The sequence below is a fragment of the Gossypium hirsutum genome, chromosome D01, assembly GCF_007990345.1.
Source record: "Gossypium hirsutum isolate 1008001.06 chromosome D01, Gossypium_hirsutum_v2.1, whole genome shotgun sequence".
Classification (NCBI taxonomy): domain Eukaryota; kingdom Viridiplantae; phylum Streptophyta; class Magnoliopsida; order Malvales; family Malvaceae; genus Gossypium; species Gossypium hirsutum.
Genome location: NC_053437.1, coordinates 12117056 through 12189144, shown reverse-complemented (window position 1 = coordinate 12189144; position 72089 = coordinate 12117056). Strand labels below are relative to the sequence as shown.

General features: G+C 33.4%; 3 protein-coding genes and 1 pseudogene across 4 annotated transcripts; 2 read left to right on the top strand and 2 right to left on the bottom strand.

The window, feature by feature from the left end:
- Positions 1-31381: 31381 nt before the first annotated feature.
- Positions 31382-34494, top strand: LOC107921346 (cellulose synthase-like protein E1; annotated as a pseudogene).
- Positions 34495-44684: 10190 nt separating this feature from the next.
- LOC107922043 (transmembrane emp24 domain-containing protein p24beta2) lies at positions 44685-47573 on the top strand. The gene is made up of 5 exons (XM_016851872.2): positions 44685-44829; positions 45375-45586; positions 46196-46382; positions 46476-46583; positions 47264-47573. Exons 2-5 carry the CDS (start codon positions 45377-45379, stop codon positions 47395-47397), a joined length of 639 nt encoding a protein of 212 aa, XP_016707361.1. The 5' UTR covers positions 44685-44829; positions 45375-45376; the 3' UTR covers positions 47398-47573.
- A 208-nt stretch (positions 47574-47781) lies between these two features.
- LOC121213844 (protein NOI4) lies at positions 47782-51060 on the bottom strand. The gene is made up of 3 exons (XM_041087050.1): positions 50715-51060; positions 48207-48392; positions 47782-48064 (listed from the first exon to the last, which is right to left on the bottom strand). Exons 1-3 carry the CDS (start codon positions 50718-50720, stop codon positions 48020-48022), a joined length of 237 nt encoding a protein of 78 aa, XP_040942984.1. The 5' UTR covers positions 50721-51060; the 3' UTR covers positions 47782-48019.
- Positions 51061-51239: 179 nt separating this feature from the next.
- LOC107922042 (pentatricopeptide repeat-containing protein At5g55840) lies at positions 51240-55785 on the bottom strand. 2 transcript variants are annotated; one of them, XM_016851870.2, is made up of 4 exons: positions 55499-55785; positions 52027-55396; positions 51827-51939; positions 51240-51586 (listed from the first exon to the last, which is right to left on the bottom strand). In XM_016851870.2, exons 1-2 carry the CDS (start codon positions 55665-55667, stop codon positions 52146-52148), a joined length of 3420 nt encoding a protein of 1139 aa, XP_016707359.1. In that variant the 5' UTR covers positions 55668-55785; the 3' UTR covers positions 51240-51586; positions 51827-51939; positions 52027-52145. The 2 variants fall into 2 exon arrangements, with proteins under 2 accessions (XP_016707359.1, XP_016707358.1); XM_016851869.2 differs by having other exon boundaries at positions 51240-51658; positions 55499-55753.
- Positions 55786-72089: the final 16304 nt, after the last annotated feature.

Genomic DNA, 72089 nt, shown 5'->3' with positions numbered 1-72089 from the left:
CAATAACTTATACATGCTTATTCGAACCCTATTAATATTTTTATAACATTCACAATTCAACTAAATTCAAAAACTTATTTATATATATATACATATATATATTCGAACATTATAAATACAAATATAACATCCATACTTTCACTTAACTCCAAAAACTTATAATTATATATACATACTTATTCGAACTTCTTATTTACATATATAAATGCTTATATTAACTAAATTCAATTTATATAGTTTTAATTATAGCTCATCAATTATATAATAAATATACACACATATATATATGTTGAGTTAATAACATTAAATTGCTAATAGACTTACCTCGGACGATGGAAAATCGAAGTCGGACGATTACTCGACTAATTTGGCTTTTCCCCGATCTAACTCCGATTTTTTTGGTTCTCGATCTAAATATATTCAAAATAAGATAATTTATTTATTAACACATTCAATTTTAATCCAAAAACACATAATTTGGAAAATTACTATTTTGCCCCTAATATTTACACTTTTTGCAATTTACTCCTTATTGCATAAAACACAATTTACACAAAATTTGCCCATACCACACAAGGGCCGAATATTCATGGTTCTCATACAAGTCCACACATTGCATTTATTTCACACTTTAGTCCCCCAAAAATTTAATTTCACAATTTAGCCCTATTTACTCAATTTCACTAAAAATTCCAATACAAAATATATTAATCTAACAAATATATTTCATATTTCACCTACTAACATCATAAAACTCAAGCATTCATCAATGGCATAGCTCAAAATATTCATCAAAATCAAAAATTCAAGCATGGGTCAAATAGTAATCGAAGCAACGATCTCAAAAACATAAAAATCATCAAAAACCGAACAAAATCCCTACCTTAATCAAAGCTTGAAAGTGCCGAATGAAACAAGCTTTAAACCCCTTTTATTTTCTCTCCAATTCGGCCAAAAGATGAAGAACATGGAATTTTGATTTGTTATATTAAACATATATTAACCTTATTATTATTTTACTATATTAACCTTTGCTAATATATGTATAAAACATATATAATAAGGTTACATTAGTCCTTTGCCACCCACTAACTTACATAGTGGGCTAATTGCATAATAAAACCTTTAAATTATAAAGACAACAATAATTAGGTGTTTTAATAATTAACCCCTAAATTTTCATTTTACGCGATTAAGCCCTTTTATTAAATCGGACACTTAAACGACGAAATTAAAACACGAAAATTTCACACAATTAATTGCATACAAAATAAACACACAAAATAATATTAAAATATTTTTCTAAATCGGATTTGTGGTCCCGAAACCACTATTCCGATTAGAGTCAAACCGGGTTGTTACAAAACAAGTCAAATCGTACTAAGTAAACGTACCATAATTTCACCAGCTTCAGGAGTCATAGCAGATCCATCTTTCTTCTTATGTGTAATTTCAAAAAGTTGAAGGCGTCCAACTTTTTGACCGGACGACCGTTCCTACAATATAGTAGTAAAAATATTATTTAATAGAAAGTTATACATATTTGAGAATATTAAAAAATTAAAAATACCTCCGCCTCAGCTACACATGCAAAACTTCTCGACCCGGCTGTGTGAGTGAATTTTTGTTGCTGCCGGCTGCTTTTTCCAACTCGTTCACAATCCTATGTTATAAAATTTTTAGTACGTAAATAGTAAATACTATAAACCAAAATAATTACAATAGTTTGGAAGTACGTCGTACCTCGCCTTTCTTCAAATGTCAAAATCTAACCGCATCTTCCCATTGGTACCTCAACATACCCGGCGGGACATTTTGCAATTTCTCATCGAGAGTTGTTTTTGTCTTATAATAATTTTTCTTCAAAGTACTTTTATTGTCTCTCCATCCTTTTCCCAATGCCTTCTTTACATAAGCATCCGAGACCTCTAAAGCAAACCTCGCCTACAAAAAACACAAGTTAATAAAATAAATATAAATGAAACTATTTTCCAAGCATTACAGATGACATTAACATTTTGTTACCTTAATATTATCGAGGGCTTGGTTTTTGTTGCTATCGGGCATTTGACGCCATGACTGGTAGTTGATAGGCAACATATTCGCATTTCGTGCTAAAATGCCCATGTATCCTGCTAAAAGTCGAGCTTCTGATCCAACAGGCTGACCAAAACTGTTTCTGCGTACCTTGGCACGCTCGAATGGATCTAACTCGTATAACTCTCTAAGTAGCGTACGTCCTCGACCTCTGCGCGTCCCTCCATTTTCAGCTACAAATGATATATTATAATATAAGAATTTGAAAAATAAATCAATTATAAGTCAACACGCATGTAAATTAAATGTAAAATTACTTTGAACTTCCGTAGGATCCTCGATGTAATTCAAAGATCCAATTGTTGTCTGTTGTTCAGTACTATTTGTTTCTGTCGAGTTTGGATCATTTTGAACAATGCTTTCCCTTAGAATTTTTCTTCTAGGCATTTTATCTGCAATACACATAAAATGTAAGTAAACTTATGTATTATGTAAGTTATTTAAGTTATGTAAGTTATGTAAGTTATTTAAGTTATGTAAGTTATGTAAGTTATTTAATTTATGTAAGTTATGTAAGTTATTTAATTTATGTAAGTTATGTAAGTTATGCAAGTTTATATATAAGTTTATGTATTGTATGTTATTTAAGTTATGTATTATGTAAGTTTATATATAAGTTATGATATGATTGATAAATTTGAGTTATGTAAGTTATGCTATGATTGATAAATTTTGAAAAAAAAATATAGATTTTAAAAATATATATTAAAAATGTATATAAATATTTATAATTTATGTAAGTTATATAATTTAAAAATTGTTTACTAATAAATTTGAAATATAGGTTATATATCCAATTTACATTTATTCGATAAATTATAAAATTTATTATTAATAAAATTGGAATATAGGTTATATGTCCATATTAATATATGCTATATATTAAAAATATTTTGTCTTATAATATATGAGTAATATTTGTGTCCCAAATTGATTGCGTTTTTTGCACGAAAGGTTGCGTACATGGTTCAAATTCAAGTAAAGGAAAATATTTTCAGCAAAGAAAACCGAACCTCAACAAGCAGTACAATTTCAGATTTAAGCAATGTCTAAATTCGGTATCCGTAGATGGTTGATTTAGCAGCAAAAAACAATAAAATGTACCATCTTAGCAGCAAAAACAGATGAGAAGGTACAATTTAATTAGCTGCAAAAGCCAATTAAAATCATTTATATCCTAAATCCAAAACCATTTAAATTACAAAACCTAAATAATGTTTTGTAAACTTATGCATTATTTAATCATTTGAAATATATAATTACAACGAACCCAAATCAAATCTGAACCTGAAACAAATTTACATGAACTAAAAACTTTAAATCAATTCAGTTCACAATTGCAATTATATTTGATTTCAATTTGGATATTTACAAACCATGGGAATACTGTATAATAGTTGCAATTATATTCCATAACAGAAATTAATTCAAACACTTAGTAGAAAGATGGAGCAAAAAACATCTTCAAGACCAGAACAATAACCAGAAATAAATACAATAAGTAGCAACATTAACCACAACGTGCAGCAAAAAAAGAACTGAATTTATTTTAATCCCTAACATTAATCAACAACATTAAGCAGAACTTCCAGCAAAAAAGAACTTGCAGCCACATTAACCAAATACCAAATTATAACAGTCCCAACTACAAATATACCAATTATAAAAACAGTCCAAAATCACATGTCAATTTATAAAACGAAAAAACAAATAAAATAAAGGATCAACTTACCTTCTGGTTATCTACCCTTTCTATGTATTGCTTCAAACCAGTGAAGAGGTACCAAATTTGCAGACTAGATTGCCAAAACTAAAATGCTGCAACCAAAGGAAAGAAAAAATTAACTAAGGAAAAACTAAACTTGTTCAACTTCATAACTAAAACAAATTTACATGAACTTAAGTGAAAAATCAACTGTCAAATTATCTAAATCAAAATATTATAATAGTGTATTTTATATATAAAATTTTCTTAAATTTTATACTGATTAAACCTAAATAGAAAGACTTCACAAACGTCCTGACTCCTTTAAACAAAAACAATTAGAAATACAAAACAAGGTTTACAATATGCTGCAAAATCGTTTTTAATTAATCAATTAACTTTAACCACAAACAAATTAAAAATATATATACATACAAAAATTACTTAGGCATTCGAAAGCTTACCATTCCTCTATCAAAATGTAAGACAGTTACTGCTTAAAACCCTAAACAAAATAAATCCGTAAAGCTAGATTTAAGAGAGTCGAATTTCATACCTAAACGAAGACAGAGAGAAAGTAAATCGGACCGGATGTGATTCCACCGTACTAAAAAATGACACTGTTTTATGTGTTCGGCAACCCTAAATCCATGGACGAAATGGATTGTTAACGATATTGAACCCTAAACATGAAAAAAAAGGGAAATCAAACCGGTTCGTGCTTACCCCAAAAACTATTCCACTGTTCGTCTTCCTCTAAATGCTGTGAAGAATTGAACGCACTATACCGACGAAATGAAGAACCGAATAAACTAAATGACTCTGTCAATGTCTGGAATTAGGGGAGTGGAGGAGATTTCGAAAGGAAATTAGGGATTTGGAAGGGGAAGGGGAAGGAAGCTGAGTTTAGGGGTTGGGTACGGGTTTTAGGGTTCGAAAGGGGAAAAATATGTGAAGCCAAGCAGAACGACGACGTTCTGAATAATAGAACTATTCCTCAACCGAAATGGCGACATTCTGAACATTTTGTAATACACATTTGTGGCGTTTTCATACTAAACGCCGCTAAAGCTTACAATTGCGGCGTTTTAAATACAAACGTCACTAACGAGTTCAAAACATTTAAGAAAACGACGCCGTTTTTGTTCACAAAAACATATATGGATTTGCGGCGTTTCTATAAAAACGCCACTACTGTATACCTTCTGTGGCGTTTTTCATAAAAACGCCACTAAAATTCAAATTTATGTAACGAAACAGTGACGTTCTGAACATTTTGTAATACACATTTGTGGCGTTCCCATACCAAACGCCGCTAAATATCACAGTTTGCGGCGTTTTAAATAAAAACACCAGTAAGGAGTTCAAATCATTTAAGAAAACGACGCCGTTTTCGTACAGATAAACATTTATGGATTTGCGGCGTTTCAATATAAAACGCCACTAAAATTCAAATTCCTGTAGCCAAACGGCACCGTTTTACGTAATTTTAAACACATTTTTGCGGCGTTTCGGCGTAAATAATTTCCAAATATTTAATAATTTAAAAAAATTAAAATATCATACAACAATATGACAATATTATTTTTAATTCTATTAAATGGGAAATTTGATTTTTAGTGATGGTTTTTTATTAAAATTTAAGGTAGGAACTTAATCCATGGATAGTGTTTGTATTTTTCTAAAACATCAACTTAAAAATTAAATTCGATAAAGTCAAGTTGTAATTTTCAAAAATACTAAATAACCTAGACCCTAAACCACAACCCCTATCCCCTAAACCCTAAATCGTAAACTCTATTCCTTAGACCTTTAACCCTAAACCCTAAACCTTTAACCCTTAACATTAAACCCTTAACCTTAAATTGACCTAGAGCCTCTTATCCCTTCAACCCTAAATCTTAAACCTATAAATCATAAACCATGACCCTTAACCCCTTAACACCTACACCCTAAGCCCCAACCTCAAATGATAAACCACAAACCATAATACATAACCCTTAACCATATCCCCTAAACCTTTAATCATAAAACATTAACTATAAACCCTTAACCCCTAACCTTTAACCCTAAACACTTAAACCTTAGACCCCAACCATTGCACCATAATCTTTAAACCCCTAACTCAGCCATATTCCTTAAACCCTAAATCATAGAACATATAAACCCTAAATCCTAAACCTTAAATCATAATATATATAAACTATAAACCCTAAACCTTAAACCTCAACCCTTAAACAATAAACAATAAACTGTAAGGCCTAAATCCATAATCCCTAAACCGCCAATGCATTGAAAGCTCAACAAAAAAAATATTTTTTGCTTAACAATTTGTGGCGCTTCCCCAAAACGCGCCACTAATGTCTCTAAACCTCCACCAAAAAACGACGCCGTTTGCTTAAATCTTTTTGCGGTGCTTACAACAAAGCGCCGCTAATGCTTAACTTATGCGGCGTTTTTAAAAGTTGCGCCGCTAATGTACCTAAACCTATACAACAAAACGACGTCGTTTTAATTAAAATTATTGAACATTGCGGCGTTTTCAGCTAAGCGCCACTAATATCTCTAAAATTTAAAAAAAAATGTTGTCGTTTGGCTAAAACTATTACCGCTAATGCTTGACATTTGCGGCGTTTTTAGCAAACCGCCACTAATGTTCCTAAGAATAACAGAAAACGACGGCGTATGCTTAAAACTTATTGCGGCGCTTAATTGGAAGCGCCACTAATGATTGACTTCAGCGGCGATTTCTTTAAAACGCCACCATAGTGTATAAAACTCAACACAAAAACGACGTCGTTCGGTAAAATCTTTTGTGGTATTCCAGTAAAGCGCCGCTGCTATTGTCCCTAAGACGGCGTATGCTTGAAACATTTTCCGGTGCTTCCGTTTTTATGCCGCTAATGATTGGCTTCAGCGACGCTTCATTTAAAACGCCACTATTTCTATCTAAAATTTAACAAGAAAACGGCGTCGTTCGGTGAAAAACTTTGTGGCGCTTCGCGAAAACGCTACTAATGTCATCAAACGTAAATCAAACAAGTCGTCGTCTGTTAATCAGATCTGCGGCGCTTTTGTGAACGCGCCGCGAATACATGATCTTTTGCGGCGTTTACTTATAAATGCCACTAATGTCATCAAACGTAAATCAATACGGCATCGTCTGTTAATCACTTTTGCGGCGCTTTTGTAGAAAGCGTCGCTAATGTTTCTCTTTTGCGGCGTTTTCTTTAAAGCGCCACTAATGTCTTTGAATCTGACCATGAAAACGGTACCGTTTACCTAACTCATTTGCGGCGCTTTTGGGTAATCGCCGCTGTTTCTTGTAATTGCCAATATTTTTTAACACTCGCCGCTATTGCTCGGTTTTTTGTGGCGTTTTGCTTTAAAACGCCGTTATATGCGCCGCTAAAGGCCTCTTTTGGTGTAGTGAGAGTGGGTTCTAGATGATGAATCCCTTCACTCCAAGGAAGTTTCGTTCTTTTAAACCCTCTATGGTGAGTCACCGAGTCCTATGGAAAGACTCCCTCCTAGCTCATTTCCCATTTTAGGGACTGATGATATTCATCTTTTGAGTAAGGACAATATTTATAAGTAAATGAAGAAAGCACTTTTTGATATGGCTCTATTAAAAAGCGTTTAGAAGTGATGGGTTTCATGCTTTATTGTTTCAAAATCAGTAGGACCTCATTGGTCTTACGATTTGTAATTGGGTTAAGATGGTTTTTGCTAGGAAAGCTATTGACCCGGATCTGAATAATACTCTAATTGTTCTTATTCCAAAAGTTTAAAATCCCAAAAATCTATCTCAATTCAAGCCTATTATAAGCTTATGCATTGTTCTTTATAAACTAGTTATGAAAATCATTTCTAACCGATTCAAAGTTGTTTTTCCAAGGATAATTTCATAGGAACATGCTGGTTTTGTAACAAGCAGGAATATCACGGATAAATGTTCTTATAGCCCAGGAAGTAATTCACTCCATGAGAATTAAACAGAAGAAAAGGAATTGGATGGCCATTAAAATAGACCTAGAGAAGGCCTACGACAGGGTTCGTTAAGAATTCATTGATGTTTCTCTCCATGTTGCAGGTATACCTGATTTTATTTGCCATGTTATTATGTCTGCTATTATGTCTTTTTCTATGCATGTACTGTAGAATGGTGTTCCGACCTATAAATTTAGGCCTGCAAAGGGTATACGACATGGATGTCCACTTTCTTCGTACATATTCGTGTTGTGCATGGAGTGGTTAAGTCACAGTATTCATTATGCCATTAATTCAAGAAAGTGCAGTCCTATACATTTATCTCGGCAAGGTCCAAATCTGTCTCACTTCTTTTTTGCAGATGGTCTCATTATTTTTGGGCAAGCTGAAATGCAACAAGGTAATATTATTAAGGAGACTTTGGAGAAGTTCTGTAGATACTTTGGTCATCAAATTAACAAGAGGAAAACGAATATGTTTTTCTCTAAAGGCATTAGTGAGGATTTGGGAGATCAGATCAGCAGGTTCCTTGGTTTTATAGGGTTCAAAATCTTGGAATGTATTTGAGAATTCCCCTTTTTCATGATAAGGTTACCAACAGTACTCTCAATTTCGTGGTGGAGAAGGTGAGGGGCAAGCTTTATAGTTGGGATGCTAGACAGTTACCCATGGCAGGGAGAGTTACTCTTGCGCAATCTGTACTTTTATCTATTTCGAGCTACTCTTGACTCTTATCTTGGATTGGAGACATGACAAAGTATTGATGAATACAAACAGTATGGAGGTAATTTGTGCTATTCAATACACCTACTCAAGGGACTCAAATTCTGCTTTGATCAGGCGAATTCGATAGTTGTTAACAAATGCAGAACAATGGCATATCCAGCATATTTTAAGAGAAGATAATAAAGTTGCAGACTACCTAACCAAAACGACTTGTAATAATAATAATGATATCAAACTATTTGATCAACCTCCGAGTGAGTTGTTAGTTTAGGTTTAGCCTTCCTTAGCCAATGGCAGAGCCAAGGAGGTTGGCAAGGGGCCTTACCCCTCTAAAATGGAAAATTTTCCAGTTAAGCCATTTATAATTTATCAAAATTTAAATTAGTAATGGTAAAATTATACTTTGGCCCCCAAAAACTAATAAAAATTTGATTGAATCCTTTAGAAGTTATAAAGATATAGACTATTAAAATGGTGAAATTATATTTTTACTATCGTAAAAATATACAATTTAATTCCGGCCTCTTGTCCCTCTAAAAAAATTTTCTGAATTTGCCACTGCCCTTAGCTATGTTTATTTGCACAAAAAAAAATCAACTTGATTGACTTAACTAATCAATTCAGTTAAGTCAATTTTGGTTTTAACAATTTTAACGGTTAAATTAGTTATAGGATCAATTTATTCGGTTATTGAATTTCATAATCAAACTGATCCACTTAATGGACTCAATATTTAATTATTTTATAATATATAAATAAGTTTATTTGGTTAAATATATTTATATTTTCATTAATTTAAATATATATATATTTTTATAAATATAAATCACATAATTGACCAAACCGATTTATATTAAATCGATTCAAGAAAATTAATTTATATCATATAAATAAATCGATTATTGTATATGACAACCATTTAAGTAAGTTAATTTAAAAAGAAAAAACCACCCAACCAAATGAATGACGGTATTATAATGATAAGATTAAACAGATCAAAATATTGGTGTGTATACATCATCTAATTATGTTTATATGACATGAAACGGCGTAACATCAAGACCCCACTTGTCGGGATGACCAAACCAACATTCTTTAAATTCTAATTTACATTTTAAATTCATGTCTAAATTTTAATTTTAAATTACAGAATGAATTGAGTGGAATGGAGGTAATCTATGATTTTAGTATGTGTGTTCTGTTTTTGTTGTTTTCGGGGCTTTCTTTCGGTTTTATATTTTTTTTGTAAGATGCATATTGTAAGGCCCAAATTTTACCCAAGCCCAACACACTTAAATCAGACAAAATAAAATTAAAATATCTCACCAGCTTAAAACAGACTTCAGCCCAAATACAAATTAAAACCCCCAAAAAAAATTAAAAACCCTAAAGCTCAAACAGCCCACAAAACTAAAAAAATATCAGTCAAGGGAAACCCTAGCTAGCCACTGCTCCAACTAGGGGTGAGCATTCGATCGAATCGAATCAAAAATTTTCGAGTTAATCGAGTTTTCGAATCTCATTTTATCATCCTAACTTTATTTGAAGTTTTCTCGAATCGTGTCGAGTGAGATGGAATTCGAATCGAATCGAATCGAATATATTTGTCCGAGTTAAATTTTAAAAAATAATTTTGGGTCCTTGTAACCATTGTCACCCATCGTAATAAAATTTGTCCACCTTAATCAAATTTTTTATTAACTTTCATCACTTCATAATTTATTTATTAATTTTTTTATATACTGATTAGCTTCTTTGCTTGCTTAGTTGTTTCAATTATCTTCAAATTCTTGTCACTATGTATTTTAGAATTAAAAAATATATTAAATGTAAAAATATGATTTTTAATAAAAGTTATTTTAAAAATAAAATGTGAAATTGATACCAATATAAAATTTTAACACGAATATTTTATGGCATAATTAATAATTCAATTTTAATATAAATATTCAATATGACTAAACAATTCAATAATATAAAATGTGAAATTTAATTTAATAATATAAATAGTATATATAAATAAAATTATTACTATTTATGTTTAGAGAATTTTTTTTGGATATTTTGATTTTTTATTTGGGAGTAAAGGGTGGGAAGTAAAAGTTTAGGGGAAAAATAAAAAGTTTTGGGGAATAAAAGTTTGAGGGAAAGTAAATAGGGGGAGTAAAATTTTGGAGGGAAAATATTAAAAAAAATTGGAGGGGGGAGGGTTTGGGATAGATGGGAGGTGGGATGGGAAGGGAATAAAAGTTTTAGGGGAAAAGTGGGAGGGAGTAAAAATTTTGGGGGAAAATAAAAGGTTTTGAGGGTTTTTGGGAGTAAAATTTTGAGAAAAAATAAATGGGAGAGTAAAATTTTGGTGGGAAATGGATTTTGGGTAGATTGGGGGGTTGGGAGGAGAGGGGAGTAAAAGTTTTGGGGGGAAAGTGGGAAGGGGTAAAAGCTTTGAGGGAAAAGTAAAAAGGTTTGGGAGTTTGGAGTAAAAATGTAAAATATTATAGTTTGATATTCGAATTATTCGAATTATTCGAGTTATTCAAATTCGAAAACTCAAATCGATTCGAACTCGAAATTCGAAAAAAAATTCGAGTTGATTCGAATAACTCGATTAACTCGAATAACTCGATTCGTTTAACTCGAAATTCGAATTTTTTTTCGATTTTTTCGAGTCGAATCGAGTTTTGCTCACCCCTAGCTCCAACCCTAAGCCTTGCTGTTGCCTCATGCTACCTCCCTGCATGCCACTGCCTGATGCTTCTCTGACACCACCTGCAAGAAGCCAACAAGCAAAAGCAGACAACACAGAAAAAACAAGAAGCAAAAAAACAAATAAACATCTTGTAATTTCGGATATAAAGCCATTATTTTGAACCAATTGTAGTCTCTCCGGGATTTTTGTTTTTTTGAATACAAAAAGAAAAAACAAAGATTCAAGCAAAAACAGCAAAGGCAAAGCAAATCAAAAACAAAAAAATACGAAATGTCCCTTTTTTATTTTCTGTATTTTCAGTTTTGGGACTATTTATATTCAAAAAAAATTTATTATTTATTTTCCTTTTATTTAAAAACTACACATATATAGAGAATATATAAAAAAAAGGAAGAAAAAGGAAGCGAAAACTTACCTGAGACGGCGTCCGGCTACCGTCTGCGGCGGCGCCGCGGCAGAGCCACGGTGGCCCACTCTGCCGGATTCTGGGTTTGTTTTAGCGAGAGAACAGGGAAAAAAAGCAAGGCTTTTGTTTTTTTTTAAAGTACGGTCTGAATGCTTTTTATTTTAATTTTTTTTGTATTTATAAATCCCCCAAAACGACTTCGTTTGGGGCAGGCTTCTGAAGTCCTAAAACGACGCCGTTTTGCATGTTGCCCGATTACCTGACCCTATTGGCCAGGATCCGCGTGTCTTAGCCTTGAGGGGTTATTTGCGTGAGGAGTCCCTCCGCTTTTGCAGCGTAGCGCAATCTGGTCTTCATTGTTTTCATAGTTTGTCCGCATAAATTTTATATTTGTTTCATTTTGGTCCGCGCTGGCGCTTCAGGGTTGGGAATATTGCCCAGTCAGTCCCTATTTCTTTAAGCGCGTCCCATTTCAGTCCTGAGCCACTCTTTTTTATTTATTTGCGATTTAGACCCCAAATTTTTTATTCAAATTCAATTTCGTCCTTAGCCCACTTAGTTTATTTATTTATTTCATTTTTTTTTTGAAAAAAAAAGGGGCTCTTTATCTTCATTAATTTCAGGTTTTAATATTACTTATTTTAAACTGTTTCAAGTATTATTTATTCAAATTTTTTATATATTATTTTTTGTGAGCTATATAATATATATATCTTTCGATTTTTTTTTCATATATATATATATTTTAAAACTGTTTGATATATATATTATTATTTTTTATGTTGAGTTTTCCTAATGTTGTTTATTTGAAACTTTTATTATTTATTTTGAATCGTTCTTAAATCGTTTATTTTAAATTATTATTTATTTTAAATTTTTTTATACATTATCTTGTTTTAATTTTCCTTTGATTATTAATATCGGTTAAAATGATATACGTTGTGTGCTCATTGTTATTATGTGTACCATAATTTGTTTATTCATATTCTCGTATATTTGTGTATCAGTTATTCATAAATCGTTATTTCTTCATCATTCCATTTCATTTCATCATTTCGAAAGTTGCGTTCAATTTTTTCTACAATAAAACAAATGTACTTCGTTCAAATGTTGTACACGCTATTATTCAAGAAAGGAAAAGTTTTAAAATAAGGCAATGTTTTGCGTTTGGGAGATTCAAGAAATTGGACCCTAATTTACGGGGTTTCAATTTTCTCGTTAAACCAAAATATCAAAATATCCTTTTAAATTTTCAAAATTTACGAAATTTTAATAACAATTAAAGGCAAGCTTTTTCTCGAGGATTTCAAGTGTTGTCTCCTAACTTACGGGATGTGACGTTTGTTATCTCGAGACGAGAGGTTTTTTTGGCAATCATCTCAACTTATTCAAGCAAATTCTTTTAAAATAAATGGTGTTAATAAAAGGGAGGGATCGTATTTTAAATTCTTTTCGAGTTTTCAATTTTCGACGTTAAGACATTAATTAATCAATTAGGTACCAATTTTGGGGGTTACGAGAGTGCTAATCCTTCCTCGTACGTAACCGACTCCCGAACCCGTTTTTCTAAATTTCGTAGACCAAACTCGTTGTTTTAATAAAATCAAACCATTTATTAAAAACAATCGCTTTTCGAGGTGACCCGGTCACATCTTATCAAAAAGGATTGGTGGCGACTCCCGTGTTTATTTTTATTTTCAAAAAAATCAAGTCGACCCCTTTTATTAAAAAAATGGTTTCGACACATATATTTCATGTGTGTATAAAATCATTTAAAATATAATATATATTTCATGCATGGTATACAAATATTACATAAAAGTATCACAAAACCCTATATACTATGTTTTGGATTGTATTTTAATTTTTTATTAAAAATATATAAATTAGTTCATGTATGTTAGATGAGCGAGTAAAATAGGTTATCTGTTAAATTTGCACCGTTAAATATTTGTTTTGGTGTTTATATATAAGGTATAATAACAATTTTAGAGTTAAACCTTTACACATTTATTCAATTTGACATCTACTCTTTTATTGGAAGTAAATTTAAACTTTTTGAAACTAATAAGGCTAAAGAGTTAACAACGCCTTAGTAACAAATTAAAAAAATCAACTAAACCCTTTTAAAATTAAAAAATTATTTTAAAAAATCATAAAAAATTTAAATAAAAATATTAAATTATAAAATAAAAAAAACTACATAAATGCTATTTTTCAGAGAATATATTCTTTGGTTACAAAAGTTTTTCTTTCTACGGAAAATCTTCATTGTTCATGCTAGAGAATTTTACTATTCATCGCAGAGAATCTTCATTGTTCAACTGTCTTTTTCTTGCAGGGAATCTCCCCTGTTAATCTTTTGTCTTTGCTAAAAAATTATCATCATTTTTTTTATTTTGGTGATAGTTACTAAAGTGATATCGTCTATAAGATCCACTGTTTTGATTGAAGACGCTAAGGATTTCTTGTCTTTTGATCCATAATTCATTGAGCTGAGCATTTCAGCCATGAGTTTTTTGTATTCCTTCTTGGTCTTGGCTTGAGGCAACATTATACTAGCAGTTGATTTTGCTTGAAAGAATTTTGCTGTAGTTTGATACGGGACCATGGACTTACATAATCTTAGATTCTTGTTGAAAAAATTATCCAAGTACTTGGAATCATATTTTTCATCATTAATTTTTCCCACCATTTCATTCTAAAATTTCAAACTAATAATGAAATCCCAACACATGAATCCTTTTCATAAGAGTAACTCCAGGAAACAATTCAAAAAATGCACAATTTTGAGAAAAAAAATGGATAGTTCTTTTATTTGGAAAGAGCCCTCTATTAGAAAACAAAATAGATAAAATAATAAAATATTACAGATATGGAAAATGAGGGTACATCTCAAGATATTGCAAGATTAAAAGAAAGATTAATGATATAAATCTAGATGAAGAAATAGAACAAAAAATTAATGAAATTCTTTTAGAAACAACTTCCTCTATAAATGATATAGCTACTGAATCAGATGAATTACAAATAGACGAATTACATACAACATCTCAATCCTCTAATGAAAATGAATCTTCAATTTATATTTTAACCAAAGACCAAGAGTTGATGATTGAAGTTATTGATAAAATTCAAGACCCAAAATTTAAAAGAGGATATCTTTTAAAACTAAAATCCTCATTAAAAGGTAAACCAGAAAAAGAAAAAGAAATTATTCCTACCCAATCACAAATGTACATTATACAATATATAATATTTAATAAATATAAGAAAACAAAATCCAGACAAATTATAAATTCTGAATTTCAAATGGAAATAAAATAAATTAAATTGGAGCGTTCCCAACTTAAAAATGAACAACAAGAAATGAAAAAACAAATGCAAACTTTAAAACATGAAACCCCATAGGATAGTTCTCCAGAAACTAAGTCCGAGCCTAAAAAAATACACAAGAATATATGATGGTTCTCACTGAGATATCCATCCAAAGATAATAAAAATAAATCTTATTATAAATAATTAATTTCAATTGGAAACAATAGCCTTTTGACACAAGAGCAAATCAAAACTATATTAGAGAAGGATTAAACTTTTTATTAAAAAATAACAATACTGACCCATTAAAATCTAAAGGCTATAAGATTTTTAAAAAAATTTGACCATTATTGTTTTATTAGGTCTTGTTATTTTTTAATAAAATTTTTATAATTTTTTTTATAATTTTTATGATTTTTTAATAATTTTTTAAATTTTAAAAGAGATTGATTTTTTTTAAAATTTGTTTCTAAGGTCTTTTTGAACCTTTAGTCTTATTAGTTTAAAAAATTTCTAATTTACTTCCAATAAAAGAGTAGGGGCCAAATTGAATAAATGTGTAAAGGTTAAGGGCTAAATTTATTATTATACCTTATATATAAACATCAAAACAAACATTTAACTGTGCAATTTTAATAGAAAGATTGTTTTGCTCACTCATCTAACGTACAATAACCTTACTTCGGTATATATGATATGTATGATGAATATGATAGGTGTAATTTAAACAAAACTTGGTACATTTTTTGGACTTAATTGGAAATGTTTAATAATGAATAAATATAATTACTTTCGGTATTTTTTAAAATTTTGTTTTAAGCGAAAACTAAATGAAAAGTTCAAATAATTTTTTTTGTAAAGTTAGAGGACTAAGTAACTTATTTTTCGATTGAATAATAACTCAATTGACATCGACATTATTAGTTGGAGAGTGGCAGGCTTTCTATAAAAGAAAACATGTGTTTCCATGTCAGTGATGCATGTCACTAGCCGACACAATGAAACAGTGAACAGAAATCTTATTTATTTCAGCCTAGAAAACTGAAGAGTTGAACAATATAGAATATAATGCACCAAAAAATATATAGAATATAGATAAGTTTAGTTATTCCAGCCTAAACAAGGATATTTCATTTAAGCTAATGGTTAACAGCAAAGTTGCATTCTTTTTGGTATTACAATTCTAACTAAACTTTATCTAATGTATTAAACCCTAAAGTTTATTCCTTTTGAAGCAGACGAATTAATGATAAGTTTAGAGACATTGAATTGTACTTCTCTTCTAGTTGGAGGTTCATTAGCTGTAGTTGGTGATATAATAACCAAATATGAAGCTTGAATACTCCATTCAATTCAAAAAGAAAAAGACAGGCTTTTTTTTAAATAAAATTAACTCAAAAAATTAATTAGTTATTTTACTAATTTATTTTTTTGATAAAATACGAAAATAACCTAAAATCTATGGTAAAAGTTGGTGGAGTCAAAGTGTTTGGCACCACTAACATATCACGTCAGTAATCCAAATAAAAAAATTATTTTTTTAGTGGAGCCATGTAGAATGATACCACCTATATAAATGCTAGAAAAATATTATGAATTTTAAAAAATGATGGGACTTTAAGTAAATTTACATTTTCTGGTGGAGCCAAATAATTTGGCACCACTAAATTCCAATACGCTGCCTATTCCAACACTCTTTTCCTGATTTTTTTATTTGTTTTTCAATTTTTTTATTTTTATGATTTTTTTATTTGTTTGTCCTTTTTCGTTTTTTATTTGTTTTTCTTTATTTACTTTTTCAATTATTTATTTATCCTTTATTTCTCTTTTATTTGTTTATTATTTTTTTAAAATTTTAAATGTATATTTTAAATTTTTTATAATATTATTTTTAAAAAAATTTTAAATTTATTTTTTAATTTTAAATATTATTTTTAAAAATTTAAATATTATTTTTAAATTTTTAAATATAAATTTTTTAATATTATAAAATATTTATAAATATTATTTTTAAAGATATGCTTTTCAAATTTATTATTTGTTTTATAATATTTTAAATGTATATTTTAAAATTTTAAAATATAATTTTTTAAAATATTAAATATAATTTTTTAAAATATTAAATATAATTTTTTAAAATTATTTTTAAAGAAATTCAAATGTTTTTTAAAATTATATTTAAAATTTTAAAAAATTATATTTTATTTGGTGAAACCATTTAGAATGGCTCCACCACTTTATTACAAGTGTAATTTTTTTTAAAATGTGTTTTTTTTAAATATAAAAATTTAAAATTTGATATTTTATTTTGGTGGACTCATTCTTTATTGCTCCACCACTTGGTTCTCTAACATGTATAGAATGGTGAAATTGTTGTGTTTATAATAGGAGAATTCAAAAATTTTGTTGAAGATGAATAACGAGGTGTTTTTAGTGTACGTTCTTTTTTATGGTGAAATTGTATAAGGTGATGTTGGTTGTGTATTTCAAGGTCGACAAAGACTAGGGTTGTGATTCAAAAAAATTGTGAAGCTGACAGAAATGAAAAGGAAGATCAGTGCGAAAATAGCTATCCGTTGTGGAAGGGCAATGTCCAGATTATTTTACAAGTTTCCAATCTCTATAGATCCGTTGAAATTTTGTGAGATGCAATTGTTAGATGATGATGACTTGGGCACTATGATGGAAATATGATAGTCAATTGGGAGTGAGAACCCTCAACCAGTTGAGTTATTTACTGAGTTAGTGGATTTAGAGCCTGTTGAGGATGTTAGTCCAATAAGTTAACATCGCGAATTTGACTTTGATCTTAATGTCAGATGGACAGACCAGTTAGAATGCAGAGGGACATCGCAGATACCCGAAAATCCAAATTATGGTGGGAGTTTGTATAATAACCCTACCTTTGGTCCTAATCTACAAATACATTTGGAGGTGATAATAAGCACAGAGGCAGATGTCGAATAAAAGACGAATAATGGTGAAGATTTTGATCAGGATGTTAAAGATTTTAGTGACCCCGATGTTGATAAGGTTCCGGATGATATCGATGATGAAGACCCGGAGGAGATTGAAGATATTTACAACCTTTTATTCAGTAACCTGAGTCATGGCATTGTTTTACAAAATGAACCTGGGGGCGACATGTTAAACGTAGATCCAGATGCAGTGCATGCATCCGAGTTCCCTGAGTACGCTGATATACTACCTGCTTATAGATTGGTGTCAAATTTGCAGTTTGAGGAGTTGTTCGTTGGGCAACGGTTCGAGAACAAGGCAAACTGTGTGTTTGTCATCAAACAGTACAACATGAAGCTGTCGATTGATTACAAGGTTGCCAAGTCTACACCGACATTATATGTTGGGGAATGTTGGAGAGCCGACGATGGGTGTGGTTGGCGAGTTCGGGTTGCATTTATACAGAGGACTCAAAAGTGACAAATACGCAAATTAGAAGGGCGTCATACATGCACTGTCGCACGTACGTCTCAAGACCACCGGAAATTGGATTCCAAAAGTATTTGCAACTACATCATGCCACTAGTGAAAGATAACCCAATCATTCCTGTGTCGACATTGATTACGGACATGCAAGCCTAATTCCAGTACAGAGTGTCGTACAAAAAAACGTGGTGGGCGAAACAAATGGCCATGCAACAATTTTACGGCGACTGGGATGAGTCATACAATGAACTTCAGGGTTGGATTTTAACGATGGTGGAGTATGTCCCAGGAACTATCGTGGACTTGCAAACTTGCCTTATAGAGGCCCGAATGGACAATTGGAACTAGGGAGAAGAGTTTTTCGTCGATTATTCTAGACTTTCGATCCATGTGTTAGGGCATTAACCCACTGTAAACCGCTAGTGCAAGTTGATGGAACGTGGCTTTATGGAAACACGCATATACTTCTAATTGCGATGCACAAGACGGTAACTGAAATGTACTACCGATCACTTTCGCCATTGTGGAGTCGGAGAACTCCAAATCATCGGCATATTTCATTCGGAACTTGCGGAGGTATGTTGCTAGGCAAGACAACATTTGCATTATCTCTGACAGATCGAAGAGCCTTGTTGCTGCGATTCGGCAATCCAAGGTTCCGTGGAGGTCTGTCTACTGTATTCGTCACATCGTTGTCAACTTCCACAATGAGTACAAGAACAAAGACTGACACAAACGAATCGTGAACATGGGTAAAAATATCGTATTTAAATTCGTATTTGTAAATATTTTGACTCCATTTCCTAATTGGGATGGTAACGTGTTTATTGAATCAATATCTATAATAATACATAGAGTTTTACATTTAATATATACCTAGCATATTCAAACTCGAAAATTTATCTTACATACGAGAAATTTTATAAAAAAAAAAATTCACTCGTTAAAGATAAATTTAATCGTAATTCTAATAATTTCAAGCTTGATTCAATTTGATTTGAACACTTATAATATGATATATAGATTAGTTGAAGCCAAATTAATATATATTCCTAGCTTCCTCATGTGAATGCGATGTTTAGTTTTTATTTAGGTTGTGTCAAATTAGTAGAAGACAAATGTAGCTTTTTTGTACCCCACAAATGGAACCAAGCACGACAACAATGCAAAATTAAGCAAAAAGGTCGTTGTCGAAACCATTTTTTTTAAAAATGGGGATCGACTTGGATTTTGAAAAACGAAAACGAATATGAGAGTCGCCACCGATAATTTTTATGAGGTATGATCGGGTCACCTCGTAATTTAATCATTTTAATAAAAGTTTAAATTTACTAAAATGATAATTTTTGGTCTACAAAATCCAAAAAAACAGGTTCGGGAGTCAGTTACGCATGAGGAAGGATTAGCACCCTCAATACGCCCAAAATCGGTACCTAGTTGATTAATTAATGTTTTAATGTCGAAAATTGAAAACTCGAAAAGAATTTAAAATACGATTCCTCTTTATATTGTATTATTTTTAATTAAAATTACTCAAATAAATCAAAATATGTAAAATGCCTCCTCATCTCGAAGTAACAAAATGTCACATCCCGTAAGTTAGGACACGATACCTCGTATTTTTAGAATAAGTTTTCCTTTTATTTTCTATTTAAACCTCATTTATTTTAATTTTAAAAGGATATTCGGTTATTTAGGTTCAACGTGAGAAAAATTGAAACCCAGTAAGTTAGGGCACGACTTCTCGAATTTCCAAATACAGAATATTGCCTTTATTTTCGAAATTTTCTTTTTACGAATTTGGGTAAAAATTAATGTAATATTAAAATGGATACATGAATAAAATATCACATTAATAAATGACAATAATACAAATATACTAATAAAACATTTCATAATACATATAATGACGATAATACACTATGAACAATCAAAGGAAAATAAATAACTAATAAATAATAATAATAATAATAATAACAACAACAATAAAAATAATAATAACAATGATAATCCAAAATTTGAAAGTATAAAAAGATAAAAATAAATAAAAATAAAATATAATGACAAGAATAAGGGTAATAATAAAAAAAACAAGTCTATTAAAAAGCAATAAGTAAATAAACAAAAAAATAAATATTAAATTAAATTAATCAGTTTAATAATATAAAAATAATAATAACAAAAAAAGACTAAATTAAAATCCAAACGAGATTTTGGGTAAAAAACGAGAATGAAAAGAGGGTGAATGACCAAGTTGCATCGCGCGAACAACAGGGAATGACCAAATGGGAAATTTTCCCTTGTCCTCCAAAACGCGCAATTTAAATATGGACCAAATTAAAATCCGAAGTAAATTATAGGGCGAAATTAAAAATTGAAAGAACTTGATTGTAAATAATGAAAAAAACGGAAGGGCTAAAAGCGAAATTAGCCCTTCCGTTCAAAAACACGAGGATCCTAGGGAACGGGTTGGGTCGACGCTCGGGTCAGGCTAAAATGACGTCGTTTTGGTGCCTGAGAGGCATGCCCAAAACGATGTCATTTTGAGGGCCTATAAAAGTCAACTTTTTTTTTAATTTCATTCTCCTCCCCTTCTTTAAAACAAAACAAAAAAGCTAGAAACTTTCTCAACCCCCTTTTTTCTCTCCAAGCGCCGGTAAGGGGTCCGGCCATCGGCCACCGCGCCGGCCACTGGTCACCTGTGGCGTACCACCGTTCGCGGTTGTCGAAAAATCAAAATTCCCATCTTTGTCCATTCGACCCTCCTAAGCCCAAATTTGGGTCCAAAATTCCCGAAATATTAATAAAAACATCTAAAAACCCAAGAAACCTTTCGGTTTCCGGCCACCTATCCTCGGAGGTGGCTTCCTCAGAAGTCCCGACGGCGGAGCACAACCCTTGGGTACGCATCATTTTCCTTTTTCTTTTATTCTATGCCTTTTTGATAAAATAGTCTTGTGAAAAAAATGAAAATAAATAAATACGAAGAAAAAAAAGAGCACGAAGAAAAAACCAGTAAAAAAAATCCAAATCTACACCTTTTAAAACCTCTATTCTGCTGTTGCTTCAACCTGCTCCACTGCGAGTTCAGGGAGATAAGGTTTGATATGATAAGATCCGCTATCTACAGTCTGCTCCACTACAATTTTAAGGAGATAAGCTTCGTTATGGTAGATTTAATCCGACCTACTGCAATATCAGAGGTATAGGATTCATCATTTTAATCCGCTCCACTTCAACTTCAGGGTGATAGGATTAATAGCTTCAATCTGCTCCACTGCAACTTCAGGGAGATAAAGTTGGTATCTTCAACCTGTTCCACTGCAACTTCAAGGAGATAAAGTTGGTATCTTCAAGCTGCTCCACTGCCGCTCAGGAAGATAGGACTGGTGGCTTAAATCTGCTTCTCTACTACCTTGGAAAGATAAGATTCACCATCTTTGATTTGCTCCGCTACTGCTTAGGGAGACAGGATCTACAATCTTCAACCTACTCTACTGTTGCTCAGGGAGATAGGACTGGTGGCTTAAATCTGCTTCCCTACTACCTTGAGAAGATAAGATTCACCGTCTTTGATTTGCTTCACTACTGCTTAGAGAGACAGGATCTACAATCTTCAACCTACTCCACTGTTGCTCAGGGAGATAGGACTGGTGGCTTAAATCTACTTCCCTACTACCTTGGGAAAATAAGATTCACTATCTTTAGCTTTAAGGCCAGAGAGATAAGATTAGCTGCCTTCAGCTTTAATCTACTCTGCTGCAATGCCAGGGAAACAAGATTCACTACCTTTAGCTTTAATCTGTTCCACTGTAACGCCAAAGAGATATGATTCGCTGCCTTCGATCTGCTCAACCACTACTTAAGGAGACAGGATCTACAATCTTCAACCTACTCCACTGCTGCTTAGGGAGATAGGCCTGGTGGCTTAAATCTGCTTCCCTACTATCTTGGGAAGATAAGATTCACCGTTTTTTATCTGCTCCACTACTGCTTAGGGAGACAGGATCTACAATCTTCAACCTACTTCACTGCAAACTCAGAGAGGAAAAGCTGGTGTTTTCGATCTGCTTCACTGCCAATACAGGAAGACAAGATTTGCTGTTTTCAGTCTACTCCACTGTAAACTTAGGGAGGTAGGATTATTGGCTTTAATATACTCCACTACAATTTCAGGGAGATAAGATTCACCATCTTCTTCAATTTATTCCACTACCACTTCAGTGGTATAGGGTTTGTGATTTCACCGATCTGTTTTGGGGAACATAACCTGTAGAATCCATTTCATGGGCCTATCTATGCCTAGTGATTAGAATTTTATGATCAGAATGAATCAAAATCTCCTAACCAGATGTGTATGCATGAATGCAAAATGTCATGAAAATGATATCTTAATGTTTGAGTTGTTATTGCTCGTTGTTCATTAAGACCTCATTACCAACACGTCAAAATGCTATCTTGTTCTGCTGGTAACATTGTAATCTTCAAGGTTCAATCCACTGTACCTTTGGGACATAAAATTTGAACCATCTTCCTCCAACTGAGTATAAGATCTGGCCTCTTTCTCAATCCTCTCCCACTGCAATTCAGGGATACATGATCTGAATCTCTTTGGTTTTTTACACCATTCCCATAGTGTCGTATGAAATGTTTATGCACAATTGTAGAACTTTCTCTTCCAAGAAACCTCTTATTACCACTCGGTGATCATTGCTTGTTTTTTCATTGAAGCTTTGTCACCAACACGTCATCTTGTCAATATTTTGACAATAAAATTTGAATGGATAGTCTTAATTTAGACTTTTTCTTCTTAGATATTTCAACATTTTAACTTGGTGCGTTCTAAAAAATAGTCATGTTTCAGGTTCCTATATTATTTAGAAATTTCTAGAGTAATATGCAAAACTTCCCTTGTAAAAGTATTATTAGTCCATTAATCATTGTTCCAATGCAACGTGTTTGCAAAATATTATAATGATGGATAAAATAGGATTGATTTGAGAGCATGACTCGAAATGGCTAAATTATCAAAGAGAGTAAGAATAACAAAGGAATTGATTGGGAACACATATCTTGAAAAAGAATGAAGTATTCCAAGAACAACAAATTCAATATAAATGCTAAAAGACTAGGTGCCCCAAATATCGCAGTTTGAACTTCTCTGGACAACTTTCTGAAGACCATTCTGAGTTTTTCATGTGTTTAGAAGATATACAGTACTTTGTCGATGCTCTAAGATGTCGGCTACCCTTTCCTGTTGTTTCAGGTATAACAAGATCACCACATGCCCCAATCTAATCAAAATTTGAGCTACTTTGATCACCTCATGCCTCATTCTGATCAATATTTGAGACGCCCTTTTTGGGTTTTCAACTCAAATCTCCTTTGGTCTCAAAGCGCCCTTTGCAGGTTTTCGCCTTGGCATCTCCTTTTTCTTTTCCTTTTCTTTTTCTTCTCTTTTTCTTCATTTTCATTTTTTTCATTTTTTTCATTTTTTGAAATATTTTTTGATTTTGATTTTTTTGAAATATTTTTTGATCGGATCTAAATTCATAGGATTAGGCAAGTCATTGTTATCCCTTTTGATCAGAATCAATGCTTTTCTAGATAAAGTCTTCCACACAAGATCTTCCACTTTCATCTTATATGCAAAAGATCTTCTTTGGAATCAGGTTTCTTCCTCTGGTGCAAAATTTAATTATGACAAAATTTTGGATCTTCCTCTTCAATCAGGATAAAATCCAACAAAAATTCGGAGAGATGGAAACTCAACTTCAATGGGCAAAGCTATGATAAGCCAAAGAGAAATGCGTTGCCTCGGTAGAGGTTTTTTACTGCATCATTCATGATCTTAATCTTGAACATACTGTAAATTTCTGATATCGTGTTGTTCAAATTTAGTGCATTGTTAGATATGATCTTTTTTGGCATTCCATACCGACGTATGACTTTTCAAGAATTTGCTGACTGTCGACTTTGTGACATTGACATATGAAGCGGCTTCTATCCACGAAGATGAATCGATGACCGCCAGAATCTTTTGGCGAGATCGACCTAATGACTTCCATGCCCCACATAGAGAAAAGCCATAGATTCCATTAATTTTTTGTAAGATAGGATCTATTTTTCGTCTTGTTCTACCATCCTTAACAAATCAGGAGATAAGCTACAATCTTGGTCATATTCAAAGTCCTGAAATCTGTCCAAACACATGTCTAGCTCAAAAGAAGATTCTGAGTCTGTAGCAGCGTCATTCATGTCATTGATATCTAGGGACCTATTGTAGGTACAAAAGGAACATACAAAGAATTTTATGAATAACTATTTGTACAATATGATTATGAAAGAATGATGTGGAAGAGAATCTAAAAGAATGAAATAATCAAAAAAGAATTATTTGTAAAGAATGAAAGAATACTAGCTCAAAAATGATCACAATAATGTATTTCATTAAAATAATGACGTTCAGACATGAGCCTATTTCACAAAGGAATTCTTATTGCCTCTAAGCTAAAAGTAACAAATATGTTCTGAATATTACTTTAAATAAGCTCTAAATACTACAGAGATTTCTTCTGCAGTCTGATAGCTTAGAACACTCCCAGGTTTATAAAGGTTGATATCTAACCAGGTCCCTCCTTCAATTACTTCTTCGTATATGGCATTGATGTGAACATTCCCAACATTATGCATAGGCTTCTCTGTTCTTTAATTTATTTACAGAACTTTAGCTATTTATTGTCCATCATGCTTTGAACCAAGGCCCTGAATTCCACGCACTCTTAGATTTCGTGCCCCTTCTCATGATGAAACTCACAATAGTTTCTTGTCTTTTCATGGCTTCCTCCTGAATCCAAAATGACTAACCCTCTTCTTACCATCTCCTTCCAAACCCATCTCAAAGGAGTTTTTACTTCTGCAATATCTGCATTGATTCTTCTCCCCATATTTTCACTCATCATATTTATCCCATTATCAGCATGATTGGGTAGTAGATTTTCTATACTAGATGACTCATTGAATTTGATAATACCCAAATTGATGCGCCTTTCGACCAATTTTTTAAAGGTAGTGCAATTTTCTATAAAATATCCCGTAATTCCTGCATGTTATTCACATTGGGCGTTTGCATTATACCATTTAGGGAATGGGGCTTGCATTGGTTTCATGTAGAATTGGGATACTACATGTGCGTCAAACAGGTTTTGATATAGCTCTCAATACGTCATTAGTATAGGCATGAACTGAGACCTTTCTATATTTGTCATCGTGTAAGATTCTTGCCTTGAGGGGCCCTGATGGCTAGCGATTACTGTCTTTGGCTGGCCCACAATAATTGGTTTTGGGTATCCATTGTTATATATGCTTGCGTTATTTACCTCATTTTTCTTTTTCCCCGGAGCTTTTAAAGTATTGACTTGGGAACTCCACTCTTGCCTTTTGTGTTTGTAACGATCTTCAAATTGCTTTGGAAACTCTACTCTCGTCTGTTTTGTTTCTGTTAGATCATCAAGGACCACAGGATTGGTTAGATTATCTCCCAAGCTGGAATTTGAGCCTGTCGGGTAATTCATTGATGTCGAGGTACCGGTCTAGTATTGGGTTCTGATGTCAACAGACAGCTTTTGTGGATACCCATCTGGTTGTGCCTGGGTGATTTTTGGGGTAAAGCCTGCAGGATAAGCAGGGCCCTCGTTATCGTCCTAGGAATTGACCATATGGCCATTTCCTTTTTCTAACCCTCCAACTAGCAATTGGGTTAATTGGCTCATCACATTTCTTTGGAATTTTAGCATTTGATCCCTCATATCTTGTTGAATTTTGGCCAATTGCTCTTGCATCTGTATTTGCCTTTGCTCTAATTTCTACAACCTTTGGTCTATTTCTTTAGTTTTTCCTCGTGTATCGATATTCCAGGATAACTGCCATAATTCTAATTAATTATGATCCTTTTGTGAAATTTAATGCATATGATGAAATGCAATGCAAATGCATGAATGTAAAAAAGAGGCGTTGATTTTGATTCAATTATATTAGAACAACTTTACTAGAAAACAAATCTCTTTACATAAAACGGATATATATACGGCTTCGCCCTCATACTCTAGGCGAAGACATCAATCCTTTTCTTCATCCGGATGTTGGGATAAATCTCGCAATATTTTTAATAGATGCATCTACTAGCTCCTCTTTGCTTGATCTAGGCCGCAGCTCATTGCTTACTCATCCTCGTGATGCTCGTTAGCCTCTTTAAAAGGTCGAGACATTGACGACTCTCGAATAATCTCTGTCAACTTGAATCCTCGGGAAACGAAGCAAAGTTGTGTAGTCTTCCATTAGACTATCATTTTTCTCTTGTCACATTTTCTTGGACCATATTCGGACAACCGTATTGTCTTCCACTTTATCAAGAAATCTATTTTCCATGAAAAGCTCTCTATTTAGTAATCAAACTTGAGTCAACACCTTTTTTCTAAGATAAAAATGCAATGTAATCATAACCAAAACAAAACGAAACGGGTTAGTACAAAGCAAAGGCAAACAAGAAAAATAGAGTACCTATTCGGGTGACCACTAGGGGTTTGGTATGGTTCTACCTAAGCCGGGCTCTTAAGGCTCACTATGTGCGGTTTGGTTTTAAAGTAAAGGTACCTGAACCGGCATATTTCTCGATCCTCACCCATTATAGGCTCATACGGACCGAGTTTAGTTCAAGGGGATACATTTCCCTATGGCTACACGGAGATGAAAATCTCATGAAGACATAAGTACGGATGTATTCCGAAAGCGATTCACTATCCCATGCAGAGGTGAAAACCTCACGAAGGCGTAGTTTCTCACTCCCACTTAGAAGGGTATAACCGAGTGGTCATGTAATGCAATGTGCAGAAATATATTCAAACTTAAACTAACACAAAAATTATAAAGCCCAATGATAAATACCGAAATAAAGACGAATTAAATGCAACGAAAGGATCGTACAGTTAAACCAAGTTTTCGATTTTCGACAAAAAGACCAAAAGTAATCAACACGTGGCTTGACACTCTTTTTAATTCCCTAGTGGAGTCGCCAAGCTATCGAAACCATTTTTTAAAACGGGGGTCGACTTGGATTTTGAAAAAAGAAAACGAATATGGGAGTCGCCACTGATCATTTTTATGAGGTGTGATCGGGTCACCTCGTAATTTAATCATTTTAATAAAAGTTTAAATTTACTAAAATGATAATTTTTGGTCTACAAAATCTAGAAAAACGGGTTCGAGAGTCGTTTACGCACGAGGAAGGATTAGCACCCTCGATACGCCCAAAATCGGTACCTAGTTGATTAATTAATGTTTTAATGTCAAAAATTGGAAACTCAAAAAAGAATTTAAAATACGACCCCTCTTTATATTGTATTATTTTTAATTAAAATTACTCGAATAAATCAAAATGTGTAAAATGCCTCCTCATCTCGAAGTAACAAAATGTCACATCCCGTAAGTTAGGACACGAGACATCGTATTTTTAGAATAATTTTGCCTTTTATTTTTTATTTAAACCTCATTTATTTTAATTTTAAAAGGATATTTGGTTATTTAGGTTCAACGCGAGAAAAATTGAAATCCAGTAAGTTAGGGCACGACTTCTCGAATTTCCAAATACAAAATATTGCCTTTATTTTTGAAATTTTCTTTTTACGTATTTGGGTAAAAATTAATGTAATATTAAAATTGATACATGAATAAAATGTCGCATTAATAAATGACAATAATACAAATATACTAATAAAACAATTCATAATACATATAATGACGATAATCACATAATACACTATGAACAATCGAAGGAAAATAAATAACGAATAAATAATAATTATAATAATAATAATAACAATAATAATAACAATGATAATCCAAAATTTGAAAGTATAAAAAGATAAAAATAAATAAATAAAGAATCAAATGACAAGAATAAGGGTAATAATAAAAAAACAAGTCTATTAAAAAACAATAAGTAAATAAACAAAAAAATAAATATTAAATTAAATTAATCAGTTTAATAATATAAAAATAATAATAACAAAAAAATAGACTAAATTAAAATCCAAACGAGATTTTGGGTAAAAAACGAGAATGAAAAGAGGATGAATGACCAAGTTGCATCGCGCGAATAACAGAGAAGGACCAAATGGGAAATTTTCCCTTGTCCTCCAAAACGCGCAGTTTAAATATGGACCAAATTAAAATCCTAAGTAAATTATAGGGCGAAATTAAAAACTGAAAGAACTTGATTGTAAATAATGAAAAAAGCGGAATAGCTAAAAGCGCAATTAGTCATTCCGTTCAAAAACATGCGGATCTTAGGGAATGGGTCGGGTCGACGCGAGGGTCAGGCCAAAATGGCGCTGTTTTGGTGCCTGAGAGGCATGACCAAAACGGTGTCGTTTTGAGGGCCTATAAAAGTCAATTTTTTTTAATTTCATTCTCCTTCCCTTCTTTAAAACAAAACAAAAAAAAAGCTAGAAACTCTCTCAACCCCCCTTTTCCCTCCAAGCGCCGGTAAGGGGTCCGGCCATCGGCCACCGCCCCGGCCGCCGGTCACCGGCGGCGCGCCACCTTCCGCGGTTGCCAAAAAACCAAAATTCCTATCTTTGTCCATTCGACCCTCCTAAGCCCAAATCCGGGTCCAAAATTCTTGAAATATTAATAAAAACATCTAAAAACCCAAGAAACCTTTCGGTTTCCGGCCACCTATCCTCGGAGGTGGCTTCCTCAGCCGTCCCGACGGCAGAGCGCAACCCTCAGGTACGCCTCCTTTTCCTTTTTCTTTTATTCTATGCCTTTTTGATAAAATAGACTTGTGAAAAAAAATAATAAAAATAAATAAATAAGAAGAAAAAAAAAGAACACGAAGAAAAAACCAGTAAAAAAATCCAAATCAATACCTTTTAAAACCTCTATTCTGCTGTTTTTGATTTCTAGTGTGCGTGAAAGAGGAAGAAAAGTACAGAGATAATACTCAGCTTTTATAGCCGATTTGAAAAAAAAATTCCTAGTTTCTATTTTTTTGACATTTTGCTATTGTTTCTACTGTCTTGCATTGATTTCTCTTTGCAGGTGTCAGAGGCGTGCGATGGCCAGTGACAGGTGAGCCTCGAGCGGCGATGACATGTGGCGCAGGTGGTTCTAACAGTTGTAGAGGCTAGGGGCGGACCTAGGAGTGGCGCACCTAGGGTTTCTTTTGGCTGAAAACTTGTTAAGTTTTGTGGGCTTGTTGGGCTAGGGTTTGATTGTATTTGGGCCGCTTTTGGTTTTGGGTTGGTGATGGACTTTTGAGATATTTTGGTTTTAATTTTGTCTGATTTGAATGTGATGGGCCTGGGCAAAAATGGGCTATTACAGTCGTCATATTAAAAAAATTAATATATAAATTTATGAATGTGTCATAAATTAAAAAAAATATTATTAATACGTAGAGATTAGTTTCATACAAAAAGGAATTAAAAAGGGTTAATAACAACAAAATTGAGATCAGTTTCATGCAATCAAAACACGTTGAGTAAGTAGCGCTTAGCAAGAAAAAAATGAGAAACTAAAATGAATTTTTTTATTTAATTTATAATTAATTTTACTATTTCGTTGATTCTCGATGAAGTGTGATCCATATTTGTTCCAGAAGATATTTTGATATATGCATAATTTTAAAAAAAATTACATAAATTAAATATAATTAATTATTATATTACAATAACAATAAAATATAAAATACAAAATACAAAATATAAACTATAAATACCTTACTAGTTTTTTTTCTCTTTTCTTCATTCTCTTCTTCTACAAAATATTTGAAGGAGGGACCAAAACCCCCTTCTTAAATAGGGCCGTTCTTCTCCCCCCCTTTTTTTTTAAACTAACAATTATTAGGTACTATAAATCTAATGACTAGTTACATTATTGATGTTACTGACACGATGTGACCGATCATAATATATTTTTAATTTTTTAATATATTTAAAAAAAAGCCATAATTTTTTAACAAATAAATCCTTTTTTATTTTTTTCTCATTTTTTTTAATTTTTGGTCCTCCCTTTTTTTATTTCCTTTAAAAATGTCCCTTTAATTTTCTTGATTTCACTTTACATAAATTATTTACAGGTTTTTTTATTATAAAACTAACCTCAAAAAAATAATTAATTACATAAATGACCTATTGTTTTTATAAAATATATAAATAACCTAAAACCTACTGTAAATATACAAATATACATAAAATATTATTAAACAAATAAAAAAGAAGAAAAAAGAAATAATGAAAAAGAAATAAAAAATAAATAAAGGAGAAATAAATAAATAAAACTGAAAAAGTAAATAAAAAACAAAAAAGGACAAATAAATAAAAAAATTAGAAAAAGGAAAAAATGAAAAACAAATAAAAAATAAAGAAAAGGTTGTTGGAATAGGCAACAGAACATGATAGGGTGTTCGAATCTGATGACCCAAATTATTTGGCTTCACATAAAAAAGGTAAATTTGCTTAATGCTCTCCCATTTTTTTTAAATTGTAATATTTTCCTAATATTTATACAGTTGGCGCCATTCTACATGACTCCATAAAAAAAAGATTTTCTTATCCTGATTGCTGACGTGACATGTTAGTGGCGCCAAATACTTTGGCTCTACCAACATTTACGGTAGATTTTAGTTTATTTTTGTATTTTACCAAAAAAAATAGATTATTTAAGTAATTAGTTAATTTTTTGGGTTAATTTTATAATAATAATAAAAAAAGAGAGCCTAAAAGACAACTTGAATACTATTAGTAGTATCAATTTGACCAAGAAAACATAGTAGAGATTCTGAAATAAAATATAACTTTTTTTAATTCATGAATTTATTTCAATGCATTATTGATAGAATATAACGACTTTTATAAAACGAACAAATATTGGTGAAAAGCCTTTCAAGTTGTTATTATAACCAGACAGGTGAACAGTCGTCCATGTTTGAGTAACAGAGATGGGAAATGATGGATACCTCCCTTTGTTTGAGACAAAGAGAGCAATGGAAGAACCCTTTACAGAGTCTTTGCAGGGTCTATATTCGTGGGTATATGTTTGATTTGGAGTTACGGACTGAGCCATGTACCAAGACATGGAGAAGATGGGAGACTGGTTTGGATTGGTTTGCTTGCTGCTGAGCTTTGGTTTGGTTTTTATTGGTTTCTAACTCAAGCTCACCGTTGGAACCTTGTCTACAGACAAACCTTCAAAGACAGGCTCTCCCACAGGTTTATTTCTTATGTTTCTTATGTGTTTGTGTTATTGTGTATTTGATCAGGTATGGAAATGAGTTTCTTCTGTGTTTGTGTATGGTGGTCAGATATGGAAACGAGTTGCCTGGAGTGGATATATTCGTATGCACGGCGGATTCGGTGATTGAGCCACCAATGATGGTCATCAACACTGTATTATCAGTTATGGCTTATGACAACCCACCGGAGAAGCTTTCGGTGTATCTCTCGGATGATGCCGGTTCACAGCTTACTTTCTATGCTCTATTGGAAGCCTCTCAGTTTGCTAAATATTGGATACCATTCTGCAAAAAATTCAATGTGGAACCAAGATCTCCAGTGGCTTATCTTGACTCCATTTCTATTTCAGATGACTCCAAGCAGCCTAAAGAATTAGCAACTATAAAGGTAACAAAAGAAGCTCATTGTTGTACCATAAAGGATCCTTTTATATATAGAGAGTGTGTATGTGTGTGTTTAAAATCTTAGGCTTCTCTACTCTTTCTCTATAGAAATTATATGAAGACATGAAGAACCAAGTCGAAAATGTAGCCAAGCTAGGCCGTCTCCCTGAAGTTCACCTGAGACATAAAGGATTTTCTGAATCGGATTCATATTCTTCTAGACATGATCATGACACCATTCTTCAAGTAGGTGAAATTGAAATATCAGCTTTTGTATTTACTTACTGATAAGCTAACTTTAAGCACTTTGAACTAATTGAAGAATGAAATTTTGTTGCAATACTTGAACTTGACAGATATTGATTGATGGGAAAGACCCAAATGCAAAGGATAGTGAAGGATGTGTATTACCTACTTTAGTGTATGTGGCTCGGGAGAAGAGACCCCAGTATTTTCATAACTTCAAAGCTGGAGCTATGAATGCACTGGTACTCTCTGTCTTCAACATGCAGTTTTTCTCTAGCAAACACATATACTTCTTATGTTATATATACATATATATATTTGTAAGGATTGAATAGTTTAAGAACCTACTCATTATGCAACTAAGCCACCTATCCTTGATTCTTATAATGCCACCAGGCCTAATAGCTTGACATAACACGAAATGCAGATACGGGTATCATCTGCAATTAGCAACGGCCAGATTGTTCTTAATGTGGACTGCGATATGTACTCAAATAATTCACTTGCTGTGAGGGATGCTTTGTGCTTCTTCATGGATGAGAAAAAGGGCCATGAGATTGCTTATGTACAGTTTCCGCAAAATTTTGACAACATTACCAAGAATGAGCTATATAGCAGTTCACTAAGAGTAATTAGCCAGGTAATAATATTCATTTAATGTTCTATGCTGAAACAAGATTTTATCTTCTGAGCAGTCTATATGATTCCAAAAAGTGTCTCATGGTTTCAATGTGAAACCCGATGATATTGAAAATAATATAGGTGGAATTTCATGGTTTGGATGGCTATGGAGGACCCCTTTATGTTGGAACTGGCTGCTTTCACAGAAGAGATACATTATGTGGAAGAAAGTTTAGCAGGGAAATTCACAATGAATTCAAAATAGACATTCCAAAAGATAGAGAAAGGGAAGAAACTATTGCAGTATTGGAAGAAAAATCAAAGGTCCTTGCCAGTTGCACTTACGAAAATAACACTGCGTGGGGAAAGGAGGTATATATATATATTCTTACTCTCCTTCACACAAATTCACATGAAAGTGTAGATTTACACAGTGCATACTCTCACCTTATTGCATGTTCAATTTCAGATGGGGTTGAAATATGGTTGTCCAGTTGAAGATGTGATCACAGGTTTATCGATTCAATGCCGGGGATGGAAATCGGTGTATTACAATCCGGAAAGGAAGGCTTTTCTAGGAGTAGCACCAACCACACTTGCTCAGATACTGGTGCAACACAAGAGATGGTCTGAAGGGGACTTTCAGATACTACTTTCTAAATACAGTCCAGCTTGGTTTGCCAATGGAAAGATTAGCTTAGGCCTTCAGCTAGGATATTGCTGTTACTGCCTCTGGGCCACTAACTGCTTGGCAGTGCTATACTACTCTATTGTTCCTTCCCTTTATCTTCTAAGAGGCATTCCTTTGTTCCCCGAGGTACATTACTTTTCTCCATTCTCGTTCTCGGATAAGTTTTCGATTTAATCTGTTGGTCAACTGAATCTACGCATTACGAAACATATGCAGTTGTCAAGTCCATGGTTTCTTCCATTTGCATATGTCGTGATTTCGAAGTATATGTATAGCCTAGCGGAGTATCTATGGAGTGGTGGCACGGTCCTAGGCTGGTGGAATGATCAAAGGATATGGCTTTACAAAAGGACAAGCTCCTACCTCTTGGGCTTCATTGACACCATTGCAAAATCATTAGGACTACATTCTGATTCAGCATTTGTAATCACGGCAAAAGTTTCAAAACAGGAAGTTTATAGAAGATATGTGAAAGAGATAATGGAGTTCGGAGACTCCTCTGCGATGTTCACTGCACTGGCGACGATTGCCTTGATAAATCTAGTTTGCTTGATTGGATTGATGAAGAAAGCAATCCTGAATGAGGGTATACCTATAATCTATGAGACAATGCTTCTACAATTTGTTCTTTGTGCCATTCTGGTTCTAATCAACTGGCCCTTGTACCAAGGACTTTTCTCTAGGAAGGACAATGGCAAGATGCCAAAGTACATAGCTATCAAGTCAATTGTATTAGCTGTGTCATCTTGTACATGTTTTACATTATTCTTGACTTAAAAAAATGTCATGTTCATTTTGGTTTAATTCTCTGTAACTATCACTCCATGATTTGAAGAAATAAAAGGATACCCTTGTTAGCCTTTGGGATTTTTCTAAGCCTAAGCTGAGACAAGATCATTAGTGTTTGTACCACAAAAGGTCCCTGCATATATGTGTTTTGAGTCTCTTTCTCTATACATGAAAGGGAGATAATGGAGTTTGGGGCCTCATCTTCTTCTGCAATGTTAAGTCTCTGGGCAAATACAGCATTGCTCAACTTTACTTTGCCTGCTTGGAGTGGTGCTGTAGAAGATGGCCTTAATCATGGATTCAATGAGCCAATATAATGCACTGGAATCTGCAAATAATTTAAAGCCAAATATGTATACATACACTATCATTATGCTTCAAAAAATCTCCTCTTTTTTATCAATTCTATATAAATAATGAATTTTTCGTTTATCTTTTAAAACTTTTGTTTTCATAAGTGATCAACTATTAAAACCTATAAAAAAAAAGTGAAACTCTGATATTGTGGAAATGATTACATATTTGACATTGTTATCTAAGCAATCATTTCATGCTTTTTTATGGATTACATGCAACTCAACAAAGGAGTATTAGAGTGTTTTTAATTGTTTTTTATATTTTTTTATTGTGAATAAGTTTTTCTTATATCTATTTTTTTATATAATGCTTAAAGTTAGGTATAGTCTTTCCTTAATCTTAAAATAGGAAAATAATAGGCTTCAGTATATTCGAACTCATGTCTTACTATACTGACAATAATATTAATGTCAATCACATTTAATTTACTATAATTAAAGTTATTTTGTGATGTATTTCAGTTTTACTCATATAAATTTATTATTCGGTAAGCTTTATCCCCTGCTGAATTTAAGCATGTCCAAACAAATGTTATTCTATCATAACGTATACATAAGAACAAAAGATTCCAAATTGGACTTTAGCATTACCAACATGCAGTAGCATACTATCATTTTTCTTTTTTGAGAATCGCATACTGTCATTTTAATAAGAGAGTAATTAATAAATGAGCACTAAGAAGTGAACAAAACTTTATAGAGTTGGATAGATCAAGAAATTGTCTTTAATTGCTAGTATTTTCTTATTGTTATTGTAATAACCATTTACTCATTATATATGATTAAAATATGCTGCTTTCTAAAAATAAATTTAAAAAATATTCTGAATTGATCTCATAAGTATTTATGATGAAATAAAGGTAACATTTAGGGTGGGATTTTTATCTGGTGAGATTCAATGGAATTCATTTTAGATCGACGGATGTGATTGCAAGACAGAAATGAGAATATTGTAACCTTTAGATTAGGACACGTCATTAAATGAAAAAAGTGTGTTGGAGGCTTAGAACTAGTTAATTTGTTTAATGAAGAGAGAAAAGATGTGTCTTCTTTTCCAAACTTTTGTTCCCCTAAAAAATTTCTCAATTGTTAGCAAAAGGTGTAGCATCAAGTTTGTTAAAATTTCCACAAGGTGTTGGGAAGGATGTTTTGCAAAACATTGTTGTCCTTGGAATTTATGGTTTGAAATGTTATATTATTCGAAGTGAAAAACAAGAATGTGAAAGAAATGGAAAAAGTAAGTAGATCTAATAAATTGTTTTCAATGTAATGACAAATTGAGAAGGATGAATGTTGCATATTATGCAAAAGATGTTGGATCCCATTGGTGTAAGTAAAGGGTCTGGGTTGACTGCTCACTAATGGCATCCGACGATGAAATGAAGGCGAATCAGTGTGGTTGTCGACGATGAAGAAAAAGATGAACCGGCAGTTACGATGAACGAAAGAAAGAAGTGAGAAATGTCTCGAAGCTTATTGATTAAACACACCATTTCATTTAAGTTCCAATCAAATGGGTTGTTGTAGTAATCTAGAACTTGGGCCTTGGTTAAATAGATATTGGTCTAGCTCGTTATTTATATGAAAAATCCTTCAAAGATTTAGTATCCTTAAAGGATACAAAGTTTTCTGGGTAGATTGCTCAATCAGATTAAGGAAATCCTTATATGGATTAAAACAATCTAGACAAATGCAATATAACTGTCTTAGTGAATATTCATTTAAAGAAGGTTATACAAATGATCCAACTTTCCCATGTGTTTTCATAAAAAGATCTAGATTAGGATTTGTGATAATTGTTGTTTATGTATATGATTTAAATATTATTGAAACTCTTGTAGAGCTCCAAAATGTAGTAAGTTGTTTAAAAAAACAATTTGAAATGAAAGATCTTGGAAAAATAAAGTTTTATCTTAGGCTACAGTTTGAGCATTTAAAGGATGAAATCTATATCCATCGGTCATCTTATACAGAAAAGATTGTAAATAAATTTTACATGAGCAAAACTCATCCATTGAGTACTCCAATAGTTGTAAGATCATTGGATGTGAAGAAAAACCCCTTTCGTCCTTCTGTGGTCGATAAAGAGCTATTTAGCCTTGAAGTACCATATCTTATTACCGTAGGTCCATTAACATATCTAACAAACAACACGCAACCTAATATAACATTTGTTGTAAGTTTGTTAGTAAGATTTAACTCTTCTCTAGCATTGGCATTGGAATGGAATTAAGCATGTATTTAAATATCTCAAAGGAACAACTGATTTGGATTATTTTATTCGAATGATTCAAGGTTTTAATTAGTTGGCTATGCAAATACTAAATATTTATCGAATCCACATCGATGTCAATCTCAAAAGGAGTATTTATTTACATTTGGAGGTACAATCATACGATAATGTTCAATGAGAAAAACATCAATCGTTGTCTCTTCAAATCATGCAAAAATAATTGCAATGCACAAGGTAATATAAGGATGTATTTGGCTGAAGCTATTGACTCAACATATCCAGAAGAAAAGTGATTTACTTCCATAGGAAAAGATGTAGCTATCTTATACAAAGATAATGCAATATGTATAGCTTAATTAAAAGGAGGATACATCAAAGGAGATAGAACATAACATATCTCACCAAAATTATTCTTCACTCGTTGTCTTTAGAATAAATGTGATATAGAAGTCAAACAAATCCATTCTAATGGTAATTTGACAAATTTGGTTACTAAGACAATACCAACTTCAACAATTGAAAGGTTGGTATACAAAAATTAAAATGCATCATGTTAAGTGACGTTCTCATAAAAGGGGGTCCAAGACATAATGTGCTCTTTTCCTTTAACCCAGGTTTTGTCTTATTGGGTTTCCTAGTAAAAGTTTTTAACGAGGCAACTTACGATGGGAGATTATATACTTTTTTTTTCCTTCATTAGGTTTTTATCCCATAAGATTTTTCTTAATAAGGTCTTAAGTAACAATCCGATAGTTAGGGATGTCGGAAAGTGTATTTTCGAGACTCTGTTCCCATGAGTCGAACCCGTAAATATTTTTAACAAATATTTACTAAGTTAGTCTAGTAGCGAATTAAATTTTGGATAGGTAATTATCATGAATTAGGAGTTATTAAGGCTCAAGGACTAAATCGTGTTAAAGTTAAAAGTTGAATTATAGATTGAAATAAACTAAAAGGGACTAAAATGGCAATTACACCTTTTTTTAAGTGGACAACATTAATGATAAATATGTAAATATATATATGTTAACTATTGTACATATATATGTTATAATGAATATATATTATAAAACTTAATGTATATGTATATTATATATAATAATAATTAAAATAAAAACAAATTAAAAAGAAAGAAAGTGGGAAAGCAAGCAAACAAATTAGAAAAGAAAGAGAAAGGAGAGACCGACGGCAAACCTAGGGACTTTTAACTTTTCAACTTCAATTGGTTAGTTAATTTAGTCCATTTTCTTGTAAATTTTATGTCTTTGGAATCCTGGTACTTAGAGCTACTTGACCCATATTGTAATTTTAGTATTGCTTGAGATTTTAAATATTGTTATTATTGAATGGTTTAAATACTAGGGGTTAAATTGATAGATTTTTAGGTTAGAAGTGGAAAATGATCAAATTACAAAGTTAATTCTTGATTTTGAGTAATAGGGACTAAATCGTGAAAAATTCAAAATTTAAGGGTATAATTGAAAATAGGGAGCTAAATTTATCTTAGAGTGAAATTGGCATAAAAATATAAAGTTAAATGTGGAGATTAAAATTAGTCTCGGTTTAGGGACTAAATTGAAGTTTAAGCAAATATAGTGTAAAAATTGAATTAATGTGAAATTGAATTGTGTAATATTAATGCATTTTAATTGTTTTATTCCGTAGCTAACGTCGTACCGAAATCCTTGACTAAAAAGGGGAAGGATAAAATCGACGTTGAATAGCTCGAAATTCCTAGTTTGTGTTTCTATAATCTGAACTAAGTTGTAAATTATTGCATTTTGAATTATTGCATATGGTAAGCATTTGAGGTGAGTACTTTGGTACTTTGAGATTGAATTGAACTCATATTTGATTGAAATGGATTGATTTGGTATATTATGAATACATTGATTATATAAATATTGAATTAAATATATGTTTATGTGTGTATATATGAGAATTTCGACCTTGAGTCGATGAGGCACTGGGTGCCAATTTGCTTTAGTCTAACCAATGAGACACTGGGTGTCAATTTATATAGCGTTGGGTACAATTATTACTTTGAATTTATCCGATGAAGCACTGGGTGCCAAACTGGTGTGTTGGTTGGATCCGTGTATCCGTCTGAGTCCAAGTCGTGTTAATAGGGAAAACAAATAATATAAAGTTGATGTGCTTGATATTGAAATGACATGGTTGAGAAATGGAAAAGAGATGAGAAATGTAATATGAAATAGTGAATTGATGTTAACGTGGATTGAATTATGAGAATTAAAACTATGAATAAAATTAGAGATGGAATATACCAATGAATGAATTGGTTTCTCAAATGCTATATGAAATATTATTGCCATGTACTAAATTGATGAATTCTTTTGAACGTGAATAAAGAATGAGTAAGTTAGCATTAATGAATTGATACATATGTCTTACAACATTACTTATTGCATCTTTATAACTTATCTATTCATATCAAGTTTATATTGTTCGGATTATAGAAATACCACTGAGTTACACTCAGCATACGGTTTTGTTTTTCCGTGCATAGGTTAGGTACTTCTCTTTTGATCGTCGACTCAGCATCCAACAACGATCCTGAGCTTAAGTATGGCGATGTTTATTTTTGTAATGGCATGTACCTAGGAAGTCTTTGGTTGTTAATTGAATTGTTGGTGTAATATGCTTTTGGCTTAATATGAAATGTTGGCCACTTGTATATAGTTATAGTTTAGGCAATGTTGGTATGGTAGCTTAGCCTAATGTTTTGGTAGGTGCATAGCTTCCAATTGGTAATTTAAAGAGTTGAAAGTTAGTTAAATTATGGCAAATGTGGTATGAATAGAAGTTGAATGGTTGATTGCTTTGCTTGTGTGTTTGATGATATAAAATGTGGTATCGATGAGGGTATATTGGTTAGGCACCTAAGATGGTTGTTTTGGTATGTTTTGAGTATTTTTAATTGTGCTTTGAATAGGTTTAATGGCTGGTGAAATGGTTGCTTAGTTCCCAAGTAATCACAATTTGGTAAACTTGAGTTTTAAGGTACATTTAGGTGCATACAGTCTGGGACACGATCTGTCACACGGCTGTGTGTCACACACAAACATGTGCCCTGAACGTGTAGAATAATTGCATAAGTGTAGTTTCCACATGGGCTAACACACGACCATGTGACCCAAGTCAAAAAGTTACACGGGCTGAGACACGGTGTATGCCTCAAGTCAGTGAGTTATACGGGCTGGGACACGGTCGTGTGTCCCAATTTTGAAAGTCACACGGCTTGGGGTATTCCACACGGCCTGGTCACACAGCTGTGTGTCCCCTGTTTTTAGGCTTTTTGAGATTTCACCCTAAACTTCTAGAATTGTTTCAAATTAGCCCCTGTTAGTTCTTAAATCATTTTTAGGGCCCTGTAAACTCATATTTAGGACTGTATGGGTAATTTTTACTGCGATCTGAATGAAATTGCCTACATTTTAATTTTGAATTGATTAATTGATTGATTTGATAGTAATGCCTATAACCCTAATCTGTCGACAGAGAGGGGTTAGGGGTGTTACGTCTTAATAAAATTTTTTGATGAATATCCAAGAAGGAGTGTTATAAATCCTATTAATGTGGAGGTCCATAACTCCTTAAAACACCATCCATTTATGAGAAATAAATCTTATACCTAAACATGCTTCAAAGTGCTTTTAAATAAGCCTTCATTTATTGTAGTTAATTGAGATAACGAGGCTTATAAATAGAATCTTGCAATTGATTTAATATATATATGAGAATCTCTCATATTTTTTTCTCTTAGTATTTACTTGTTAGTGATCAAAGTGCTTTTAAATAAGTTTTCATTTATTGCATTTCATTAATGATGTAATGAAGTATTGATCAAAGCATCAAATGTAGATAACGCTAGTGGCTAAACTAATTTTTTTTTAGATTTGGGTAAATAAAACAAAAACACACTAATAGTTATATGACTACAGGTGTAGTTTACCTAAATTTAAAACTAAAGATTAAACCTCTTTTAGAAGAAGACCCAATAAAGTAAAATCCATTGAATATTGTTAAAGCTTAATGATCAAGCAATATGCATAAGTTTCAATAACAACACCGTCAAAGCATCGATCAAGCACATGCTGAAGCCCACAATAATTGCACAAGTATCCACCATATTTGCACACATCACACCCTACGCTTAGATGTGCACAAACTTCTACCACCAGTCCATTACTGTCCTTCACCAACATGCCTAAGAGGTCAGCTTGATCTTGCTCATCAAAGGCTCCATTTGTATTAATCTTCATCACATTTTCCTTTTGCGCCTTTCATCGAACAAGTCGCAGCCTATGAGGTAAGATAAGGTGTCAAATCAATATATAGATGAAAAAAATCAAAATGCATACTTCTTACTTTCTTAGAGATAATTCTTACTTTCTCAATGCCTCAAAGGACACAAAACAATCCCTCATCGTATGCACCACATCCTCCCTAGGCGCAGCACACCATTGGCATATAAAATCATTAGAAACCAAAGTAAAAGCAATCTATGTTGTAGTGGGAAGTATCCCATGCCTTGCCTGCCAAGCAAACAAATTGACGTCTTTTTCTTCCACACATTTCTCCAATAATATTTACGCAGAACCAATAGACCTTAATAAAAGCCAATTATACCCTGTTTTAGCGATGAACAAGACTTGATTCAACTAAAAAAATTTTAAATTTTGAGTTAATCAAATTGAGTTTTTGGTATTTTCGAGCCAAATCGTATAAGTAATTTAAGTTTCGAGTTCGAGTCGAGTTGAAATTTACAATTTGAATAACTCAAATGACAGATTGGTGTAAGTACCCCTTTGGTCCTGCCAATTTTGAAAATGAACAAATTGGTCTCTGTCAACAAAAATTTAAAAATTTTCAGAAAAAATCAAAGTAATTTATAAAAATTCCAATATTTATAAAAATTCAACAATTTATATTTTTTTTAAAAATTACAAAAATAAAAAAATAAAATTCTAAAGAATTTATAAAAAATGTTAAAAGAAATTCTAAAATAATAATTTTGGGACCTAAATAAGTAAATTAATAATTTAAGTTTATCATACTAAATTATATTTTCTCTTATTTTGCTTTAAAAGAGTTTTCAAATATATATAATTTCAAATTGGGATAAATCTCAAAATTATACATGAATTTTAATTTGGTACCATTATACACGTGAAATTCTGATTAAGCATAACATTAAATTAAATGAAAAAAGATTATATTAGTATAGACATATTATAATTGTAAAATAAAAATAAAGCTAAATATTTAGAATTCATTATCTTTTTACTATGGTTTTCAAAATTAAATCATATTAGATAAGTTCATCGGATGGATTAAATTAAATATTAGATGGGATATCATTCCAGAACAATATGTTAGATCGATTGACTCACGAATCTATATATATCAAATGAATTTTTTAATATAAATTTTTAATTTTTGTAATCGAATAAATGGAATTAATGAAGTAATGATTTAATGCACTCGACCACTAATTTTATTAGGGTAAATTACACCAACAATCACTCAACTTTAAGGTAGTTAACAAAACAATTACCTAGATTTCATTTCAGTCACTCAACTTTTGAAAAATAACAAAACGGTTACTAACGTTATAAAAAAGTGACAAAACAGTCACTAATTAACAGTTTCCGTTGGTGTCTTAACGGGACCACTGATGTGGCAAGTTAACTGCTGGTGTGGCAAATTAGCTTGCCACATGGAATGTCCACAGTGGAAACCCATCCAATTTAAGAAGAAATTAAAAAAAACCCTAAAAAAACCCTTAATAATAGAGGAGAAGAAGAAGAAGAAACACCATGATCGCATTCAGGAATTTAACCAATATTTGGCTAATCTAACTGAGCATTATGACATCCCTAAAGTTGGCCCGATTAATTTGCCATCACTAACTCAAATTGCTGTGTTTCATAACATTGGCAATTATTGGCACTGGATAGGGGTCTCAAGTGTTGGTTGAGCCTCCGTGCCGCATTCGAAATACAAATAAAGAACCTCTAGAGCCCTTTCCTAGTCTGGTATTCTCATCAATATACGTGATCTGTAGCTTGACCTCGCTCTCGCCACCATATCGGAAGTCTATTGCTCTTACCCTCAGCTCAGGTGGCTCAAAATTACTTGAATCCATTGATGATCCAAGACCGTCAGCTTTCCAGCACAATGCATGAAGGAACATGTATTAGTGGAGATGACATCCACAATCTCACATCACATTAATTGAGTTTCACAGAAAAGATGAATAAATGGGATTCTAGATGCTTATGCATGAACTAACCCATAAGTCAATTTTGGTTATTAGTCATAAAATTACAATGTGGCAACATGGTACTGCTAGTTAAAGATAAAGATGCCGACATTATATCAAGTGATGACTAGTGAGGTTAACGTAGGGTGGGAGTGGCCTTACCTTTCAATAAGACCTCTCCATCAAGAAACCCAAAAATAAAGGAGACTTTGTTTCGTACGGAGTCAGGAGCTTCAATAGCCTGAACCATGTCATTGGTCTTGAAGAAAAGGCGCCCCAATGCACTTCTGTAGCCGCCTCCTAGTGACATGGGATTTGAACAGTAAATTGCATCCCAATCTGGAAAAACCACAAGACCCACTAGAGGTGCTCATGGGCCGGGCCGGACTGGGTTTGGGCTAGGTTTGGGCTGGGCCCATAACAAATTTCGACCCAGCTCAAAATATGGGCCTAAAATTTTGCTCAGGCCCGGCCCGGAAAAAATCATAAGCCCGAGTCCGGCCTGGCCCGACCCATTTTTTTAATAAATACCAAAAATTTATTTTAAAAATTAAAAAAAGTATTTTAAAAATATTTTAAAATTAAAAAAAATTAAAAAGTATTTTAAAATTAAAAAATAATAAAAAAAAGTATTTTAAAAATATTTTAAAATTAAAAAATTTAAAAAATAAATATATTTATTATATCGGGCCGAGCCGAGCTCGGGCAAAAAAAGTAGTGCTCGAGGCTCGGCCCGTTTTCTAAATGGGCCTTATTTTTTTGCCCAAGCCCATATTTCGAGCCTATATTTTTACCCAAACCCTCCCATATTTCGGATGAGCACCTCTACCGCCAACAATGGCGAAAGGTTATAGAGGAAGAGAGCCAAGAAGAAGAAGAAGAGCAAAGACATGGTATTTCAATGGCAAAGAATCAGACCCTACCAAATTAGGCAAAGAAGAATTTTTTTTTTACAGTCTCCTCTTCTTCTCTGTTATTAAGGATTTTTTTAGTGTTTTTTTCAATTTCTTCTTAAATTGGGTGGATTTCCACTGTGGACATCTAACGTGACAAGTTAATTGGCCACATCAGCTAGTTAACTTGCCACATCAGCTAGTTAATCAGTGATTGTTTTGTCACTTTTTTATAATGTTAGTGACCGTTTTATTATTTTTTAAAAGTTGAGTAACTGAAATAAAACTTAAGTGACTGTTTTGTTAGCTACCCAAAATTGAGTGACTGCTAGCGTAATTTACCCATTTTATTATGAAAAACAACTTCAAATAAATTTCAAAACCATTAAAAAAAAGACAACAGGGCAACGCTGGAACTTCATTAGAAAAGGATGTTATTGTGTAGGTGAGATACAGGTGATTATTACCATGTCAAAGACAGCCTCATTAGACCCCTCTTCAAAAGTGCCGAACTCCTATATAACTCTTCTCTCTGCATCTCTTGTACTGTTTCTGTCTTCAAAACGCCTCGAAAGATCTAATCTCTCACCTTCTTCTAAACTCTTCAAATAAGGCAAAGAAAAAAAAACACCCAAAAGGTAAACTTTATTTAATATTTTTAATTAAATTTCGTAGCTTTTGTTTTTGACTTTCATAGTTTTGATCTAGTTTTGAATTGTTTTCCTGCCTTTTTCCTAATACACTGAATAGATCATTCGTCTAATCCCACCTTGTTTATATGCTTTCTTCTTTGTTTTTGCTTTAATTATTGTGGGTTTTGCTTGGGAATTTTCAGGTTCGAACAGGTTTCTAGTTTTTTTAATGTTTTTTGGTATTAAAAAATTTCTTGGTTTTAATCAATTATCATGAACTTGAAGGATAAGAAAAAGGAAAAAGATGGTGGGAATTTCTCTGGGTTTTCAATTCCATGACTTGTTTCGGTATTTCTCGCGGAATTTCTGTTGTTACTGTTTATAAATGATTAGTTTTCATGGTTTTTTTAATTCCCAGTGGTTTTTGAAAAGCATTAATCTCTTAGCATTTGATTTTATATACTTTGCTGCATGTACAATCAAACTAGTGCAATATATTCATATTGTTTATCATGTTTCATAACTTGGATCCGTTGACTATGTAATTTGCAGATGAAAATCGGGTTCCTTGTATTTGTAGCTGTTGCATTGCTAGCATTCTTGTGTAGCCCGAATGCCGTGTATGGAATTAGATTCGTAATTGATAGAGAAGAATGCTTCTCTCACGATGTTAAGTATGAAGGGGATACAATTCATGTGTCGTTTGTTGTCATCAAGGCTGATTCAACTTGGCATAATAGTCATGAGGGTGTTGATCTGGTGGTAAGCTTCCTCTTCTCCTTATTACGGCTAATTTGGTTTCGACATTGTCATTCGTGCCTTATGCTTCAACTGCTAGCATGTAGTTCAGTTTCTTACTTAGGGCATAGTTAAGAGTGTGAACTGCAAGAGAATAGTGTTTTAGATTTGGTGATCTTGTGGATCTATATCAGATCTGACTCCTCTATTACTTATACTGATTATGAGCCCTTTTCTCAAAGTCCAAAATCGAATTTGAAATTATAGTTTGTATTACATGAAAAACATAAGTTTCTAGTCCATCAACAATATACTCTTGTATTGGACAAGAAATGGAAACAGATTCCAAATGTTCCACTTTTAGGAACCTATCAGCTGCAAAGGCGATTATTAGGGGTTGTTCTTTCTCTACAAAGTTCCATGGTGCTTTAGGTGGTAATAAGTTGTCTTGATCTGAATAAGTTGGATTCTGAAAATAGGGTCATAAATTTTTTTACTTATAGTGCTTTCAAGTCATACGATAAGATGAACATAAAGATTTTCCCTTTTTCTTTTGAATTGCCTATTTGCATAAACTGTTCAGGAACTCAAATTAACAATCTTATTTTACTTGCTACTTGTTGTGGTTACTAGGTGAAGGGACCTACCGGTGATCAGATTCAAGACTTTCGAGACAAGATAAGTGAGAAATTTGAGTTTGTTGCTCATCAAAAAGGAATTCACCATTTCTGTTTCAGTAATAAATCTCCTTACTATGAAACGGTCGACTTTGATGTACATGAAAGTCATTTTACATACTATGATCAGCATGCAAAGGATGGTGAGTCGTTTTCTGTTTGCTTTTATGTTTCTCTTCTGCTGTTGAACCTTTAATATAAAGAGTACTGAGTGCTATTCTCATGCTTATCTGCAGAGCATTTCAACCCTTTGTTAGAACAAATATCTAAGTTAGAGGAAGCTCTTTATAACATCCAGTTTGAACAGCACTGGTTAGAGGCTCAGACAGAACGTCAGGCAATAGGTATATTCATATTAAACACTTTTTTGTTTTTAATTACAGACAGTTGTGGACGATGTTACATCATTGATACCTTTGAGACTTGTTTATCTGTTACCATAACTTCAAACTCATAGGTAGCTGAAGCCTTTACCTTGAATCAATTCGAGACAATTGTTAGATTCAATTGTGAATTACTATAAAGTGTCACTTCGTTATGTTTTAAAACTTATATGATTTAGGTTGCTAAACTATGTTTATTAGATACTTTAGATTTGTATGCTAGGAGTCACTTTTCGCCATATTTTGCTCACTGAATGGCTGAAGAGTTTGTTTCGATGCATGTAAATATGCATGTTTTATATATATATATATAAATCATAGAAGTAATCTAAGCTTTGTTGCATATCGTGAGGATGAAAAAGAATTTAGGTGAAACCATGTTTTTTTTTTTTTTGTCAAGACTTGGTTAGAGCAATGATTAGAGCTCTTTCCTAGATGACATGGGTTCAAATCTTGTCACCCTTTCCCCTTCCCCCAATATTGTATGATAAAAAAAATATATGTTTTTGAGATGCTGGTGCTAATAGATATTATACAAGGAAAAAGAACCCTTTAATGTAGGCATTGCTTGAATTGCTCTCATGATTCCTTTCCAGTTGATTACTTTTTCTTCTAATGATTCTCTGTTACTATAAATGCAGTAAATGAAGCCATGAGTAAAAGAGCAGTTCACAAGGCCTTTTACGAATCTGCAGCACTAATTGGAGCCAGTGTTCTTCAAGTTTACCTACTCCGCCGCCTTTTTGAACGAAAGCTTGGAATGTCCCGGGTTTAGTTTTAGCACTGCACTGCAATGTTTCATTAGCTATAGGATCATGCAGACTATTGTCATCTCAGGCACTTGATACATACATGAATTTATGAAATCAGTGACGTTTTCTGTTTTTAAGTCTTTAGATTTATCATTGTTGAGTAAACATAAACTATATAAAGCATGATTGGTTCAAGTTATTTCTGCTAAAATTGTTTATGGTTCCATGGTTTCATTATGTTCATCAGCCATCGGTTGCTACTCATGCAAACTTTAGAGGCATATGATGTTCTTATGCATGTTGAGACAAAATGAAATAGAATTTTTCGAAAAACACACCAATCACATGTATAACAACATGAAGAAGGAATGTGTCACGTGAAAGTTCTATGGCTTGTAACACAAGGATGGCAAAAGACAATGAAATACCACAGCTTCTAATAACATCCCACCAAATCAATAAATATAGATACAGTAAGTGTTTTGTCTTCTTTACTTCTCCCTCCCACCAGAATTAAATTTTACACCACAAAGAAAAATCCAGAAGGGCTTATCAAGCCTTACAGACCCTATCTTGTTTAGGAATATATGGTGGGGCTTCAATATACTTGTGGAAGCTCTTATGTCTTATACGAGTAGAGCATCGTCAAGATTCCGCAGGCGGGGCTTGAACGCAGCAAAACCATTTTTTCTGAAAAAAACAGTTGATAACGATCATTGTAAGCAATACCAAAGCAAATTGTTATTTTTTTACAGTTGGTCAAGAATAGGTTATCACCACTGCCTAACATATGCAGCTAGATGCCAAGAACAAATCATTAGATGTTACTTACAGGTTGGGTTTTGCCAGGATCAGCTCCAGGCTTAACATTAGAATCAGACTTTGCCGGTGACTCAGGTTTGCCACCTGTTTTCTTCTCGTCCCTTGCCTTATTAAAGATCACAGTGAATCCCTCAGCAGATGCAGGATCGTTGACATCCCATTCACCAAATTTTGGCAATGGCCGACCCTTTTCCTCCTATTGCACAAAATAAAAAGTGAAATGTCCCGTTAAGACCCTTAAAATCGAAACACGTAGACAGAAAAACTGTCAACTTAACCTGGCAAAACTATAGCATGTATAAGTTTCACTAAGCAGCTAATAGCAACAAAGTATTCAATTACCAGTTGTAACAAGCCAGTTAGTTGCTAGTCCTGAGAGTTCTCAACAAGCGTAAAGATAGATTACAATCACAAAATGAACAATTCATCCGCAATCAATAAGCAAGAAAATAGTCTGGCATTGATGATTCTTAAACTCTAAAAGGAGGTAAAAGGAAACAGAGGATATAATAACCAACTCTTAATTGATTCTCAAGCAGCCAAGGTACTTATTGGTGTAAGACATTAGATGTTTTTCATTTTCAATGTCATTATAGACTATAATTTCTGTTGAGATCAAACATTGCGATAAAGCTTTTCTATTCTGAACTAGAAACTACTTCAATAGCTAAATACAATTAGAATGCAACACATTCAATTGAAGATAAGATCACTGATACAATCTAAACATCTAAAATGCCAGTGAAACTGCTAAATCAAAGCTGCTAATTACTATAAGGGAGTTACATAACTTCAGCTTCAACTTAGTAAATTCCATTTATTTAACAACCACAAAATTTGTTGGCATGCTTTGCAATATTAAGAACAAACAAATGAAACTTCGTAGACTGAACCACAAGATGGAGTGGAAAAGGATTTGTGTTCAAGTCTTCAGCTGACACTACGCACGAATTCAATCCCTAGACAACCCTTACTCCCTACCCCTTAAAAAAAAAGTGACTTCAGCAGAGCTTAGATCACATTGCCTGATTATTAGCATGGTGGGGCTAAAAAGGCATGTGCAGCTTGCATTATTACAAGCCTAAATTAGCCGAACAGCAACACTGGTTACTTTTCTAGAGAAAGCACTCCGAAAAAACTTGTCTAAGAACAGAAATTCACTTCAATCACTATTTTCTAATAGGATATCCAACAAAATATCATAAATGGTTCATGAAATAACTATTTTAAACAGCGGTATAATCATTGACACGACAATTTTTATTCAAGGGAGATGTTTGGTGGGTAGAACAACGAAAGAAAGTCATGCCGACATAGCAACAGTGCAATCAATTAACAGATCAAACAGAAGCCTCCCTAATAAGCAATAATTGAGTATGAATCGCAACGACCATTTGTGGAGATAAAAATGACCACATAAATTCATAATCATATGCATCATCAATATAAAACCACAACCAGGTAACTAGAAATAATCATATCCTTGGAAAGATAAGTGAAAAGCTTAACTTATCCTGCAACATGACAAAAAGGAATCTGCCAAAAAGTCGAACATGACGTTACATAAACTAACTATCAAAGTAATATCAAATCATGCAAATCCAAACATAATTTAGGAACATAATATATGATGCCATAGATCCCATAAAGTAATCTGATTACTCAGTGCTAGTTAATTTAATATGAACAGGTTGACACAAAAGATTCATCCACTTCAGAATATGAACAAATTTATGGATTATGACTTCCACTATCAAGCTGATATTTACAGATTACATATCCAATAATATACAAGTAACAATCCATGCACTCTAAAATATCCCCAGAAAAGCTAATATTCTCTTCTGGGCATATATAGATACTTGATGTGTTCTGAAAAGAACATTATCACAATCCGAGTTATTACTCCTTAATTACCCAACTTCAATGGTTAATCAGAAACTACATTTTCAACACAAAAATAATAGTACATTAATCCTATTTAGACATAGATTACAAAAAACACCTTGAAACAATTTACCCATTTGATAATGCATTCCATTTTCATTCAATATTAATCTAATTTCCCAAAGTTTAATTGAGCAAAATTACCTTAAAAACAATTCCAACCATAAATCATGTCATTACATAAATGGCTAAAATGGTACTCAGTTCATCAGTTAAAGAAAAACAAAAACAGACACACACACACACACACACACACACACACACAAAAAAAAAAGAACCCATCTTCCAGCAAAACTGATCACAGGAAGCAATAACAGAAAGATGAGAGGGTAAATCTAAAACAGTGAGCATCAGCAACAAAATCAAGCCTAATTTTTCTCTTTTTAGATAAAATGAAAATAAATAAAACCCAGAATAAAAAACACCCAAAAACCCATGAATCAGAACAATCCCAAGCTCAAAGACAAAAAAATGGGCAAAAAATTAAATCAGACAACAAAGTTAAACCTTGTTTTAAAATGAATTTAAAACAGAAATGGAAAGAGTAAAAAACCCAGAAAAGATTACATACCGACATGAATTCACGAAAGAAAAACTTTTCTTGTGAAGAAAGAGAGAGAGAGAGAGAGAGAGAGAGAGAGAGAGAGCGAGAGAATGAGAGTTTTTAGAGAGAGAATGAAAGAAGAGAATTTTTTGGGAGGAATATGTGAAGAAAGAGAAAGAGAAAAAATAGGAATCGGGATAAACGGCGTTAGTTTGGACGGTTAATGGAAAGGATACAGTGGTGGGGAGAAAGGGATGAATAGGAAAACTGAGTCGTTAACTCGTTAGACTCGTTACTCAATCAGCCAGTGATTACGTGGAGCCCGGGCATGGATAACGGAACCAGTAATATGAGCTGGCAAAGTTTTTCTTCTGACATATACTATTATTACAGCAATTACTACTATTATTATTACAATTCCTTTTGTTGAAGATTTTTCTTAGAAAACTGGTTGGTTGCTGTAGCATTTTCTATAGTTTCAATGGCCGTCATTACTACCAACACGTTCATCATCATTCGTCCAGGCTTAATACCAGTCATGAAAAACAAATAAAATCAGAAAAGCAAAAGAACATGTTACAAATAAGAATATTTACAGTGACCATATATTCCAAGAACAGCATACAACATTTTGTAACATGGGAAATCTATAGAATCTACCCTACCAATCAAATTTACATGCACTATATACACTTTGCCTCCATTATCAAGCACAATTCATTAAGCTTGCTAAACGAGCAGGCTTCATCACTCATCAAACAGCCTCTTGCCCCCCCTATCTTTATTACAAGGAATCCTTGTTCTCATGAAAACCATAACATTGCATTATGTTGTTGAAGAAAAGAATCTGGTCCAACACCACATCGATTAGTGGGGCATTCACCAGAAATTCATCGTCCCTGCACATACAGCAACGGCATGATTGTGTCTTCCATATTTATTTCCAACGCTATCAATGGCAAGAGACAAACCTAAACCAATAATCAATTGGTAAGAACTGTATTGAACAAGACAGATGCAGAACAATACAAAAACAGGAACTTTTCCTTTCAAAGTGTTTTAAAATTGGTTAAATTTCGCTCATGTCTGAACAGCTCAAGGGAATTTGAAGCAAAGAGAAAGGGAGAGAAGAGACTTACACAGTCTTCTTATGATGTATCTCCGTTGGCTCACAGTCCTATTTTGACACAAAAAGTGAATCAGTGTCTACCTATGCTTTCTGGCTTCATGATCCCTAAAAGGAAAAAGAATCCTGCCCAAGAAAGCTTATAAGGTATAAGTTGAATGTGATAGAAAAATAGTCCATAAATGACCAAAAGATAGACGACTTGACACGAACCAAATCAGAATGCCACGACTGGTTGGGAAGTGAAAGTTTGAAGCTCATCAATAAGATCTGTAGAAAACTGGTCTATATTTTCAGCAACCAACAACATCGTTTCACATTCCTGATTGTCTTCAATGCCATTTCCTCTTATTCTGCTTCAAGTACTTAAACCTTTTCTTGGCAATTATCAATGCCTTCTGAAACTGTTCCGTACTTCCATCCCAATCACAAGATATGATTCCCCTACCCTTTAAGTCCTCTAAAAGCACATCACCGGTAGAAGGGTTACTACCCTCGATGAGAAGAGCATCGACTAGAACAGTATAAGTCGTGGCATTGGGCCACAGACCATTTTGTTTCATCTCTTGATATAGTTCAAAAGCAGCAGCTATGTCCCCATTAGCACAAAGGCCCGAAATGATGACATTGTAAGCAACAACATCAAGTTTCAGACCACACAGTTGCATTTTATTCCGTAACTTTAGAGCCTCGGCAATGTTACTCTCTTTGCATAACATGTGCATAAGGGTGGTAAATGTAGCTACGGTTGGAACAAGTTGCTTCCGGATCATTCTATCAAGAAACAATATCGCTTCTTCAACTTTCCCACTTAGGGCAAGTCCTCGTACAATAGCACTCTCAGCAACATCAGGAGAAGTGATACCAAGTGATGTCATTTCATCCTTCAATTCCAATGCTGCTTGCAAATTCCTAGCTCTACACATAGCATTGATCAATGTAATATATTGTTTTCCCTTGGGAAGGTAACCCTTGTGAGCCATTTCATGTAAAACAATATGGGATTCTTGGAGCGCAAGATTTCTGTTGAGCCCAATAACGAGTGCATTGAGGGTCTCTGCATCAGGAAATATCCCCAAAAAGTTCATAGCATTAACCAGATCAAAGGTCTTTCCGGTATCACCTCTTTCACAACACTTGCTGATAAGCATGTTAAATGTAAATCGATCAACTTCAACACCTTCAGATATCATCTTCTTTAAGATTTTAATACCAACATCCAACATGCCTGTCTTGCAAAGTCCAAGAATAAGGCTATGGAATGTTAATCTATCAGGCAAAAGACCACTACTGATCATGAGTTTAAAAAGACTAGAGCAAGTCCGTATTTCTTTTTGCTTAGCATATCCATGCAACAAAATATTATACGTAGGCAAACTAGGGCATAAGCTTTTGCTTCTCATCATGGAAAACAGATTATTTACCTTCATCAATTTTCCCCTCCTCGAGGTTCCATCTAGAGCAGCATTAAAAGCAATAACATCAAGATACCGGCTTTTTTGCTCCATCTCTTTATAAAAATAATAAGCAGCCTTTGATTGGCCCGCCTTGAAAAGACCATCAACTAAACAGGTGTACGTAACTTGATTTGGAGTAAAAACTCCTTTATCCATCAGCTTCCCCAGAAATAGAAGGGCAGCAGCAACTTTTCCCTTTCTACATAACCCATTAAGAAGGATGGTATATGTATAACTATCAGGAAGAACACCAAACAGAACCATCTCCTCAAAAAGGGCCACTGAATCCCACATATTCCCCGATTTGCAAGTCCCAGCAAGTATAGTGTTGTAGACAACGTTATCTACAGCGGAAGGAATGTAATGCAGCTTGTTCAAAAATTTCTTTGCTTCTACCAGATTTCCGCCCTTGCATAGTCCTTTTAGTAGGCTGCTGTATGTGAAAAAACTGGGAGTATTACCTAATTTAACCATCTCATCGAACAAAGAAAACGCTTTCAGCCCATCACCCAAATTTCCATAGCCACTTATAACACAATCAAATGTGATGGAGTTAGGGTTAGGACCAATCCGACTCATGTGACGCATGAATTCCTCAGCCTCTCTAACTTTTCCATCTCTACACAAAGAAGCAACCAACGTGTTACAAGTAAAATGGTCAGCAACATGACCACTGCAATTCATAATTCTGTAGATTTTCAACGCTTCTGTGACAAGTCCCATCTTACAAGAGTTGTAGATTAATGTGGAGTAAATAACTTTGTTAGGTCTAAATCCAGCTCTGTACATTTTACATATAATTTCTTTTACACATTTTATATTCCCAGCCTGGTAAAATCCATTTATAAGCACAGAAAAGGTGATAATATCAGGAGCCACACCCTCCTCAAACATCTCATGGAACATCTGTACAGCTTCATCGAACAACCCCTTTTTGCATAGTCCATCAATCATCTCAGTGTAAGGTATACATCCAAAACCCATCCCATTTGTCCTCATTCTCTCAAAAAACCTTCTCACTAAATCGAATTTGCCATGCTTGCACAACCCATTTAAAAGCACTCCATAACTGACTTCATTAAGCCGTAATCCCACTTTTTCCATCATATCCATGAGTCTTAAAGCTTCTTCAAAGTTACCCTCATTCGAATGCCCTTCAATCAAAGCATTGTAAGTAGCAACATTTGGAGAGAGATTAAAATATGCCATCTCATCAAAAATCCGAGTAGCAACCCCAAGACTTCCCACCTTAACAAATCCATTAATAAGAGTGTTATAGGTAATAGCATTGGGAGATATCCTTCTCTTTCTCATCTTTTTTAACAGTAAGTAAGCTTTTGCACTTCTATCATTTCTACACAAATCGTCAATAAGCATATTATATGTACATACATCTGCTTCAATACCCTTAGACCCCATACGATCAATCAGCTCAAAGGCTGATTTATATCTCCCATTCTTGCAAAACCAATGTAGCAAAGTATTGTAAGTAACTATAGTTGGAACATAACCGCTATTCTCCATCTTTCTCAGCAAATAAACAGCTTTCTCGAGCTTCCCTTCGACACACAAAACATTGATCAATATATTAAAAGTAGCTATATTAGGACAAATCTTCAAATCAAGCAATTCCTTGAAAAATTCCCAAACTGAACAAACTCTCCCATCCTTCACCATTGAACCTAACATCATATTACAAGTATAAACCGACGGCTTAAATCCTCGAAACCGCATCAAATTAAAAGTCTCCAAAGCATTATCAATCATTCCATCTTTCAAATAAACCCTGATCAATAGATCAAAAACTGAAGGGTTTGAATTGCAAAGAGAGTATGTATCCATCAAAGCACCAAAAACAAACCTTGACCCTACACCCAATTTACACAATTGCCTCAACAATGATTTAGCAGAGTCATACATTCTAGCTCTAACAAGAATATGGGTAGTGATTGAAAGTACATGAGTGAGATGATTGTGTTCCAAACCAGGTTGGTTGATAAAAAAGTTGAGAAATCTCAAAGCTAGCCTTCCATGAACTTGCCTCAAAGAAGCCAACTTGTAATTCATGTGGTTCAGTGATTCCCAACGGTCTATAGTTAAAATTGTATATATGCTGTTCTCCAATTCTACCAAAAAAAAGTTAAAAAAAAAAGACTCCACAGTAAGAAACATATATTTAATACAAAACGTTGAAAACATTAAGCATAACGAAAGTAAAGAAGAATTACCGGAGAATTGCGAGTGGTTTTTGACTGTGGCGTTTTGGTCATCTGGTTTTGAGGTAGTGGTGGAAAATTGAAATGAACCCAGAATAGAAAAAGGTCTGAATTTGGCGTATTCGAGGTGGAGTGAAGCTAAAAGTGTTTTGGTGGCGGAAGAACTCAGAGTCGAAGACATTACCAGTTTTGAACTGCAACTAATAGTTTGAGTTGTGTTTGTGTTATGTCGTGTAAAATGTTGTGAGCTTTGTCGAATGTCTTGTAGAGTTGTTGTTGGTTTCAATATTGGGCCTCCTGAGTTATGAATCATTGCACAAAAAACTGTTTTATGGCTGCTTTTGGGCCGTTTTGTTTCGGGGCAAATTGGGGTTCTGCTTTTGTAACAAAAACGAAAAGGAAATTGAATTGAAAGAGAAGGAAAACGAAAGAGAATGGTCGAATTCTCGTATTGGGACTTGTTTTATACATAAGTTACAGATTTAGTCTTTATTCTTTAATTTGGTTAACTTTAGTTTCGCTATTTTTCACAATTTAGAATTTCAGTACAGGCCAAACCATGATGGTTTAAATTTTCTTATTTCCAAAATCTTATGCATATCAGTTTGTTATTTCCACATAATACTCACAAATAAGCTAAGTCATTTTAGTTAATAGATTTAACGGTTTACCATTTGAGTCTGAACTAAAATTTTTAAATTTTGAAAAGTATAAAAACTAAAAATGGGGAAAAGTACCAATAAAAGCCCCTTTTATTTTCAAAATTACCGAAATGGGCCAGGTCTTAAATTAATTACCAGAATGGGCCAATTTCCCCCAAAACGCGTCCACATCAGCGCGTTGTCAGGGGATAAAGCAGGAAAATGCTTCCTCAAGGAAGCGCTTTGTCCACGTGGATAGAAAACGCGTCCTCGAGGGCGCGCTTTGTGTCCATGTGGACAAAGCACTTCCTTGAGGAAGTGTTTTCCCCGTTTTTTAAGGTTAGGGTTTTTTACAATTAGGGTTAGGGTTTTAGGATTTTTGGGTTTTTAGATTTTAAGGTTTTAAGGAAAAAAATAAATAAATAAGGGTTTAGGGTTTAAGGTTTCTTAATTAAATTAATTATAAATTTAAGAAATTAGATTAGGGTTTAGTGTTTATGATTTTTAAGGAAAAAATCAAATAAATTAGGGTTTAGGATTACTTGAGTAAATTAATTATAAATTTTAAAAAATTAGATTAGGGTTTAGTGTTTAGGGTTTTTAAGGAAAAAATCAAATAAATTAGGGTTTAGGGTTACTTGAGTGAATTAATTATAAATTTTAAAAAATTAGATTAAGGTTTAGGGTTTAAGGTTTTAAGAAAAAAATAAAATAAATTAGGGTTTGGGGTTACTTGAGTAAATTAATTATAAATTTTAAAAAAATTAGATTAGGGTTTAGTGTTTAAGGTTTTTAAGGAAAATTTAAATAAATTAGGGTTTGGGGTCCAGGGTTACTTAATTAAATTATTTGTTAATTTTAAAAAGCTCCCACGTGAACGCTCTTTTGCTACAGTAGTTCATGAAAAAATAATTTTGAGAAGACGTTTCTGAGCAAATAATGTCAAAAACGCTTTAAGCAGAATGCATTGTCAGCAAAAGTACTGAAAGAAGCTCCCACGTGGACGTTCTTTTGCTACAGTAGTTTCTGAAAAAATAATTTTGAGAAGATGTTTCTGAGCAAATAGTGTTAAAAACGCTTCAAGCAGGATGTAATGTCAGCTAAAGTACTGAAAGAATCTCCCACGTGGACACTCTTTTGCTACAGTAGTTCTTATTTGGCCTGAGGCTATAAATGAGCCAAATTTTTTTCTCAGGTTGCGTAAGTTACAGCAAAAAAATTAAAGAGGCTAAGAATGATAGAAATTGAAAATGAGTGAACGTATTAGTGTTGTTATTTACTATGATGGTGAGGTTCGTCACACCGAGAACGGTGTTGTTTTTTTATCGGAGATTACAATGCGACTGGTTTTTAACCAGAACATAGATTTGACAGAACTTCGTAAAAGAATTAGGCGTAAAATATTCAGAACGACGCCAATGAAAGTTTTGTCTATTAGGTATTGATTTTGTGCTTCTGTTGATCCGGTGACATATGACTCGTTCGACATCAAAGGTACTCGTAGCTTGGAGGCAATGGTACAGACTCATCTTGCTAGTGGAGCACCCTATATTGAGTTATATGTACAATTTGCATCGCCAAATGATGCTTTTGCTACTGCTGTTCGAGAGGAATACACGACTTCCAAAGTGATAGTACATTCTCCACATGGAAGATGGAATGTGTGCGTCTCGGGTCTCCACCTCTCTGTCAACGCACTAATGAGTTTCGGGTCCAACTTGCACCCCCAGCCTATCGTCACCACGTACCAAAAACTTGCTTCCCACAGGTAATTCTCTATCAACAGTGATTGAGGACCAGGCATATTACGGATATAGCATTGCAATATCAGATCTACAGACTTTTATAAGAAATAATAAAATAAAAATTATTTAAAATTGCATAAATGAAAAAAATCTTAAATAATATTTAAAAATTAAATTTAACACCTACCATTTTCATTTGCTCGATTTATATGTGTTTATCATCGAGACGAATTAATTCTCCGGCCATTGCTAACACGATCAAATTTTTTTATTTAAAAAAATAAAATTAATGCTTTTTCGAAAAAAATTAAAGAGAGCTTTGAGAGAAATTTGAGAGAATATTGAAAAATTGAAGATGGAAAGGATTTAAGTGTGAAAAAATGAAAGGGGGTTTTATATATATATATTTTTTACCGTTGGGGGGTTACCAACAGTAAAAAAAATAGTCGTTGGTACTGTAGCAGACACGAGAAAAACGCTTCCTCAAGGAAGCGTTTTCCTACTTTATCCCCTGAGAACGCGCTGACATGGACGCATTTTTGGGGGAAATGGCCCATTTCGGTAATTAATTCAGGGCCTGGCCCATTTCGGTAATTTAAAAATAAATAGGCTTTTATTGGTAATTTACCCCTAAAAATGATAACATTAGAATTTGACCTAGCAGATTTAACTGTTACCATTTGGATTAGGACTAAAATTTGATACGATTTAAAATTAACCAAAATAAATTCTGGAGACTAAATCCGTAACTTATGCATAGTATATAAACTAATAGCAAATTTTGATAAAAGAAATTAAAGTAATAATATTTCAGTGAAGTTGGACTATACATGGCATATATAGATACATAATGAGACTAGAGACTCACACATCGTTACTGAGACTTGAACTATGAATCTTCAAAGACCGAGGGCCTTTATCTTAACCAATGCTCAAAAAATAACACTTATTATTATACATTTTAATATGTTTAAATAAATTTAGAATTATATTACAATAATATTTGTTGACACAGTGATACAACAAAAAGAGAACATAGAAGAGATGTGGTGGTTATTATGGAGTCCAGTTCACCCTGACGAAGCGGAGAGATTGAAAAATGTAAGCTTAGTATATTAGAAGAGTCGATTCTTCCTCGTTCCTAGAGGTCTTTATAGGCGGGGTATCTATGTAAGGTCAGGTTAACGTGTTGGATTTACCATTAAGCCTCATTACAGAACGCGTGGGGTGGATATCTTCGATAGAATGAGGATGTCTGTGATGGGACAGGTTCTATCATTTATTCGGACTTGATGGTGTGGAGCAGTATTTGGTGATCAACAACTTCATGTTCCCGATGAAGCTCATGGACTCAAACAACAGATGGTATGTGCTTGTTTAAATGGTCATCTTGAAAAATGGTCTGCGAATGATCTTCCAACTTATTAACAATTGTCTTACTATTTAGGTGTCTTCTTCATTTACCACGTGCCTTGATATGAATAGGGAATAACAATAATGATAATTTATATAAATATTAGATATAATATGGCATGACACAAGAAAAATGTAAAAATAAAATTAATGTCTTAAACCCTAAATTTTAAAGTGCCAATGCATAACCCTTAACCATTAGATTGTTCGAAACTCATTTAAATATTATAAGTAAATATTAAAGACCAATTAACCAAAAAAGGCCCATTCCCAAAAAACTTATGAAAATGGGCCGGTTTTTTCAAAAACAACAGGAACAATTTGTTTTTACAGAAAACACATACTGAGTTGGCATCGTTTTTAGGGAAAACACAGAAAAGTGCGTCTAGATCAATGCTTTTTTCCCTGATGACATGTAAAACGCGCTGACGTAGAAGCATTTTACTAAAAAGCGTCCACGTGGGCATGCTTTTACCCGTGTTCCAACGGCTATTTGAACTAGCCGCTGGACCCCCCCAACAGTCCAAAAAAATAGTATAAACCCCCCCACACACACATTTTCACACACAATTCTCACAATTCTCTCCTAAATTCTCAAATTTTTCACAATTCTCAAAAAATCTCAAATTATTTTCCTAAATTCTATTTTTATCTAAATTAATATTTTTTTTATTAGTAATTCCAAGAAATAGTATTTTTATTAAAAATTTGTTCATGTTCAATTTAGCAATGATCGGGTCTCTAATCCGTCTTGATGACAAACACATCTCCGTCAATCAATTACAAATGGTAAGACTAAATTTTAATAAATTTTAAATTTTTTAAATTTTTTTAAATTTTTTATTTCATAATTATAATTGAACTTACTTTTTTTGTAACTTTTATGTAAATAGGTGAAAGATTAAATTTTGCAATGTCATATTCGTAATTTACCCGGTTCTCCATCACCGTTCGAAACATACTTGAGGGAAGCTATTTTTTCATGTGGCCTACTTAGGTCGAGGGTGTAAGTTAGACTCAAAACTCAAAAGTGCATTGCTTGAACGTCCAAAACAGACGCTTAAACACTCGGCACCCACGGAGCAAGCGATCGTTGTAGTATGCAAGACCCGTTTCAAGATCTGTTACACAACCAGGTACGTACCTCTCCAGCACTTGATACTACTGCCATACCTCGTTGTATGACTCGTCTCACCTACAGTGCATCTTCTCCAAGGCCTTATGCTTAGCTATCCACGCCTTGCAGTATGAAGGCGTATAGTTGAATTGGCTACGAATATTGACAATTAAAACTGACACATTAGTCATCGGATCCACTTTCACCATCGGTAGTATTAGGCCCGCGATCATATATGAATCCAACTTTGGATGATCCCGTGAAACACCTGCAACCCCACGAGTATGTCAAATTAATTGGAAATAACCTTAAACCTTAAATAAAACCCTAAAAACCCAGCGATAATGTACCAGCAGCAAATTATGTAGACCGTAAACTTTTTAATCATCTATAACCCTGTCTTCTTCCTAACAGAAGCTATGATTTTCTATGAGCAACTGTCGTTTCGCACTGCACACTTCCCATCGAACTTCTCATATTTGGATTTAACTACGTGGAAGTTAACCCCGTTCTTGATGTTGTATCGCTTCAATGCTGCGAGAAAATCATATTTACTGAAAGACTCCCTACCCACTTCTAAATCACTTGAACCTGACAATGCACTTCTGTGGCTAGCCTCTTGTGTGGCAGGTCTGCAAACTCTAACATATCCTCTGTTGAAAGATTGACATTATGCATGTGGGCTAGCGATGAGTAAGCCAAGAATCGTGGATCTTTTTCTTCTTTTTCATCTTCATCACCCCATTCATCGTCTTCAGGTTCAGTTGGGACAGGCTCCAATTCAGAAAATAATCTAACTTCTAAACTGTCAGCACCAGGCTCTCGGGCTGGATCCACATTAGATCCATTGGTGTGTCGTTGAAAGTACCAAAAAGAACATATCCCTATGAAATAACAAAAAAGAATAGTATAAGGGAAGTAAGGTCAAATTCTCAGAGACTGGATTTGCACAACTTCTTGTTCCTCGAGATCCTGAGCACAATCGTGCCTAAGAAAAAACGGCGTACCTGGAAAAAAAAAAAAAAAACAGAATTAAAAATATGGAAGGGTTGAAATTGTATAAATTGAAATCGAAATTGTAAAGAGAATCAGAATTAAGAAAAGAGATTCTTTGATTGAGAGATTCCAGCCTCCGATTATCTCAATCCTCCTTGAGTTCAATCCTAGACTTTTAGGTGATCCTTCTCATGACAGAATAAGCCAGTTATAGTGGAAGAGGATGCCTACGACCACCAGCTCCACTTAGATTTTAGCCTTACGATTTAGAAGAACCTAACTCTAGCCAATCGTCACTTTTATAGGGCCGTCTTACACTAAATCATCACTTCTCAATGGTGAATGCCACATCATTTTGTCTCTTAGGCTCGACAACCACTAACGCAGTAAGCTAACAAACCGACTGTGCAACCTTCCCAAAACATACAAAGCATCCGCCTTTGCACAAGATGAAAATATCACTTTTGGAAGGACATGGACTGAAGCATCAGTCTCGTAATGTGGAGAAACGATGAATACTTGTTGAGAAGGCTAAGTGTGGATTCTAAGCCTCATGAACCTTTTTTGGGGAATCTCAACAACTTTTGGCTAGATGAGTTTAGTGGCTCATGCTTTTTGGGAAAAAATAAGTTTAATCAAATAAAATTTTATTGAATAATAAAAGGAACTAAAGCTAAAAGCTTTAAGGAGACGGAGTTTTTATAGAAAAGATGAGTTTGATTTGTGTCACTCCATCCTCTATTTATAGTACATAGAAAACTTAGTTTGTTCCTATTTAAACTCTAAAGGATAAATAAAGATAAAAGCTAAAATTAAATCTAAATAATAATCCTAACAATAATCCTAATAAAATTCAAATTTAAATAGAATCATATGTTTAGAAATCTCTTCTTTGACTTTTAGCCCCCAAGTCTTTCACACTTTGTATTTTTGGCACCACTTCTTTCCTATTTCGTATGCTGGCCCATTTTGTCTTCAAATTAATGCTTTTTGCCCCTAAATTTCCTTTTGTCTGCAATTAAGTCCCTACAAGATAAAAACCATAAAAGCCTAAATTAGTAGGATCGTACTCAAAATATTTATGCAATTAATACATAAAAGTATATTATTTTAGAGTATTACATTCATTGTCATCTTCATTCTCTGACACACTAACATCTACCATGTTGGAGGTCCCCTCGCCGGTGAATGTCGTAGGAAGTAAACCATCCCTTATCGTGTACGTTCCAAAACATCCAAAATCATATGTCGATTGCCAACCACTAGAAGATGATTTCATTCCCCAGTAAATATTCTCAGCGTCGAACATCGACCCACCGAGGTGCATGTCCCATCCACTAACTAAGTGTCATGCAGAGGTCGTGTATCACCAAAACCCGGTGGTTCGATGTTCTGCCTCCCATTATTGAAATCTAAGGCTGAGACAGATGAATGTCTTCCCATTGATGATCTCGGGATATCATAATGAGAACTTTCTAATAGAGTGGTTATACTATCGACATTTTCAATCGTTTTCACTTCACAGATAGGAAGAGATGTTGAAGTCGCAAGTCTTTCATCTGGTCTTGAAAATTCCATATATAACTCAAGAAACGATGATCCACTTTCAAGGTGCGTCTGCACCATTACCTCTAGGCCCCGAGCACCTTTAATATCAAATGAGTCATATCTTACAGGATCGACCGAACATAAAATCGATACTTAATGGAAGAAACTCTCATTGTAATAGATCCAAATATTTTTTGCCTAATTCTTTTACGAAGTTCTGTCAACTCTATGTTCTGGTTAAAGGCCAGTCGCGTCGTGTTCTCTGATAAAAAGGTCACGCCATTCTCGATGTCACAGACCTCACCTTCGTAATAAATAATAACATTAATTTGTCTACTCATTTCCAACTAATTTATTTGTCGAGAGAAATTCGAAACACGAAAAATCAAAATATTATGCAATAAATATAATGCTTCATATAAATATTAACATGAAAAATCAACTTATACCTTAAACCCCAACTTTTATTCTTCTGAACTTCTTCCATTTCTATTGATCCAACTTATGCCATCAGAGGCTGGAATATGGGTCATTTATAACCTAAGGGAATGCATCCCACTCCTTTCTGTAAAATGCCCCGAATAGTGGGGGTTGAAATTTGTAGAGGAGAAACGCTCCAACCAAGACGCATTATCAGAAACAATATTGAAAAGGGCGTCTAGCTGAAAGCGTTTTCAGTACTTTTATTGATAGTGCATCCTGCTTGGAGCGTTTTTCCTCTACAAACCTTATCCCCCACTATTCGAGGCATTTTCCACAAACCTTATCTAAAAAATCTCAGGATATTTTTCAGAATCATTTCATCAAATTTATTTTCTCAAAAGCAACAGTACTAAAAAGTGCATCCACTTGGAAGTATTTTCAGTACTTTTGCTGACTGTGCATCCTACTTAGAGCTTTTTTTCTTTACAAAACTCAACCCATATCGTCAAAATTATTTCTTCAGAACTCATCCCCTCAAAACTATTTTTTTAGAACCCTTAAACCCTAATAAATAAATAAAACCCTAAACCTAAACACTTAAAAAATAAAAAACCATAAACCTTAATTTCATAAACCCTAACCCTAACCTTAACCCTAAATAATTAAAAATAAAAAACCCTAATTGGCACTGGGAAAACACAAGCAAAAGCGCACCCACGTGAACGTTTTTTAATAAAACACTTCCACGTCAGCGCGTTTTACATGTCTTCAGGAAAAAAGCGTTGAGCTGGACGCGTTTTTCTACGTTTCCCCTGAAAACGACACCAGCTCAGCGCATTTTTGTAAAAATGAACCATTCCCATTATTTTTGAAAAAACCAACCTATTTCCGTAATTTTGTTTGGAAATGGGCCTTTTCTGGTCGATTGGTCAATATTTTAAAACCAATTTTTAATATATCATTTAAAATTAAATAAAACAATTATTTAAATAATATTACTTTTTTTTCTATTTGGTCGGAGATGAATCTAAAAAAAATATTTGTAAATACATAAATTCTTTCAGATAAAGTCTCCTATTAGTCATTGTAATTTGTAAAAGCATATGGATTTGGTCCCTGTATTTTAATTTGATCAATTTTAGTCTTTATATTTTTTGAATTGGTCAATTTTAGTTCCTGTACTTTTCAAAATTTGAAATTTTAGTCTAGCAATTAATTTTTTTTGGTTAAATTCAATTACCAGTCATGTACTATGCGTACAATTATAGATTTAGTCCATTTTCTCTAATTGGATCATTTTAAGTCCCTATACTTTTTGAAATTTAAAATTTCAGTCTTGACACAAATGACTGTCGTTAATTCATTAATTGAATTTTTATTGAGTAATATGTGGAAATAATAAGTTGACATGGCATTATATGTATGATAATATATTTGGTACATTAGATTTTAGAAATAACAAAACTTTACTTAATGAATTTAACAATTACTGTATGGTAAGGACTGAAATTTTAAATTTTAGAAAGTAAAAGGACTACAAATGACCAAATAAAAGTATAGAGATTAAATCCATATAATAGAGATTATACCAAATAAAAGTACAAGGACTAATGGCAAAATCTAACCAATTCTTTTACTATCTTTTTTTTTTCTTTGGTTTTGTTCTCTCTTCTCTCGTTGCGTTTCTTTCTCCCTTCCCTTCACCCATGTCCCCAGACTCTCATTTTAAAGCCTCCATGTCTACCTTACATGAATAAGACTCTCTCTCTCTCTCTCTCTCTCTATATATATATATATATATTATATTCTGTTTTAAAACCAATCATCACACCCATAAAACATCAAATCACGACAAATATTTAAGAAATGATCACACGTTCCATGTAAAGATTTGTGAAATATATTAATCTACATTTAGCTAAAAAAAAATTTGTGCCCAAATCCTAACCGGTATATAATATTACAGATTGATCCATTGCTACCACAACTTGCTTCATATAATATAAGTTGGAAAGGACAATCAAAATAGAAAGTAAAAAGAAGAAAGTTAACCTCAAAAGATATCTTAAAGGAACCAGTAGTGATCTATTGTCTAGAGATGGTTCTGCAAGCATAGCTCACGTGGCAGCTTAGGGTTTTGATTGTACGAGTTGTGCTTCTTCTATATAAGAAACAAGGGGTTTGTTGTGGGTTAGAGGTGAGTGGCCTAGCTTATGTGGTGTTAGTTGAGATTCCAGGAATGAACCGCGTAGCATCCCATCCCATGCACCATTTCAGCACTCTCCCCCAAATTCCTTCTATTCGTTTTCCTAAACCGTGTAGGCCCCGTGTTTAACAGTGTTTTCCTCTCTTATAAATTGCCTCACAGCCAAAACCCAAAGAAGAAGAGAGATTAATAAAAGAAACCCAGAAGAAGCCAAGGAAAGCATTAGAGAAGTGCATGGCAAGTTAGACAAACTTCGAAGTCAATCCTTATGAATCTCAATCTACTTTAGATATTTCCTGGAATTTGTTCTCCAATTCAAATCCAATTAGCAGCATTATTACTATTATTTTTATTGCCTTCAATTTCCTTCTCTAACTTGTCTTCGCCCTTCTCTCATTCTTATCTTTGGACTTTGGTTCCTTTCCTTCTGTTCAATAATCCATGTTATACCTACACCTACATACACCAAGATCCAATTAAGGTCTAAGAAATACTTAGCACAGCTCCATGAAATATGAGACATCACAACAGGCCAACCAGTAGATCTGGGCACAAACAGGCAGCTGAAGATCTACTATAGATACTAATTCAGGTATAATCTCTATTCTGTTTTACCATTATCATCTTATATCTGGCTTTCCCTCTTGCTACAACACTAACTTGACCATCGAAAGGCATCTTGAAGCACAAGGTCCGATGCTTTTTAACTTTCTTTGCCTTGCAGATCACCCAGTTACAAGACCCAATCCATTAGTCAGCCTAGCTCGCCACATAGAGACATCAACAAGGAAGTCAAGAAAGATCAGATTTAACAGTACTGTGGTTGTTGAATGCTCTAAATAAATCCCAAGAAAATCTGGTTCAGCGGAGTGAGAGCCAAAACTATGAAGAAAACTTCTAGTCTCAGGAAAGAAGTTGAGGGCTGCAGACAGGGGTACATAAAGTGAGCTAGAAAATACTAGCCAGAACCAGTAAAAGATTACATAGCAGCCGATGAGATGAAAGTTTGTTTTTCAATTCATAAAATGTCCAAAGCTGTAACTATATAATAACGTGAGGGACACTTATTTCTTTTTGTCTCTTAGTAACTGCTTATCAGAGAACACTTTATTTTTCTTTTCCAGTTATATATGCATAGATTTATATTATATGAAACGAGTGCTTCTCCATTAAACTCAAATTAAGCATTCCATTTAAACAACCATGATCCAATATAATCAATGCACTAAATTCTATTTGTAATTGTGTTATAGGAGGGAGATAGTCTGCCTCATTCTTTTATTAAATGATCTTTTAGCATACTTTTTCAAACCTAACCTTGTTCTGAATTCTAAAAACAAAACTACAAGTCTATATTTTAGTATGTAAGAACCAGTCAATCAATTGACTTGAATACTTTTCTCTAGACTTGCATACCAACAAAAAACCTTGTGTTGATAATCTGACTGTATTCCCTGATCTCCACAGCTTTTAGAACATATACAATATTAATGATTGCAGCAAAACAACGATCTTAGAAATTGTATATATATATGATGTCCCTTTCAGATTAATACCATGATTTGATGTTTCTAGTTTACATTTTTTTAATCATATTCTAAGAACAGATAAAGGTTGGGAAGTAAGTCTCTAAAGTAGAAACAAAGACATTACTTTAAAGAATGCTTTATTAAGGGTGCCCTAATTAGGGTATGGTTTTTTAATAAAAATATAACAGAAACTTGAGAGAGAAAAAAGAGAGGGTTTTATGTGCCAAGAAGGAAAAGCAAAACTCTAAAAGAGAGAATAGACGGGAACTGGTATTTATTTAAGAAGAGAAACTTTTGGTGAATTTTAACTTTTTTTCCCGTCAATTTAGTTATATATCTGAGTTCTGTTTTCTGGTCAGGCTTTAAAAAAAACCTATTTAGTGTTATAATCACTAAAATGGAAGGTGGGTTCTAGTGACTGTTCACACCATGAAAGGTGCAGATAACAAGTGTAGTTCATACTGGGGAGGCGGATGGTGGTTATTTGAAACTGAATGGCCTGAGGTTGGATATTCTATTCTGGTTGGCCGATCTAGGAGTTTTTGGGCCTGCACTTGTTTGGGTGTTTGCTGTTTTTGTGCTTGTCTAATCTTGATGTTCTCCTAGTGCCATAGGAGTTTAATGCTTCAGTGCTTATTGTGTACCTGTTGTGGATGTTTGTTTAATCATTGCTCTTAATGTTATTAGCGATGTATCACCACGGGTAACAGTGCTAAATTTGACCTTTAGTGCATTAAATATAATTGGACTTTTTAGTTGCATTTTGGCATCACCCCTATGTTATCATGGCATGGACTTAGTATAATTAGTAATGTGTAGCAGTGATGTCCTGATGAGAGGAAGAACGAAGAAAAAATCAAAAGAAGGCGAAATTGAGAGGAAGGAAAGCGTGTCTAATATTAAACATTAATTTCCTTTGTGCATGCCATTCGCAAAAACATACGCCACCGAAATTTGCATATAAGTTCTAGTCAACAAGTCTTCCGTTTTGTTTAACCCAATTTATTTATAATTTTACCCTTTACTCCTATCTATCTTCTATCCTTCATATATATCAAACAATATAGAAATTTCGTCCTCTTTTTATTTCCCTCTCGTTCTTCTTGACCTGGAAAATAATTTACATCAAAACCCTTCCTTCCTTTTGATTGAAACAGGTGAAGCTTCGTCATTATTTCACGCAGGTTTCTTCTTGTATGACATATTTTACAGGAGTTTACTTCAACATTTTATTTTTAATTTAAAATAAAATTAATTTAAGGCTTAAGCGCGTATCGAAGTAGGAAGAAACTGTTGGTTATATATATATATATATACAATTTCGGGTTAGTTTCGTATCAACCAATCACCATGCATATATAGAGAGAGCAAAACAAAATCCAAAAGGTATATAGAATACAATTGTAAGCACAAGGATTCAGAGAAAGGCAAAGGCAAGTTAATGAAAATTTTGAAGCTTGCTATATATATACTGTATTGAAGGGGACAAGATTTCCTTTAACTTGCCTTTGCCTTTGTCTGAAATACTTTGTCAAATAAGGTGTTGAAAAAGTTTGATGAGAATGCATGTAGGCAGGCCGGAGGTTGATATAGTTAGCAGGGAAAGGCTAGGGCAAGTTAAAGAAAGAGTTCAAATTTGAAAACCCATTTATATGGTTCAAAAACTTTTTCTTTAACTTGTCTTTGCCCTTCTCTCATCTACTATTAATGAATGTTCATGGGGCACAGGCTAGCTTTTCTTGCAGGAAAAGAAAAAGAGGTGATTAGCCATGTGTGTATGTATCATGATACAATGCATCAGGCTTCTGGTTTTCAGACCGGAAAGAGAAAGAAGAGGAAGGAGGTTTTTTTTTTTAATTATTATTTATATATATAGTTAAGGTATGAAACTAAAATTTTAGGCACGCTGCAGTTAACAAATGTTTTTTAAAAAAATGCATCATGATATATATATATATATATAAACGGAGAAATTATTTAATCGACCCTGTCGAAACCATTTTTTTTTTGAAAAATAAAAATGGGAATCGATTTTGAAAATGGAGTCGCCACCGATCTTTTATTAAAGTGTGATCGGGTCACCTCGAAAAATAGGTGTTTAATAAACGGTTTAGATTTATTAAAACAACGTTTTTTTTTGTCTGCGAAATTTAGAGAAAAAAAAGGTTCGGGGGTCGGTTACGTATGAGGAATGATTAGCACCCTCGATACGCCCAAAATTGGTACCTAGTTAATTATTTAATGTCTTAGTGTCGAAAATTAAAACGCGAAAAGAATTTAGAAATACGATCCCTTTTTTTTACATTGCGTTATTTCAAAACTACTTTGAATAAATCAAAATGGAAAACGCCTCCTTATCTCGAAGTAACAAAATGTCACATCCAGCAAGTTAGGACCCGACATCTCGTATTTTGAGAATAAGTTTGCCTTTCGTTTTTTATTTAAACCTCATTTGTTTTAATTTTAAAAGGGTATTCGGTTATTTAGGATCAATGCGAGAAAAATCAAAGCTCAGTAAGTTAGAACACGATTCCTCAGATTTTCTAAATACGGAATATTGCCTTTAATTATTATTTTGAAATTTTACCCTTTTGAATTTTGAGTACGAATTAATGGAGTATTTAAAAACCAAATGCGTGCAATTTTGATTGTATTTGAAAAGACATTGCTTAAAACGGAAAGGATGTCGTACACGACCTATAATGAATATACAACTACATTTAAAATCCATAACATAATATGCATCCTAACACATACACATAGCATCGATACAAATAAATCGAAATGCATGAATCATAAGGTAAGAAACAATATAACAATAACATTAACATAATAACAAAACAAATACAATCCTAATGGATCTAGATTTGAAAACATTTGAAGATAAAAATAAATAAACAATTAATAGAATGAAATTGCAATAATAATGGCAAGAATTAAAACAAACAAAATCAATGTTTAAAATAGTGAATAAATAAATAAAATAAAACCTAATGTAAGTTTGATAAAAATCAAGTAAATAAATAACAATTAAATGAAATGATAAATAAAACTATTTTTTATGAATAATTAAATAAATAATTAATAATTAAACTGGCTAGGGACTGAATCAAAAACGGACACAAAATCTGGGGCTTGAATCGCAAATAAATAAAAGATGATTGCCAGGGGACTGAAATGAAAAACGCTCAAAACGTGAGGGACCTTCAGGGAAATATACCCCAGTCCCGAAACGCAACGTTTAACCAAAGGGGCTGCGTATGGTCTAAGGACCGAATTGAACACGCAGTAAAAAAAACGTGGCCAAAATCGAAGATGAGCAAAAATCAGATTGCATTAGGTTACAAAAGCGGAGGGGCTAAACATGCAATTCGCCCCTCCCACCAAAACACGCGGATCCTGACCGTATTCAGGTCGGGTGTTCGAGTCGCATGTGAAACGACGTCGTTTTGGTCATTGATGCTTAAGCCCAAAACGGCGTCGTATTGGACCGCATATAAATAGCAAAAAACACACACAAAAAAAACATTTCATTTTCATTTTCCAGCAAAAAAAGAGAGAGGTTCTCTCAAATCCTCTCAACTCCCTCTTTTTCGGTTCTGGGCACGACCATCGACCATCGTCTGCACCGCCGTGGCTCTACCGCAGGCGGTGGCCGGAGCACTGGAAAAATGGGTTTCTAACCCTGTATCAGACCCCGCTCGTAGGATATGAGACTTCTCGGCCTGAAAGCCAAAATAAGAGAACCCTACACCCTTTTTTGGTTCGATTTTCAGCGACCAAACAAGGTCTCCGGTGATGGGGGCTTGCGGTGATTCCAGGTATTTCCTTTTCTTCTCTTCTTATTCTAGATTTTGTTAAAATCGATTTATAAAAGAGACGAACAAACAAATAAATGAATAAAAAAATAAAAAGAAAACAGAAAACGAAGAACCAAAAAAAAACGATCGAAGTTTCAACCTCTTAAAATCTTGTTCGGTTTTTTTATTCTGATGTGTGTAAAAAAAAAGCCCGAAACAATACAGAAATGGGGTTTTATATCCCCGAAAATACATCCATTTTCCTTCTATTTTTCTCCTATTTTTTCTTTTCTGTTGCTATTTTGTTATTTTTTCTTTTTCTCTCTCTGTTTGCTGCTTGTTTGTTGTGTGCAAGTACGGGTACGGAGACCTACGTGGAAGTACGGAGGTGGCCGTACGGAGGCGTGCGTGGCGGTGTGTGGAGGCCACTGTTGCGGCGATTGGAGGGCAGTGATGCTAGGGTTTTGTTCTGTTTTTTGTGTAATGGGCTTAGGGTTAGGTGTATTGGGTTGGTGAGTTTGGGCTGAGTTGGGCCGCAAATATCTGTTGGGCTTGTTTTTACTTTTGGGTATTTAGTTTATTTTGTAAATGGGCTGCATATATGTAAAATGGATGGTTTGTTTGGACTTTATATTGGGTTTATGATTGGTTTATGTGTAACACCCCTAACCCGTATCCGTCACCGAATTAGGGTTACGAGGCATTATCGAACAAACACAACCATTTTTAAAACCAAATTGATCACAAACATGGAAATTAAACCATTTTCGCATTGCTATATATATATACAATCCAAATCTAACCAAAATCATACTCAAACCTATACATGTCATAAGATCAAGTTCAAACTGTTAACAAAATACCAAAAGAAGTCGATAGTGTGATAGACTATGCTGATGATCCCCGAGCTCGTAACGCGTCTCTAAAATCTATAAAACAAATGAACAAAAACAATCAAAGTAAGATTTTATAGCTTAGTAAGTTTATAGCATAACCAAAATACATATAAACGATCATGTGTATAATCATTATATACCTAAAAATCAAGTTACATACATAATCATTAATTGCATATATATATATTCCAAATATACTTATCATTTGCATTTCATTGAATGCTTGTTTATGATCTTTCAAAAACATATGTCAAAAACTTATATTTCCACTTATAAACTACATGAATCA

Bases quoted from the DNA above. Each gene is read 5' to 3' on its own strand.
- LOC107922043 (XM_016851872.2), top strand. From the start codon at position 45,377: ATGAAAATCGGGTTCCTTGTATTTGTAGCTGTTGCATTGCTAGCATTC. The intron at 45,587-46,195 runs GTAAGCTTCCTC...TGTGGTTACTAG, and splicing joins ATGAGGGTGTTGATCTGGTG to GTGAAGGGACCTACCGGTGA. The intron at 46,584-47,263 runs GTATATTCATAT...CTATAAATGCAG, and splicing joins GACAGAACGTCAGGCAATAG to TAAATGAAGCCATGAGTAAA.
- LOC107922042 (XM_016851870.2), bottom strand. From the start codon at position 55,667: ATGTCTTCGACTCTGAGTTCTTCCGCCACCAAAACACTTTTAGCTTCA. The intron at 55,397-55,498 runs GTAATTCTTCTT...TTTTTTTGGTAG, and splicing joins AAACCACTCGCAATTCTCCG to AATTGGAGAACAGCATATAT.
- LOC121213844 (XM_041087050.1), bottom strand. The intron at 48,065-48,206 runs GTAAGTAACATC...TGTTTTTTTCAG, and splicing joins ATCCTGGCAAAACCCAACCT to AAAAAATGGTTTTGCTGCGT.